The following is a 72,089-nucleotide window of genomic DNA, read 5'->3' as shown; positions in this document are numbered from 1 at the left end:
CTCATATTGAATTTGTTGCCAACACTCACACCATACATGCACAAACATGCCTGGGTGCACGCATTCAATACCAAAGTTATATAGCATTATTTCCTGTATTTCACATATCCTTATTCAATTTATGCAATTGTCCTTCTTGAATTGGGACTTGATTAATACACCTGCATTTATATCAACCATAGTTTTACAAGTTTATTTTAGTAAGAATATTCAGAGATAGATTTAGTTCAACCTTCCTGTGATAAAGAAAGAACTTGAGAGATACAGCTCAAAGTCTCATGGACTGCACTATAAAACAATATACAGAGGATGATGAAAAATCCTCAGCTAATGATTTTACCAGCTGTCAACAAGAAGGTTCTGGGTCAGAAGATCCTTCTAAGGATCTTATAAATGTATTACTCAGACATACCCAGGATTCTCTACATAACTACTTATGATATCTCTGCATATTAATCAAATAGAAAATTTGAATAAGCTGCTTTTTTCAATATGTATGAAACTTTGTCTATTTTAATTCTTAAAATAATTATAACAATGAATCTTAAAATTTCCTCTGTAGTGATGATTATATAGACATGTTCAAAACCAAGAAAGTTTTTCTTTTCTTTTCTTTTCTTTTTTTTTTTTTAGTTTTCTTCTGTTTCCTTCACTCAAGTCTAAGTATAAGAACAGGTAATAATATAGCATAAAAGACCTTTTGCTTTATAATTTTGGTAAAATACCTATTAGCATATTTTTTCTTCTAACTTTGATGTAAAAAGAATAGATGATCCTGTATCAGAAATGAATATTTACCACCTAGGGATAGAAATAATGCTATCCTGTTGTTCAAATGCTAAGAAAACAATTATCCTTGAATTTCATGTCCATATGAAGGGAAATAAATCTAAACATCTGTTCTGTAGGGATTGGGATTGTGGCTCACTTGTAGAGCACTTGCCTCTCATGTATTAGACATTGGGTTTGATCCTGAGCAACACATAAAAAAAAAGATATTGTGTCTATCTACAACTAAGGAAGAATTTTTTAAAAGTCTGTTCTGCAAACCTAGATGCCCTTCAATAGATGAAGGGATTAAAAATGTGGCATATTCACAAATGGATGATTACTTAGCAATAAAAGAGAATAAAATTATGGCATTGGCAGGTAAATGGATGGAATTAGAGAAGATAATGCTAAGTGATGTTAGCCAATCCCCAAAAACCAAATGTCCAATTTTTTTTCTGATTAAAGGAGGCTGGATTATAATGGGATAGGTAGGAAGAGGGAGCATGGGAGGAACAGACCAACTCTAGATAAGGCAGAGTTGTTGGAGGGAAAAGGAGGGGGCATGGGGTTAGAAATGATGGTGGAATGTGATGATCATTATTATTCAAAGTACATGTATAAAGACATGAGGTGGTGTGAATATATTTTGTGTACAACCAGAGATATGAAAAATTGTGCCTCTATATGTATAATAAGAATTGTAATTTATTCTGCTGTAATATATAAATTTAAAAAACCTGTAGAAAGAAAAAAAAACAAAGTTCTTTAAATACAAATAATTTATTTAATTTAATTATTTATAATTTATGCTTTGATATTTTAATCTCTAATGATTAAAAAAATAATTAGCATTAGCATTTAATTTTAATAAATTTTGGATTCAAATATATCTAGTATCCATAGATATCTCAATAGAAACTATTTTACGACATTATTTCATTTTATGCATTTCTTCATTAAGAAGTCAACTGCATTTATTTACAGTAGCACCACTTATCTTTGTGGGAGATATATTGCAAATCTCAGTGCATGCATGAAAGCACAGATAATGTCAAATCCTATATTTACTAATTTTTTTCTATTCATTCATACACAGATTTAATGCCTCTTTCATTTTTTCCTTTTCCATTTTAACTAAGTATTTTATGTCTTTTCATTTTGAAGTATGAGAATAAAACTAGAAATATTCACATATCCTTCTTTGCAATTTTATAGAGATTTGTTTTTATGACAGTTCTTAGCAATGTCAGCATATTATTTATTTCTTTCCTTATTAAATTAAAATCTTTCATCTTTCCTTTTAAAGGAAAAACTGTACAGTTTCTCTTTGAAATGTCTCAATTCCAGTATTACTACTCTTGTACTTTGGGGCTTTTATTAAGTAAAATATATATTACTTGAACATAAATATTGCTGCAATGTTACAGTCAATCTGATAATCAAGACAACTATGAAATGACTAATGGTAAAGTAGAATACACTGAATAGTATGCTGGACAAAGGGATGATTTTTGTCCCAGGTGGGATGAAGTGGGATAGTGTGATATTTCTTCTTGTTACTCAGAAAAACCTTCCATTTTAAACTTAACATTTTTTTTATCTTTGAAATTGTCAATTTGATTGAATGTAACTGAAAGCACAAAAAACAAAACTTCAGACTGGGAATTTGCTGCTAAATTTACTGTCATTATGTCAGTGGTCATTTATAAGAAATATTACTTTAAAATTAATCAAAACTTTTTACATAAATATTTAAGAATTTACTTAATCTATATGAGCACATTGAGATCTATCAATTACACTACTTTTTTCATTGTAATTCCTGCAATTATATGAAACTTTTTAATACTAAATCCTAAACTTTCTTAATTTTAAATAAATGCTTCTGTCATGTAATAGTACCTTCTAAATTACAATACACATTTTCCCTCCAAAAATTACATGCTTGACAAACTATATTCTAGTCTGTTAAAGGCAAAAAGATATGTTTCTGTTTAAAATATTATTTAAAGTTGTTTTCCCCAAATATTTTATTCATGAAATTATTATTTGAATATTGTGCATAAAATATGATACTATTCATTCAAATGATCCTAATAAAGGAGAATCATAGGATTATGCTTACATAAATAACATAATTCATCATTTTTTTATTCATTTAACTATAGTGTTTATCAATAGAAATATATTATGAAATCTTGGCATAATTTTGCATCTGTATTTGAACCTACAGATACAATTCTCTGTGCATTTTTCCTTTCTTATTGAAAAATCTTTGAATCTATCTTCATCCAAAGTAATGAATTATGTAGAAATTTTTCAATTACATCCAATTTATTATTAATCCTGGAGGTGAAGGTGTAAATTACTCTCTCTGTCTCTCTGTTTATCATTCCTATTCAGTGATCATTTTTACTTTTATTTGTTAGGACAGAGGAAGATGTGTGTTTTTTTCATATGTAAATTACCAGGCCACATTTAGAATGTTTAATGTCATCTTCGTATGAGGCTTATATTTTGAAAAGCTATTGTGCAGAAATGGTGTCTGATGCAAACATCTTAATGGCAAATAAGCTGATTTTTAAGGGATGAAGTTGTGGTAGCACTTAAAAATGATATCTGGTGTGCATTAGAGAAAAATGCACATAACGTCTGATGAATCAATGGAAATGTAATAGACTTGTCTTTCCTATGTAATTATTTATTCAAAAATATGTATCCCTTTCCAGAAATAAAAATCTAGATGGATTGGATTGTCCTAATATATATCTTTGGCTGTATGTAAGTAAGATTTTTAGCTATGAATCCTTATGAACAAGCAAGCAGATTGAAAATAAATTGATATGAATAATGGAATAATAAAGTTGTTATGTATGAATAGAGCTTCTTTGAGGATGTATTTTATTCCCATGAATTGAAGTGTGGTGCATTTAATTTTTCCCCTTACCTATAATCCAAAGAAATATATAGCCTTCAATAATTCCTCAAAGGCACTTGAATTTACTTAAGTATGTCTGTTTTCTTTTCCCAATGTGCTCCTTCTTCCCATCCTCCTCTCTTCTTCTTTCCTTCTCTCTCCCCTCTCCTTTCCCCTTCCAGGTCCAGTGAATCCAATACAGGCATCTTTTGAGATAATCAGTGTCAAGGAAGGAGAAAAGAGAGCAAACCAATAAAGGCAGCTTGATGCTGTGAAAAGTTCCCAGAATATTACACATTCGAACCAATTACTTAATCTTAATGATTCTTAATTCTCCTCATGCAGAGTTATTTTAAAGAAAAGAAGTAATATGAAAAATAGAATCTGCCATGTTTTATGCTAAGTAAATATTTATGATTAAAGAGAAACATTTATGCATTTAAAAGCTTTATGACAAAATAAAAGAAAATTGAAAATTGAGGGATGCATCGACAGGAAGCCCTTTGTTTGGACAGCTTCAACACACAGTTTCCTAGTTAACTGCTATTTCTACAGCTAAAGCTTTCTTCTACAATCAAGATAGAAATACTAAAAGTAAAACCTAAAAGGTAACCACATTTAGGAGCTGGATCAAAAACAAGGCAATAATCTCAATTTCTTAAGGATAGTGGGAATAATAAAACCTATTGGTTTGTTCAAATATCTCTCTTCTTAAATGATGGATGGTAATTAGGCTGAACACTAGTGGTCTCATGAAAATCTTCAAAAATGTACTAAAAATGAGACTGAGGCTCTGCAGCATTTATGTAAGCAATGAGAAACTACCACAGTTGGTAGGATCTGCTGGCATGCAGCTCTCAATATAAAAGGACACAACCATTCTGTAAACAAACAAATTCCATGGATCCCAAAGGATGGAGTCAGGCCCCCAAGATATTGACATTGTGTGTGTGTGTGTGGAGGGGGTGTTACTGTGGGTTTTATGTGTGGCCACAAGTGCAGGTTCCAAATATAACCTACTTAAAGAGAAATGGTATCTTAATTTTTCACGCTTCCTTGTAGGTGAAGGCTGATTATTACTTCTTTCTTCACAAAGGACTTAACAAATAGTGGCTTGATAAACACCAGAAAGAGTCTGCAGTGGTTTTTATTGGTTTTAATCCCCAAAATATTTCTGTTCAAGAAATATCAGGCTCTGCTCACCAGCTGTCTGTACCTTTGATCAGGTGTCCACACATTTGACCTCCCAGCAGAGACACTTCTTCTAGGACACCTCAATGGATTTTGACTAGTAGTCCATATCCATTTTATAAAAGGAACATTTCCTTCAGGGCAGATGTAAACATTAAAATAGTCTCACAATTATGTCAGGACAATTACAGCTCTATAAAGGAAAGCAATTTAAGATTTCTCAGTTATTGCTACATGGCTATTTTCTCTAGGGAGAACTAACCTAAGCAGTCTTCTTAAAATTTCTGCAAGTGCTCACTTTGGCAGCACATATACTAAAATTTGAATGATACAGAGAATATTAGCATGGCCCCTGCATAAGGATGACATGCAAATTCGTGAAGTGTTCCATATTTTATTTTAAAAAAAGATCTCTGAAATCTTGGACCTAATTACAGGCCTCAAAATTTTAATAGAGCCTACTGATATAAAATGTTTATAGTAAGACTTAGAAATTTTAAAGTCTGAGATGTATTATTTGAGAATGTCTGAATGAACACTATAAATAAAACTGATTATACATTGTTACCTGAAACATATGTGCATAGCAGTAAGTAATAAATTGTACAGTCCTTGCAGTTTCCAATCTCTCTATTCTACCAGCTTATTAAATTCTTGTTTGTTTGTAATTTAATTATCTTTTCAATGATTGTTTTTCCCATATTTTTATTGGTGAATTATAATTATATATATTGATGGAATTTATTTTTATATATTTGTATATGCACACAATCTAACCATACAATCTGGCCAATATCACCTCCCAGCATTTCTCCCCTCCCTCCCTACCTCCCATCTCTTGGTGCCTTTCCTCTTTTGATATTCCTTTGATTTTTAAGAAAGTTCACCCCTACCTTTGCTTTCCCTTTTCCTCTCTAGCTTCGGCGTATGAGAGAAAATATCTGACACTTAATCTTCTGAGTCTGACTTTTTTCACTTAACGTGATGGTCTATTAATCAAATGATTTTTATCTTTCTTTCCTGCTGTTTCTGTTGCTCCTGAATCTCCCTTTGCTTCTCCTTCTTTCTACTTATCTGGTATATGGAGACTAACACTACAACAATTCTCTTCATGTCCAGTTGCTAGAAGTTTAATTCATTTTACAGTCTTTTATGACAAAAAAAATGTTTATCTTTCATTATATACTGCAAATTAACCATAATAATTAAAATGTATGGATTTTGCTCCCAGAAGTTAACCCAAAGACTCCATTGCCCTGCAGTTCTTCCCAAATATTTCTGGGATTCTTCTCTTAACACCTTTTAAGGGCTCACACATGCACTAACCATTCGAATCCTCTTCCACTGTTACCTTTTCCCCCAGATTCTCTGCCTGGCTGTGCTTTGAAACTCAGAGAACCTTCTGGCCCTGGTACCTGCTAATCTAACAGGCAAGAAACTGGATACTAAACTGTATATGCATGTGCTCTGCCAGAATAATCACATTGTGTTGACTGGTGGATGGGTTGGAAGAGGCTAGGAAATAGAGTTTGTACCACACACTCAGCAGGATCTCAAAATAATGCATCTTAGGTAAAATAGAAAAGAGAGAGAGCTAAAAAGAATAAGCAACCTCTTTCCTGATGTTGAACCAAGGTTGTACTGTTAAGGTACCCATTCTATTCTCAGAATCTCTCAGAGTTTTTTCCTTCATGGCATGCCTGTGATCCCAGTGACTCAGGAGGCTGAGGCAGGAGGATGGCAAGTTCAAAGCCAGACTCAGCAAAAGCTATGTGCTAAGCACTAAATGAGATCATGTCTATAAGTAAAATACAAAAAGGGCCAAGGATGTGGCTCAGTGATTGAGTGGCCTTGATTTCAATACCCAGTGCCACCACCACCCCCACACACAAAAGTACTTCCCAGGGTTTTAAATGAGGATAAGTACAGAGTAAAGAGCTACTTTGTAGAACCTTCCTATTATTAAAAATTATTTAGAGAAACAATAGTTTAAAAAACATTTCTGGATCCATTCCCAGGTTTGATCTGATTCTCAAACTTAAGTTACTTGACAGTAACTGTCATTTTCTTAACATTTAAGACTCAGTTGCAACATCACTGTGAAAGAATTAAGAATTAATCCTGTAGCCTGTGGCACATGCCTGAAATCCCAGTGGCTCTAGAGGCTGAGGGAGGAGGATTGTAAGTTCAAAGCAGCCTCAGCAACTTAAAAAGGCACTGAGACCCTGTCTCTAGACAAAATGTTTAAAAAAGAGCTGGGGATGTGACTCAGTGGTTAAGTACCTCTGGGGTCAATCCTTGGTAACCCCCCCAAAAAAATTACCCCTATATCAGAGAATGTGTGTATAAGATTTCTGTAAAGAACATAATAGCTCACCTGTTATACAGTAAAAAAATAAAGGCAGCCACCTTTATCATCACTGTTATGCACACATTCATCTGATGTGTACAGCTTGACCTAATCAGTTGTGTGCACAATTTGTTTTTCTCATTATGTCTTTTGGATCTATGTAAATTTTTGAAAAGCCTGTTGTAGTCAGCAGGCACACCCAAATCTCAGAGGTTAATACAGTCTAAAGCCAAATTGATATTTGCACTCTATTTTAAAATCCAGAGCTACTGAGCTACATTTAACATGTCTAGAAACAAAACCAATTTCTCATAAGGCTCTTATTCCATAAAACTCAAATCTCTGTAAAAAGGAATTCACTCAAGATATTGATATTGTAATGATATGACAGGAGAAATCATTAAGCATAAGTCAATCACAACAACTGTACCCTTTCACCTACACATCTCTGGCACATAGCTAACATCATCTGGAAGGATTTTTATCTTGTAAATAGAAATAATCATTCAGCTCATCTTCTGAATATGCACTTATTAACTCATTCAGCACCTGTTACTGAACTTTCATTATGTCATATATGCTGTCCTGGGCTGAGATGCCTTCAAGAAGATAAGTAAACAAAGCAGAATATTTTGAAGTGGAAAGAGATAAAATAAGTCTTTAATAAATCAAGGAAAACAATGAATAAAAACAAATGAGCTAGAAAGTACCAGGGAGGAATATGTATTATGATGAAGTATGTCTGGATGGGAAATGATGAGGTCACGAAATGTCTCTCTGAGGGGACTATAATTAAGATGAAACATGTATAATAAACAGAAACCAGCTGCAGACCTGGTGAAAAATCAGCCTAAGCAGAGCAGGCCTTACACAGACTATTCTGATGTGTTTGAGAAATTAAAAGGGGATTCGTTGGCTGGAATCGAGGGAGAGGAGATAAAAGGTAAGAGAAAAAAACATGTGACAATTTTGGAGGTCAGAAGTTTGGAAGCCTGAAATGTTTGAAGGCCACTGGGAGTCTTTAAAAGTGATGTGACTCATCTGAAAACCATTATCTGGGTGGAAGAATGAAAGTTTCAGGGTAGGTACAAGGCTTCCATGATTTTCGATGTTCAAAGAAGTAACAGTTTGTTTTAAAGATGAGAACACTTGTTGATGTGGGCAGAAGTTATGGTCATTTATGGAGATAAGGTATGTAGAGGTATGGAGGAGGAATCTACTTTCTCCTGAATGGACATTTCCAAATCAAGGACCCTTAACTAACGTAGATCTCTTTCCTCTTTCAGCCTTCTCTGTCTTCTTTAAGAGGAGGTAAATATAAGAGATGATGCTAGGAGGAAGGCTTCCCTTTTTTTCAGCTTTTCATGTCACAAAGCAGGTTAGGCAAAGGGGTGGCTTCAGGTTAGCCTGTGAGCTGGAGTAGACACAGGAATCTCACTGTGATACTACAATTAAGCTGTGAGCTCCAATTTAAAATTGATAAACCCTTCAATTATCTGACTCCAGCATCCCTCTTTGAATAGATTTAAATCTTGAGAGAATCTGTAGAAATATTGGGAAACTCGTGTATTTGGGGAAATTTGCAAGCAAAAATTCGGCCTGAGAGGTAAGGTTTGAGAGATATGTAACTGGATATTTCAAGTATAATCATGAAAAAAAGATTAAATTCCAAGAATATGCCAAAGTAGAGAAGAAGAGTTTAGAATCAGTATTTCTTTACTATTAAAATGAACACATGGGCTGGGGTTGTGGTTCAGTGGAAGAGCATTCACCTCACATGTGTAGGACCCTGGGTTCAATCCTCAGAACCATAGAAAAATAAATAAATAAAATAAAGGTATTGTGTCCAACTACAACTAAAAAAATAAGTTCAAAAAAAAAAGAATACATGTCCTTATCACTTGAAGAAATATATTTTATGGATAGGCAACATGAATCAAAATGGGTTATAGCACAACCTCTCAATATCCTTATACTTTTTTCACAGAAGAGATCAAACACTCCAAATCAGATTGGGTGTCATCAGCCCAAATCACTGAGAAGTTCTCTGCTGAGTCATGCCATCCTAGAGTACCTTCTAGTAATACTTCTTTCAGATTCTCCATTAGCAATTCATCCTTAGCTTGCTCTTTGTAAATGATTTGATCCAAATAAAATTCAACTAAAAATCTCACACACTTCACCTCTGACTCACACACAGTGTACACTGTCATAGTAATTGAAGACATCTGTCCTACTGAACAATGCAGGAACAGGCTTGTGCAGCTTAATCTCTCACACTGATTAAATTATTGCCTTTTGTGGAGCTGAGCAGGAATGAAGGCTGGGAACAGAGGAAACCTTAATTTGAAGAGATGCACTTCTGCATACTGTTAATATTCCGTGCAGTCATTATTTTTTTATTCAAACATATCAATCATCAGTAAATCTCCAGAAAATATTAACTTTTAATTTCACCTTACCCATAATTATTTATTTACATGAATGGGTAACATTAAATAAAAGACTGGCATACTGGTTTCCAACAGAATGGGTTATGATTTATCTTAATTATAAGATATTTATTTTTCATTATGGTCAGTGTTCTGTCAAGTTCATAACTAATATGTCTTAATAAATAAACAGTGAGAAATAATCAAAGTAATGGTTGTTTAAAATGCTCATGCTTTTTTAAAACAAATATAGGATTTTCCTCAGATAGCGTTATTACAGAGAAAGAAGCTCTAATTTTTTATAATAATTTTTGGCAGTTGAAAATTCAATTAAAATGATGTTTGTACTAGTGAATTTAGGAAAGGATAATACTTTTTAAAGATTTTTGATCTCTTGAAATAAAATAATAACTTAAAAATTTTAAACTATTTCTTTAAATTTTTTACAAGGAGTTTCATGCAAAAATTAAACCTATCAATATATCAGGATTTGATTAAAGAAATTTTAAATCTACATAAATCAATTAAAGGAAAAATAAATAAATAAAATAAAGGTATTGTTTCCAACTACAATTTCCTCTTTCAGCCTTCTCTCTTCTTTAAGATGACATAAATTTAGGAGATGATGATAGGAGGAAGGTTTCCCTTCTTTTCAGATTTTCATGTCAGAAAGCAGGTTGGGCAAAGATGTGGCTTCCGTTTAGCCTGTGAGGACTGGTGGTGTCTCAAACCAGAAAATTTATCTGGTTAAAATGTTGAGGATTTAAATTTTACTAGAAAGCAGCCTACATATGAAGATGGACATCAAAAATTACAATATTATAGAATGGCACATGCCTCACTATATATAAGATTTAGCAACAGCCCAGAGATTAGAAGGATCCCTATGGAGGGAACAGACAAGAAAGGAGATATAAAATTATATCTGCAATGAGTTGTGAAGGATGACTAAAAGTTTTCTTAAATCCAAAGACATTATTTTTCTTATAACTATGATTTATTTACCATCTGCAGATAGTAGCACAGAGAAAATATTTTCAACCTCAGATGGAAACAATATTAAAGTTTTATATTTATAACATTCTTAGATAAAGGTTTTTAAAAATGTGAAAATTTTAACTTCATTACAAAGATTTTGTATTTTCAAGGTAACAGCTGGTAAAATCTTTCAGGGTAAATATGTATATAAAGCAATAGGGTTTACCTGTTCAAATAATTTAGGGAATCTGAAAAAGAAATAATTAGGAATATAAAGTACGAGGAAAAAGTATCAAGGATCCATATCACCCTACTTATGTAAAGTAACTGGATCTTTACTTAATCAAACATCTACTGAGTTTCTGCAAGAGACCATTTCAGACATCTAAAATACCAAAATGAAAGCAATTTTCTTTCATTTTAGAGTCTACAGTGTGGTTAGGAACACAATTTGCCTAGTCATGGTTATGTGGTGCAGGACTATGGCAGAGATAATCCAAAAAAATCAGAGGTAGGGACACTAACAAAGAAATGGAGAGCCAATCAAGACTTCACGGGAAAAGAGTGCTTGATGGTAAGGATGGAAGAAACTTGGAGGAGCAGCTTAGGTAAATAAAATAGCAGGTACTGATGCTCTGATTCAGGAGATCAAACTTACCATTAGAAATTTTGAAGAATGTTTAATATGAAGACATATTTCTTGGGGGATCTTCCAGGAAGAAGATCCACATTTCATTTTAGAGTGTTTAAATCTTAAATCATTAGGCCATATTTCATTTTTGTGAGAGTGTGTATGTGTATGTGAATTGCATCATTTAAAGTACATGAAAAAGGACTTTCATAACATCAACATATATACTGTGCTAGCATTATTCTAAAGAGAATGATATTTTTTATTCCTAGTGCATGAAATTATTCACTTAAGGTAAAAAAAATAACCTATTACCTATATTAGCAAAATAAGTTTATTACTACTTATGAAACACAATTTCTTCTTATATATTTTTGATGCATTTAGATGTTAGGATCCCAAGGCCTGGCCTAGGGCATTGAGGTGTCTGCCACTCCTCAGGAATAAGGAGTATTGAATTTGAACTTAGTCTCTTTAAAAATCTGTTCATTTTGCATTAAGCCAAGATGCATGAAAACAAAATCTATACTATCATTAATGGCTAACATTTATTAAGCCACTTACAACATGCTCTTCAACAATGATGGACTTCACATGTATTAATTCATCCAATTCTCACAACTACCTAGTGAGATGAAAACTAAGCACAAAAATAAATCAAGGATCATGTGCAAGGTAGGCAGTTCGTGAGGCTTCCCAACCTGGCATTTGACTTTAGGGGAAGTGCTCTTGTCAGCTGTACAATACAGCCTCTCTGTCAACTATCCATGCTAAATTATACATAGGACAATGCCATCTATATCAGTAATGCCCTAAAGAGTAGTAATATATGCTAAGATACTATGCAACTAAACTATCAACAGGATACATGAAGACAAAGCAATCTTTCTTTAGCACCTCTTCTTTGCAGATAACCTGAGGTGTTTTTAATAGTATTAAGTCTGAATCTATGTTCTATACACTAAATACTCTATACTATCTTTCTACATATTCAGTAGTCTACATATGCTCTGACCCAGTTTATTTTGGTGTTTCCCAAATGGAAACAGAGTATGGATTTCAATTTCATGGAATTCAATTTCAGTGTTTATGATTTGGCCTAAGCCACTCAACCTCTCTTGAGTTTCAGCATCCTATTTCTAAAATAGAAATACAGGGGTACATATTTGACATTCTCTGTAAATTCAACAATACAGTGGAATAGGATTTCTTACTTTTTATATGCATAGAAACATACGTTGGAACAACTATCTCTGTACAAAAATATCTTTACAAAAGGTAAGGAGACCAGGTGAGAGATGAAAACACCTGGGTATAGCAAAGAAATATTATTATGTGTTGCATAATCACAATTTTTTGGTCAATGACAGGCCACATATACAACAGTATTCCCATAAGATAATAATGGAGCTGAAAAATTCCTGTTGCTTAGCAAGAGCCTTGAAAATATAATACTGAAATGTGTTTCTCACATGTTTGTGTGATGCTGGTGCAAACAAACCTACTGTGCTGCCCATCATATAAATGGTAGTACAGATGGTATGGGTACATAATGCTTAATACTAAAAATAAATGACTGTGCTACTACTATATGTAGTTAGTATACCATACTTTTTTATCATTAGAATATACTCCTTGTGCCTATAAAAACAAGTTTATCATAAAGTAGTACGCCATGTTATATCTGTAACAACTTCATACATTTCATGTTTATCATGTCTCTTGATTATATCCAAAGACCACATCAAGTGATTGATCTATGCTAGCTAGGTTTATGTAAGTACAAACTATAATGCATATATAGCAACACAATCATATAACAATGCATTTATTAGAATGTATTTCTGTTGTTAAGTGACGCATGTATGTAAGGAAAGAGGCTTTGAAGGATATAGGAAGGACTGATTTATTTTGCATCATGTCATTATAACTCTCAAACTACAATCAGAACACTTCAGGGATGGCCACAGTGGAGTGCATCTGTATTTCCGATGACTTTAAAGACTTAGGCAGGAGAATCACAAGTTTGAGGCCACCCTGAACATCTTAGCAAGACCCTGCCTCAAAATAAAATGAATAAACAATAAAGCTGAGGTTGTAGCTCATTGTTAAAATGTCTGTGGGTTCATTTTCCAGTACCAAAATAATAATCATCATCATAAACAATAATAGCAATAATAATAACAAAAATACAAACACACATACCCCTCCAGGTGGTAGAAGAAGGAAATGAGACCCAGGTTTGAATTCAGAGACCAATACCAGTCATTTCTAGTAAAATCCAAGTTCAGAAGACTTGCATAGCCCTGAACTTCAGGCTGCTTTTGGAGAATGAGCCTTCAGACTTGACTTGGTATCAGGTTGGATCCCATGGCCATAGGCTCCATGTCTGCCTAGCATACTTGGTGTATGAGATACTTCAGTGTTGGATGGACTCTAGTATCACCAGATTACCAGTTGGCCTAAATGCCAGAGTGACCCTGTGCCAGGTCAACCCCACTGAATTAGGCTACAGATTTGTCCCAAGGTCAAGAGAGCTCTACTGATCCATACTCTGGGCTGCCTCCCATGTTTCCAGACTTCAGGATTACCAAGCCTCAGGCCAGCCACTGCAGCCCAGGTTCATATTACAGACTATCCCAGAGTCAGCTAGGTATATATAACTGCTACTAAATCTCCTCTTGGGTCCACATTAGTGACCCTGACTTCAAATAAAATGACATCACCCATGTACTCAAACTCTAAGCCTGCACTGTGCCAGAATAGCCCCCTTGACAAATTCTCTATGCTAGCCCCCTAGTCTCAACTTCCAGCAGACCCATGCACATGTCTTCTCAAGGAGATCCAGAATCTAGTCCTTTACCAATAAATGCTATCCCTTGGCTGGCCCCTATAAATATACACTTCAAGAACATGTCCATGTAACCAAAGACCTGGCAAGACTATGGCTAGTCTTCATTGACATGCAGGCCAGTATCCGTGTACCCCATATATCCAGCCTGCAGATGAGCACCAATGGACCCACAGACCAGCTAATCTCCACAGTCCTAGACTCCAGGATAGGATCCCACAGCTCTATGTATCAGGCTAGCAGGTTGACCCCAGGATCTAGATCAGTCACCAGGGACCTAGGTTCACCCTGGTAAACCCTAGAATGAGTTACACCTCCTTAGACTTGGGTTACCCAGGTTCTGCTGGTAACCTCTGCATACCCAGGTTTCAGGATGGTTCCTGTGGATCTTAACCCTATGCTTATGCCTATGGACTTAGGCTCCAGGTCCATTCCCATGTAATGCCCCTTCAATCTCAGGCCCAAAGACTACACTAACACCAGGTCAATCCCCATGAACCAAATTTGCAAATCAGTCCTGAAGATACAGATTCATCTCACCCTCCACAGATTCAGCCAAAGGCTTTAATTTTAGTGGTACAGGTTTCTGGCCCAGTGCCACCAACTCAAGACACCATGCCAGCATACCATAGGAATCTGACATTGGCTAAATGTTGTCCATGCTACATAGCTTGCCCAGAACTTCTGAATGGGCTGATTAGAGAAGACCTTCCAAGACAGAGTCATTCTTCAAAAACTGAAATAAGATCTTATTTCTTCAAATGTGCAGATGTAAAAATAGAGAAAAAAATACAAACAAAAACAAGGAGACATAATACCACCAAAATAATGCAATATGCTAGTAACTGACCCTGAAAAATTGGAGATATACAAAACTGTCTGAAAAGTAGTTCAGATAAATGCATTAAGAAAATTCAGCAAATTTCAAGAAAACTTAAGAGAAAAAAGCCAATAAAATCAGGAAAAAAATGAACATTCCAAATAAGAATTTAACAGAGATGAGAAGTATAATGAGTGAAATTAAAATGCAATATAAAGTATTAGCAACAAAAAGATTGAGAAGACAAGACAGCATCAAAAGAGCAAGTATTCAAGTTATAGAAGTTTAATGAAAGAAGTTAAAAAGGTTATTTAAAGAAATATAAAATTTTCAGATTCTGGGGATAAATACAAATGTTCAAATACATGAAGGTGAAAGATATAACTTATCTCTCAAGAAAATAGAAAAAGAACTAAAGTAGTCTGGCTTTAGAAGAAAGGAAACAATAAAGATCAGAAAGAGATAAACAAACTGTAAAAGTGATAAAAAATCAATGAAACTAAAATTAATTGTTTGCAAACATAAACAATGGTAAACTTTATCTGAACTAAAAAACAAGAGAAAATGCTAATATGTAAAATCATAAATAAAAGAGAGGACATTACAAGTGACATTAGAGAAATACAACAGGTCACAGGAGACAAAACTTATAATAAGTATATGACAATGAATTGTATAACCTGGAAGAAATGAATAAGTTCTTAGGAATACATAGTGTTACAAACAAGACTGAATAAAGAAAAGAATTGAACATCTGAACAGATCAATAAAAAATAAAGAGAATGAATTAAAGAGATTAAATAAAGAATAATAAATTATCTCCCTTAAAGGACAGACCAGGGATTTCAGATGGCAGGCCAGAGGGAGTCAGCATCCTGTGTTACTCGATGACCCATATCTCACCCAGTTGGAATACTGCATCTCAGAGTGTGTAAGAGAACCCCTATACAGCTGATTTCCACAGAAATCACCAGCACCCATGACCCCCGAACAGGGCTTAGAGCCTCAGCATTCAAGTAGCACTCCAGACCTCTGGGTCCCCAAAGCCAAAGCCCGCAGTTCTAGCCCACACACGGCTCTCAAGCACCTTAGCAGAATCACCAATCAGCACCTCTGCAGAACTCCAGACTGTTCCACTCTCATGCAGGTCACTTGGCTATTACCTATCCACAGCATAATGCCATCGTCCAGCTCCCCACAGCTTACCAGACACCCCGGCACTGGAAGAAGACCAACTCCATCTTGGATAACTTTTCTCACCATATTTCATGGGGGCAGCCCTCAGAGTGGTGCTCCATCTGGCCAGGTACCAAGTATCCAACACCCCCAAACCAGTGGTGATAACTCAGAACAGTGACCACTCAACACTAAAACAGCTCCCAGTTAGGGAGGTGTGCAGTGCAACGAGGGTGCCGCCCAACTGGTGTGAGTCTGAGTGTAAGAAGTCCAGTAGGTGGGAACTGCGAAGTGAGAGGGGAGGGGACTAAAGTTTGTAGCCTAACCGAGAGACCAGGAACTGGGAAATGTCTAGGCAAGAGAGGGAGACTATACCGGGCACACAACTCAGACAAGGGATCACAAAAAGAGACCCATGAGGTGCACTCTCCTTGCAGGGACTTGCAAGTGGCACTCCCCACTTCCAAATGCTCTACATCAAGACCAGACTTCCCACCCTGGTTACCTACACCATTTTGATGGCAGAGACACCAGCTTAAAAGAGACAATGCCACCTATTGGATAAGAAGAGAAACAGAAGATATGGATCTCTAAAACTAGCAACAACCCTGGTTTTTCTTTTGAGTATATTTTTCTTCTATCTCTTCTACCCCCTTATCCTCCAGCCCTCACATTCCCAATATATGTGAAAACAGAACTTTGCATTAAATAGGATTTTGAGGACTGAGTCATCTGGATAATTTAATATAGAGGTATTATATTTGCCCTTTTCCCTTTTCTTTTCCTTTTTCTTCTTTCATTTTTCTTTCCCCCTCCAAATTTTACTATTTTAACATCTTGTATTTTTCTAAATACATGTGTGTTTGTTATATGTACTCTTCTATCTTCCAACGTACCTGGTACCTGGCCAGTTGGAGAACTACTCTGAGGGCTGCCCCCATGAAATATGGTGAGAAAGGTTATCCAAGTTGGAGTACAGAATACTTCCTGTCTATTCCCTTTCTACTAACTCTCTTCATTAGATTTCTCTGTCACACTCCCTCAGATATATTAAATCTATATTCTCAATCCCATCCCCTCCAAATCATTCTACACGACACTTGCTGTTCATTGTCCACCGTCTGAATCTGTAAACATTTTTACAAAACTACTGATTATATTTTAGACAATAATTGAATCCAACATTTCTATACATTTAGACTAAACTGTAAATGTCTTAATAACAACAAATTGTTATAGGTGGTATATTGTTGATATTAAGATCTGTTAACATTGTCCTTTGCCACAAAGGAGAGGTCTTAGAACCCTACAAGAGCAAAGCAAACCTATAGGGTAAAAACAATAACAATCTTGACCCACAGAGCTGGAAAGGAAGACACATATATTATAATTCTCTTCCTTATACTTAAAAATACTTAGCAGATGTGTCTTAAATATATAGCATACAAATATGAGTAAATTTCTTTGTAATTCTTTAGAAAACATTATGAGATTGTATTGCATATAAGAAATAAGTTTGGGGAAAAAAAGAAAGCATGGGGGGCAACTTCAGAATATATATGAAATAAGTTAGTGAATCCAAAAAAAAAAAAATTAGAAAATGCCTATTTCAACAAAAAACTGTGACTGTCAGTGCTTCTGTGTTGTAAGTGGAGAAAAACTCTCTCTACACTTAAAAACCAACATAATAGTAAATAGAATATTGATTTTATCTGAAAGAGAGGCAGCAGCATTGCATCAGGCTAGGCCCCCCTTAGTCCTCTTGCTCCCATAGGATTCCCTGTAGGAAAACTCTCCATGAAGAACAATGCAGGTAACTCTGACACATATTCTCATAATTTCCTTCAAAATGAACCTTACTTGCTATCTCTGTACTGGTATCTTACTTGGTCATTGATTCACCTATGGACAAAGCTTTGATTCTAAATAAATTTATTTGTTCATCTGTATCTGATGTGAATGTATATTACATGAATTGAAATACATTATACTGAATAGACCTAAGTAGTAATGGAATACAAAACACAATAATGGACTTAAAATTGTTTCTCTGTTTGCCACAGGTTCACCAGGAAGAAGTGTACTGTTAAACGGATTTTCCATCAATACAACCCTCTACTTCTGTGCACTCTTATTTAAGTCAATTAGAAAAATTCACTTTACATTTAGGTTAATTATTTTATTAATTTCTCACTGGATAGGTGAAACTCTTGTATGCAACTTTCTGTAATCCTCTTGATAGAGTCTGCCTTTGTATTTCAGTAAAAATTTTCAAGAACTGATAAAAAGAAATAATTTTCCCCTCAAAATAAATAAGGAATCAGAAATAATTACATAAAGGGAGTAAAATTTCAAAGATTTCTAAAAATCTGTCTTTGATAAAAGACTTTTATTAGGGATAGAGCTTAAAACACACTAAATTCATAATTTGGTTCAATTTGGAAACTGTTCGCTGAGAATTTGCTATGCAAACATTATCCACTTAGGGGCTGTGACAATTGCAAAAAAAATGGTAATATTAGGAGGCAATTAGGAGCTAATGATCATTAGGGGGTAATTAGTTTCCATGTGGTCTACTGAGGGTTGGATAGAATTAGGGAAATCTACCTCCTGTCAGATACATGGCTAGAACGAATACATTAAATGGTATGTGTGTGTTTATAAAGGTAATTTGAAAATATTTAATTATAGGAAATAATGGTCCTAATATTACAAATAGAAAATAATATAAGAGTAAATTATAATGGTTATAGATGTATAAATTTAGACCAGGTAAAATAGAAACACAGTAGAAGTGAGAGTATTCTTCCAAAACAGAAGATGAATTTGTTTTTTAGTCTAGCACTCTGTATGAAGAAAATGTTCTTTTATTGTCCAAAGGAAAAAAAATGTGTTCAGATATACTCTTTCTGTGAAAACCTTTGTGTTTTTCTTTTATTATGCAGTCTAGTTATCTGAAATTAGATGAGAACCAAGACTCAGAATGTTAATTAGCACTAAGCTCACATTTACTATAACTGAACCATTTAGTATTTTTTCCACACGAATTTTCCATTTAATTTTCACAAGAGACAAAAATGGCAGCTCATCAATATATGTTGTGCACAGCAAAGTGCTGGTGATCCAAATATTAAATTGCTTGTGGCATTCTGACTGGCTCTTGATAAGATTAATTTATAATTTTAAAATGAGCCACTTATTCAGTCTTAATGTACAGTTTGCTAAAACTTTCAGGAGTCATTTTTGAATATCTGGTCTTCTCTCCATTTCCAGCCATGACCATGATCACTTGTCTTCACAAAGACACCAGGATTCTGTAGCTCTGTGGCCATACACACATTAAGTTTAAAATCTATTAGTACATAAAATCTATTAGAATATCTGCTCTTTAATAAACCCATACAGTGATTTGAAAGGTGAGTAAAAAGTGTTATGTCTTTGTTCAACACATTTGGTGAGCTGTTCTGCAATCATTTCCAATTACCTGAACCATGTGTACAACAATCAGCCTCTATGCTTTAAAGTTAGAACCACTGGGCTTTCACCTCAGGAAAGCTTTATTAATAGTGTTGCTTTGAACTGCCTTTAATTTTATCTGTATGGTCAAGTTGCCACACAAACTGAAAGACAAATAGAAAAGACAGGCTTAAAGATTCCTAAATGGTCACTCTATAGTCAAAGATGTAGTGGTGGAAGAATGAGGATATTTGTGATATAGAAAATATCCACTAAATATATTACCTTAATTACCTTAAATATAAGTGAAGTTCTCTGCAATCAAAGGCACAGTGTACCTAAATGAGTAGTTAAAATAAATAATTTATATGCTGCCTAAAAAAGACTTTCTTTACCTGTAAGGACATATATAACCTGAAAAGGAAGGAATAAAATGTTCTTGCCAATGGAAATCAAAAGAGAACAGGAGTTGAAAGAAAAGTGGCACAGGACTAATCACACACACACACCTGAGATAAGAAGCGGGTTTATTTTCAGGAGTCTGACAAGGCTGCTCTGCACACAGAGGGGCAGAAGCAGCAAGGGAAAGAGGTCAACAGCAATTCCCCCTTGAATGTCATCATTTACATGGTGAGAGTGGTACTATGCTAGAATCAGAGCCACAGGCTAGTGGTGGATTTATTCTTGACTGACATAGTAAGCATCAACTGATCTTGTGAAAGGCATGTTTGTTTCTTGGGAACAGAGGCAGGTAGTTTTCCTGTTTCTCAGAGTCTCTTTATCTTCTCAAGGAGAGAACAGGGAAACCAGTTTCTCCCCATTGCAGGGAGGAACTGGTTATCTCCTCAATGAGAGAACAGAGACAAGCACTTCTCCAGGCCAGTAGGGTTTTGTTTTGTTTTGTTTTGTGTGACAAACACAACTTGGTGAATATTTATTTTGAAATTTGAAAGTAAGGGTAAGCAGAAGAAGCAAAAATAAACACAGAAGTCATTATATATATATATATATATATATATATATATATATATATATATATATATATATATATACACACACACACACACACACACACACACACACACACTCACACACAGGTTGTATTAAAACTATTTATTTCAAAAAATATATCTACTAGATGAATTATAAAACATCTCCAAGATTAAACTATTAAACTATTTAAAGGGAAAAAACTACACTTTACCCATTGGAATTAAAATTCCAAATTTTAGTTGTATTTTTTGTTGACTATCTTTGTTTTACTGTTTAACAAAAAGAAACTATTTTAGGTCCAAAAATTTTTTACTCAACATTTAATTTCCAAAATAATATAGAATTAATCTAAATCATATAGCAAAGAATTCTGAAAAGTTAATGCACAATGTGTCACATAATCTTTAATAATATGCACAGTACCATCTTGTATATTGGTTTCTTTTATGCTATCAAAATCAGGTATATTGTGAACTATAGTTTTTTTCAGTAAAGAAGATATGTGATGTCCATCCATTTCTTTTTCTTTGGTTATTACCTGTTCTTTTAAATTATCTTTGTCCTCATTTGAGTCAGTAGAACCTTTCTGTTTAATAAAAGCAGGTTCCATTTTTGCTTCAGTTCGCTTTGATTTTCCATATAGCATTTGAGAAACATGAAGAGACTCTTGTTGAAATCCTGCAACTGAACCACAAGTATCTACTTCTAGTGCTTTAACTGCTATAGATGAATCAGAATCAGTTGTAGAGGTGGTAAAATGATCTACATTTTCTATTTCAGTTAGAGAACATTCTTCATTGATTTTTTTTTCCTTTCCTTGAAGCTGATTAGGATTACTACATTCTTGTAACTCTTCGTGAATTTGAATCTTCTCATCAGTAACCTGAAGAACTTCAATTAATGGTGGGGACAGTGACATTTTCTGTGTGAATGGAGAGCACAGGACCTTTTCAAGAAACTCATTAACATTTTCTTCATTAAGAAACAACTTTTCTTTCAAATAATCTTTGTTTAAACCATAGTACCACTCTCGACAACCTCCATGGCTCTGTGGAGATTTGGCCAGTACTATCACTGCATTGTTTAAAGAAACACTGATCTCGGGTTCTTTGGTACTTAATTTATTTTCTGGAGCAAACTGCAAGAAGAAGGAATAAACCAAGTCTTGTGTGAAGAAGCCCAGTTTGTTCCAGAGGGGGTTCAGATTCCACTGAAGACTTTGAGGCTGAATGTGTGGCACTTGAATTAGCAAAGTCAAGGATTCTTCATCCTGATTACACTGCATAGGAGGACCCAAAGTTCCCTGCTCTAGTTCTGGGGCCATTCATTGCTGGATCAGAAGTCTCGCCAGCCGGGGCCTCCGGGTCCTCGCGTTTCTCTATACTGATATCTCCTCATGCAATCCCTCTTCCTACAGGAGACTCCTGGTCAAGGGCCAGGGATGAAGTACTAGGGGAGCATATGCCACCATCCCCAGGTGAGCTCCAAGTTCCTGGGGATGACTCCTCCTCTAGGCCTGGCGGCAACACCGAATGCCTACCCAAACCTCGCTCTTCCGGCTGGAGTTCAATCTCCTCCCCAGCGCGTGCTGACAGAGACTCCACGCCACCTCGAGGGCACCTGGGATGGCGATCCCAATGTCTATGGGGGCCTGCTTTCCCCACACTCCCAGTAGGTTTTATCTTGGGCTACTTTCTATTTCTAGGGAATAAGTACAGTAATCATAAATTAGGGGTGGGGAAAAGGAAGATAGCTGTAATTATGCTAACAGGAGTAGCTTATACTTTATCAGATAATATACACCTTAAATTTTAAAAAAACTAAAACAAGAGAAAAAGGCCATCGTATAAATATATGGGTTAATTCACTGAAAGGATATAAGAATTGTAAATATATAGGCACCCAAAATTAGTGATTCTAAGCATTAAAAACAGGTATTAATAGATCTGAAAGGTGATAGGCTGCAATGCAATGATAGTAGGGGACTTTGATATACCACTTTCAATTATGGACAGATCACACAGAAAGAAAAATATAAGAAAATTTTCTATATAAAGTGCATTTTAGAACAGAACAGTTAATTTAACAGCACCTGAATACATAGTCATTTAAAATACCCCTAAATCATTTTGAAGTACAGATTACATGTTAGGACACAAAACAATAAATAATCAATTTTAAAAAACTAAAATGATTGCTGCAGTCTGGCCTGGCACAATTCAAGAGCCACTTATCAAGCAGAAACCAACTTTATTTTTAGAACACATGCCAGACAACATGAGCTCTTAAGGAATTCCCTCACAGCCCAACTGCCACCACATCTTCCCACAAGCCTCTCAACCCTCCCACTCCTCCTGCTCTTGAGGCCAATTGGCTGGTTTGCATGGGCGCAGCCAAATAAAGCCCCCCCAATGAGCAGCTCCATGGTCTGAAAGGGCACGAAAGAGCCCAATAGCATCACAGCAGAGGAGCCAATCAGCTGGAAACTAGAAGTTTGCTGGGGCCGCTGTGAGCCAATCATCAGCTGGCAGCTGGAAGTTTGCTGGGGCCCCTTCGGCTGTGGCTCTCAACAAATAATATTGATTATCTTTTCTGAGTAAATGATATTGAAAATAGAGATTGATAAAAGAAAGGGGCTTGGAAAATTCACAATTAAGTGTAAATTAAACACTATGCTCCAGAATAAAGAAAAAAATAAAAGTAAAAATCGAAAGTATGTTTAAACAAGCAAAACTGGAAACATGGTATTCTAAAACATGGGATATAGTGTGATTACTTTGTAAAGGAAAATTACTAACAAGAAGTACCTATACCAAAAATAAGTGCCAGGCATGGGTGGTGCAGTAGTGCAGTGGTGCTCTCCTAAAATTCCAGAAGCTCAGAAGGCTGAGGCAGGAGAATCACAAGTTTAAAGCTAGCCCTATGCAACTGATATCCTGATTCAATTTAAAAAAAATAACAAAAAAGGGCTCGTAATGTCACTTAGTAGCTAAATGTTCCTAAGTTCAATCCCTTGTAGCAAGGAAGGAAGAAAAGGAATATCCCAAATAACCTAATGGTATACTTAAAGAAAAAAGAAGAGAGAAAGTGATAAATATCAAGAGTAGAAATTAATGATAACAACTAGAAAAAAGCATACAATATAAATGAAATTGAAATAATTTTGTAAAAATTGACAAAGCTTTAGCAAAAGTTACAAAAGAGAAGACACAAATAAGTGAAATTATAAATGAAAAGGAGACTTTACAACTGATACTGCAGACATAAAAAAGTATCACAAGATACTACTATGAATATTATACCCCCCAAAATTAGAAAACAATACATGTTTCAAGAGATGCACAGGGACCATCCCATTTCATGGCAGTGCTAATCCAGTGGATTGATGTGATTTCCACACTCCTTTCTATTGCCTCCTGCCCACAAGGTGCAGTAGGAAGCTTTCAGCTAATCAAATCACAAAACTTACTTTATTCTCCTGTTTCTATTACAGCTTCCCTCTGTGAACTTGAGAAAATCAGTCTGTTCCCTATTTTGTAGTTGTTCACTCCTTCATAATCATTGATAAATGTGATTTTTAATGGAGGCTGAAATTGTCCACACAGTTCTGAGATCCTCAGAGATGTAGTTAAATAAAAATATGTGGTACATGTTAGTGTCCAGCATAGACATACTAATGAAAAGAAAGCTAAATGGGAAATGAAAGTGCCATGGACATTAGGGAGAGTTATTACAAATTCCATATGTCCCTTTTAAAGTTTAGATTAAGCCTGAGTCTTATTATTGAAAGTGCCTAATCCACTCAATCACATAAACTCTGGAGAGACTCTGACAGTACTGGGTCTCTTGGTTCCTTTTTCTTTCTCTAGATACCCTCAAATTTCATTTAGGTTTTTCACACACACACAAAAAAAAATAATGTGTAGTTCAATGCCTCTCTCTTTTCCATATATTTCACCCTCAAATATAAACTCTCTTCTTAGTTTAAACATTTTATATTAGTAATGATGGATTCACTCACTGTGATATTTCACAATTATTGTTCCTATGAGAAAATGTATTATAAAATCAAGATTCTAGTCTCTTTTTAGAAGCAAAAAAAGGTGTCAGTTGACACAAGGCTGTAAGACAAACTAATGGGCATGCATGCATGGTTGCTCACATATGTGTACCCACATACACTCAGTGCCATACACACATAAACATGTTTACACACACCCCACTCCCAGTTAGATGCCTATATATATTGAGCTTAAAGAAAACCTCAGCTAGCAGTCAGACTTTGATATCTTTTTATTTGTTTATGCTTTCAGAGTCGGTGTTGTTTTTATCTTCACTCCTTCCAGGTAATGAAAGAGATACTCACAATTTGTTAATGACATAAAAGCCCACCCCTTGCAAAGCCTTAATATCTGAACAGGGAATTGAACTTTTTACACAGCAAAATACACAAGGAGAAATGACTATCAGTGGGGGAAACCTCTCTGTCAGAGGGAGTTTCAGATCATTTCAATGTTTATATTTGCAACTCAAGCATATTGACCTAGCAATGCAAATAGATGTACACTAGGAAATGCAGAAAAAAATATTTGCACAGAATTGGAAAAGATTTTCTTGTGATCTGAGAAATGAAAATGCAGTTTTCTATATTTGGTAAACTGTAATATTATTAAGAAACAAACGTTATGTAAAAAAGAAGATAAGCAGAAATTGATTTGAATATTATTCCAGGGCAAAATAAATAATCACAATGCATTCAACCTTTATTAATATATTCTAAGGGATATTAATAAATGTGTCATTAAAGAAAGTAGGAGGCCTTAGAGAAGAAAGGAAAAATTCTGAGTTAAAGTTGAACAGATATCTTAAAGATATCCCAAATCTTTAAAGGTTAATATATATTTTGAATCTCTAAATAGAATTAGAGTATACAATATCTTTTCAACTTTTTAAACCTAGAAATTGAGGTAGTAATAGTTCTGAGGAATACATATATAACTGGATGTTTTCCCAATTAATTTAAACTTAGAGTTAATCTGAATTGCACATTTCATTCTACATATTCCTAGGATGGTCAGTGTTGAAACCTGATTATTTTTTAAACACATGAATAAAATATTATAAAAATGCACATAAAGAAGAATTTTGCTATGGTTGGATGAGTGTTCTCCAAAGGTCCATAAGTAAATCTGATATACGCAGATCCCATTTCTCAGTCTCTGTTAGATTGGTAGGCACATGCTCCTACCATGATGTGCTGCCATGAATAGAGGTCCATATTAATGAACTTGAACTCCCAGAACTATAGGTCAAAATAAACCTTATTTTCCTTCATAAGTAGTGTCTCAGGTATTTTTGTATGCTGACAGAAATCTTACAAATACACCACTATTCTGTATTTCAGTCCCTAAAAACTAGATCTCCATTGCTGAGGATTGCAGGTTTCTTACCAGACTTAATACTGGCTAGATAGTTCTTTAAAGAGGCATTACTATGTGGTCTCATAATATACTGATGAAGTTGCCATGATCTAGATCCAGGAACTTGACTTTGTCTTGGCCAATATCATGATATCAACTTTTAAATTTCACTAATTTACAATGCCAAATAAAATTATATTAGTATGTAGTATTAACTCTTCTCTTTATAGATTAATCTATCTGGGATTGATTTAAAATCAGGAGTTTTTTTGGTGGGCATGGAGTGAAGCTCAAAGAGCTAGCAATATGACCTACATTATGCATGGCATCATATCAGACTCTTAGAGCCTTATCCATTCAACTGCAAAGGGGACTCTATTTCCAGGAGTTCTTCAGTATTTTGGCTAAAAACCTCATTTGAGCTAAATCCATGCTTGTAGTTATGACAATGCAGTTTACTCTGCAGCACCAGGAAGAGAAAGGATGTTGTACATAGATTTCACCTGAGCTACACCCTTGTGTATAGTTTAGAGGAACCTATTATTACTCCCTATAATATTTCATAATTTCATTTTATCCCCACATTCTGAGAATATATTACTATCATATCTTCTTACTTGGTACCATAGAACCTGGTAAATTCAAACTTGCTTAAAACTGCTAATTAACCCATGAGACTCTCTCTCTCTCTCTCTCTCTCTCTCTCTCTCTCTCTCTCTCTCTCTCTGTGTGTGTGTGTGTGTGTGTGTGTGTGTGTGTTTTCTAGATGTACAGGAACAACCTATATTTGTTAGGATTTTTTCCATCCACTGTCAAGAGGGGAAAGGATGACATATGCTGGAAAGATTAAACCTTTGGGACTACTCCACAACTAATGATAAAAAAAAAAAAAAAACTGCAGCCTCCTCATTCACAGATGTGACAACTCTGAAGTTTATTTTATGTATCCCAGGGGTAACTTGCTTATTAATTGTATCATATATTGACTTCTCCACTGGTATGCTTGGGATTGATCCCCAAACAAGATACTAGCATGTCTAACACTACTTGGGTCTCAAGAGTTGCATGGGAACACAGCCTCAGCCAACATGTAACTAATAAATATCCAGTTACAAATCTTGCCTAGACTCATAAATGTTTGCCTTTTCCCAATATCTCAGTTTGTTTTAAATTATTTTCATTATTTATGCCTGGACTTGTATAACTCTGCAGAAACTCAATTTGCTCATATAGTATTGATCAATCCATAACATACAGGGGCTACTCTATCTTTCTTGGAAAAAAATCATATTTATCTCAAATGAGTTAAATTAACAACTATGGTTTGCTCCACATATAGAGCTCATTGCTTGTGGCATAAAGGAAGGAAAGCTAAATGAAAGAATTCCCAACAGCTTGCAGATTGAACTCAAATCTCCATTCCTTTTTGCCCTTTGCCTTAACTTGGATCAAGTTATTCATTTCTTTTTTCAGATTACACTGCAGTTTCAATAGAATATAATTTCATGGTAGATTAATTTGCAATTGTTGAATCTGGGCAAAGGTAAAAAATAATTACAGCATTGAATGACTCAGGCACCCACCTTGGACGACCACAGCTCTGTTTACTCATTAGAAAGTTGCATTTGTACTTTCTAAAAAACTGTAAATCTAAAATTTTAACTTCTATGATTCTGTCAAAAATGGTGCACAGTTATTTTGTTAAATTAATATAAATTATTACTATTAAAACCACAGGGACAGATTTGAGTCCCAATCCTAGAAGCTAAAATATGCAAGGTTATTTGCATATGTTTGCATTTGGAAATTACATATGTGCTAATTTTAGGCTAATGATGTTTTGAAAACTACAAGATTTAGGTCAGGACAGATCTTCAGAGAGAGTGTATTTCTATTTTATTTTTTGCTTTAAACTTAAACATCTGAATTGTGAATTTTATTGCAATGATTTCTAACATTGACATGAGAGAACATAGTAAAGTTACATTCTGATTTAAAAGAATTGATAATTTTATTGAATTACCATTCTTTATTGGAGAATAACATTTAAAAAGTGCTGTCTGCCATTGACCAAGAGAGACTTTGACATTTTACTTTTCAAGCTTCAATCTTCCCTTAGAAAATGAAAGATCAACTTTGAACTTGATATTTTCCCCATAGTCTGTAAGTAGAATATGGGTAAGTAAAGGATGGCTTCAAGGAAACATTTAATGACCTGAGAAAGAATTCTTGCAATTAAATTCTAAATGAAGCTCACCTTTAGGCCAGTCTGACACCTGATGGAATGTCCAGGGGCCTTGCTGTCCACTGCTTTCAGTGGTGTTGTGTTGGAATTTAAGTGTGCAGAGTTTAGCTCCCTCAGCCTGACACTTTGCAAAGAGCTGTGGCCGTGATTTAGGTCAGTTGAGGCAAACCTTAGCTAGGAGGAGGAAAAGTTCTCTTCCCCTTATCGCAAGCCACAAGTTCTGCATGGTTTGGCCTAGAGGAAGAATCTTCCTGCATACTGGACCTGGGAACAGTACATTTGGGGATTAGATAATGTCTACAATGAACTTTGGGAGGGTACTTATCAAATGAACAGGAACAATCTGAATTTAGCTCTGTGTACCCGCTGAGACATGATATTTGGGCAATGTAGATGAAATGTTACTGAAGAATTGCTTGCTTTGTTAGAAGAAGAATATAAAAGGAACTTGCAAATAAACCTCAGCATGCAGTTGCAATTGCTGCCTTGGCTCTGCTTCCCTGTGTCCCGGTGATTTTGAAACCCTTACCCAGGGACCCGAACGTACTAGACGTTCACAGTGTTGCAGTCCAAGAAGGCATTCTGGATACTATTATGTCAAGTTTACCTAACTTCTCTCAGCAAGTACCAGTTTCTCCTATTTTGTTTTCTCAATTATTCAAAGATTTTATCTTTATTTCACTATCTTGCAGTAAAATTACCTTTGCTCTTCTTTAGGAACATCTGCCTGTGTTCCAAGTCCTTTTGGTATATAAAATGCCATTGATAAAGCTATTTTACTGTATAGTTCTGGACACAGAAAATAAATGATTCTGAAAACATACTCAATAATGAAAAGCAATCAGTATTCTAACAGATTTTCTTAATTTTGTTTCAGATAAACATGAGACTCCCATGGACTATTTCCCTCACTGTTTTGTATGCTATAGAAACATTTCAAAGAAGGAACGAATTCATATGCTTGGCACTCCTAAGTCCCAGATTAAATAGCAGATAATTTTATACAGAATAATTATTATATGTATATTTTTTCAGACTATTTCCTGGATGCTACTCATAATTATCTTGCTAATTTAAGCTTCTCAATATCTGTCATATCTTGAATTTTGTCATCAGGTGATTATCAGAGATGTGTCTTTCTTTAATTGATTTTTACATTTGCTTTACCTTCTCAGGGTTTAAATTCCTGCATATAGCAAAAATTAGGTGCCTGATAAAAACAAAGTTGTACTTACTGAGCACTTTTATTTGCAGATATTCTACTAAGTGTTTTTCACATTTTATCTTACCTAATTGTTGTACCTGAGAAGTCTGTATTTGATAACCACATTTTACAAATCTAAAAATTAAGGTCTCAATTAAGGATTCTTGACCAAGGCAGCATAGCTAATTTCTGTACAACCCAAATTAATATCGAATACAATGATCTAAATAGGGAATCTCATCCAGTTTCTCAATTCATCCAGAGCAAATAATTTAATGGAATATACTTGGAAAATATTAATAAACTAGAAATAAACCAGCTGTCATGATCCTCTCAAAGCTTACAGATGGCACCCTTCCACCATATAAATACACATGAACAACAAAGATTTTAATATGCTCCAGTGTCAATTAAAAGAAAAGACAGAAAGAAGAACCCAACATGAGATTTCAAATTTGAAATCATATTTATCTTTCCCTCACAAATTCCTTTTCTTTCTACAAACTGGTGTCAACTAGGGTGCTTGTTGACTATTTTCTTTTTGTTTTACACTATATTGCAGGTCATGTTTGTCAAACATTTTCATTTACCTCTTATGTAACTGAAATGATCAAATGAATAATTTGTTCTTCACTGGCATATCAGGACATATGGGGATATACCACAAATGTTTCCCAGATGTGCTGCCAAAGTTTAAGCAACATGTAAAATGTAGTTTGCATTTAACTAAAGATACATATGGTCACTGCAATGTCTGTCAGAAAGGAAATGGAGTAACATGGGTTTCTACAGTTTGCACTGGAGCAGTTTAGGACTTGATGAAAGGAAGAAGTAAAAACTGGTTGGTGTGTTTTCAAGCCAGCTTCAAAGTAACATAGAAGGATTACTTAGTAAATTCTGATATTTGACAATTGAGTATTTAAGAAGGTATTTATCTGCAATCATCAGTGATTCATAAGTAGAGACCCAGTATTAGAGCAGCCACTGCTCTAATTCAATGATGATTGAGGTGCTTCTATAGGTTTTGGGATGTGGTTATACTGTTGATGTTGTTATGTGGCAATCACCATCACGGGTGGTGATTCTAATCCCAAAAGCCCAAAAACTACTTAAATAGGCTAACTACTTTTTATTTTATATATACAGCTGACTCTAGAAAAAATTATCTTCCATCCTTTTCCTACAGGTGACTTTAATATTTTAAAAAACAGTCCTCTGAGGCTGCTGCCACTGTTTCAATGTTCCTATTATCTTGCCACACTTAAATCTGACCTGTTGATTAGTAATCCTCCATTGTCATACTAGTTTCTCATGATATCTCAACAGGCAGAACCATTAACTTTTTGGAATAATTGACTACTGGTAGTAGTCTGTTAGCATTAGTAAAACCTAACTATATGAGCTCTATAAGTTTCATAATTAAATCTAATTTGCCACTTAGACAACACAGTCAATTTGGTTTTGTGTGCATTGATTCAAAGAAGCTTAGTATCTAAGCTAAAAAAATATAAAAAGATCAATCCATAAATGAATACATATATTCCCCTATAGTTGGAGAAAAAGTTGATCAATCTTTAGGCCATTATGAAGAAACTCTGTTTCTACAAATTATTAAGTGTTGTAATACTGAACAATATTTTCTCAAATATTTGGAAAGAATATGATCACTTTTTGAAACATAAAAAAATCATGAAGCATATGCATGCACCCATCCTTTTAAAAAAATCACATTTGACACTTTTATATGACTGCCTTTCACCTATCTTCATAGATATTTCTCTTTCATTCTTTTTTTATGAAATGCAGAACTTCTCTCCAAATGTGAGTCTATATTTTTCTATAAGTATAATGTTGTTCTTAGCCAAAAGTATAGAATTATATTTCTATGGCTCATGTCCAAATCCTCCTGGTTTCTTTCAGTGAATTTGCTAATTGCATATTTTAGCAATCCATTTTCTTATCTTGGCCTTTGTGACACATTTTACTAGATATTACATTTCTTGTGTTTACGTTTTATTTACATGAAACTAAAGTGTGAGTTGGTTGACTCATTGCATTTTGTATACATGGTGCATAATAAATGCTGAAGTGAAGATTATCTTTTCTTGGCGCAAAACTTAAAACATGTGTTTCTTTGCCAGATCTGCTTTGACAAAAAAGAGAAACATAAAATGTTGAGCAGCATATGGTTTGGCAATCTTTCTATAATCCAATCTTCTTAGCAAAGTGAGATTATATCCCTTGCCTCTTTTTGTTATATATACCTTATTACTATTAAATTTTGACAAGTAAGAGCAAAGAAAACCCCATTTCAATTATTGAATTTAATAAAAGTGTGAGGTGTGATGCCTGTTTGTGTGTGTATATTATGGTTACCACATGATTTTGAACTTTGATACAATATGCTATATATGGCATATAATAAAAATACAGAATTATTCTTAAAAATATAGGAAAGAGAAACAATCAAAAGAAGAAAACAAAAATACAATCCCAAATCTTAAAATATTAGTATATTTTTTCAAAACACCATAGTTCTTAAGCTAAATTCTTTTCCATAATATAGATTTCTGTTTGTTCTTGCCTCAGTACTTTTGCTATTTCAAGTTTATAATGTGTCAATACCTAATATACAGATATCCATGCTACTCTATCTACTTCCCCACCCCACTGCCCATTGCTTTAAATTGAATTGCATTATATCTCTAGAAGACTCATGTAAAAAATTTTGTGCTATCATCCAACACAGAAAAAATTTCTACCTATGTATTTTCTGTTGCTTTGACTTCCCATTCAAAAAAAAATCCAGATTATACAGACCTTCTTCTGAGAGAAGCACCCACCATTATGTTTTTTTTATGTTTGCTGACTTGCTTATTATGATCTATGCATCTTGTTCAATGACACTTCGCTACCCCACCAATCTAGGAGCTGTTAGTGTCTCCTCACCTTCTAGTGCAGGCACCACTCACCTTCTCAGCTATAAGAAATAAGCCTCCTAAACCTAGAAAGAAAGAACAAAGAAAGGGAAGGAATTGAGAAATACAGGAAAGGAGGAAAAAATTAGGCTGGGAGGGAGGGAGGCAGGAAGAAAGAGGGATTTCTTCTAATATCGTCTCCATTCCAGTTTTAGGTTTTCAACCCACCCCAACCCATCACCAGCACATATAACTTAACCAAAGAATCTTTCTAGCCTAGAAAGAGCCTTAGTCTGACAGATGGCAGCAGAATGGTCTCTGAAATCATAGCTGTAATTCCGAGAGAAAACAGGAAGGTTTGCACTCTGTATTGTCTGCATTCAGACTCCACTCTATTTTGATCAATAATTACAATAATGCTGTTATTTTTAATGTTTATTTTTAGTTGTAGTTGGACACAATACCTTTATTTAATTTATTCATTTTTATGTGGTGCTGAGGATTGAACCCAGGCCCTCCCACATGATAGGCAATGTTACTTAAAGTCTTTGTCACCACATTAAAATGCACAAAATTCTATTTTCTAAGGTTATCAGTGTAGGTAAAATGTGAAGAATAAATTTGCAAAATCAAATAATTTATCTCTCAAAAGCTTCTGAAGAAATAATCTAGATTTTTTCATTATAATATAGTTTTGGTTTGAAAAAAAAAAAGCATTATCCTGATGAAAAAATTCTAAGATCTAATACTTCCTTTCTGTGAAATGTTTTTTTTTATTTTTTTTTAATCAAAAGCCTTAAAATAAGATAAAGGCCACTTGTCTGTTATTGTATTTTTTCCTCATTTTTATATTGGTGCATTATAGTTGTACATATTGGTGGGATTTGTTACAAATCCATACATGGACATACATCTTTAAATGTCTTACTGAGCATTGTTTGAAAGACACATTCAAAAACTCAGTTCTTTCAGTGATATGTTTTTGACACACTTACTGTTTATTATTTTATTAGGACCAGAAAACTATTAAGTTATATATTTTCGTCCACTAAGGATGCATATTTTTCTCTCTGGAAAAAAGAGATTGTTTTATTGCTATATATTATATTAATCAAATTTGTCTCTAACTTAGCAATATGATTCAGCATCCTTTCGTGATGGATAATAAAAACTACTGTTTTAAAGTTCTCAAACTATTGTACCATTTTGCTAGTTTACTTTTCTAATAGCTAAAAATCTTTGACATAGTTTCAGATTTTAATATTTATTCTTTAATTGTAGTTGGACACAATACCTTTATTTTATTTATTCATTTTTATGTAGTGCTGAGGATTGAAGACAGGGCCTCGCATGTGCTAGGCAAGCATTCTACTGCTAGGCCACAACTCAGCCCTTATTTTCAGTTTTTTATTTGTATGAGATTCACTTTTTAAATTTTTGAAATTATATTTAGTATTTATATTTTAGTTTTCATGTGTGTCTACATGCACAAAATGACTAAATGAGGTTATTCAAGCAGTATTAATAAAATAATTCTATGTTGGTTTTAATTCTAAAAGGGTATACATGTAAGTATGTATGCATAAATGTACATGTATATTTATATGTTAAGAATATTAATACCTTTTATTAAAAGCCTACACAACAATTAATTTCTGAAATGTATTTGCTGAAAAAATATTAAACAAAATAAAACATATAGTAGTCATTCACTATGTAAAAAAGTGGTTTCTGATTGTTTCTGGCTTTACAAATGTAAATGTGACATCATTGTATAAACTTAATGGATAGCTTAATTTTCTTTGAAAATATGGACCTCAGTAACAAATATAATTGAGAAGAAATTAATGTTTCAAATATAAATTTATTTTTATGGCCCACTTAGTTCTATAACAGGGTCTTAGGAACATTTTTATTTAAACTAAAATTACTAACAAGTAATCTTAGTTCAGGATTTTTTAACATAAATAGAGAATATAAATGGCCTTAGGATGTATATTTCATATTTATTCCATTGTTTAAATTATCATCAAATATCCCAATAATCAAAGTTCTGTTGGCATGGAAACTGGTATAAATATACTGGTTAAATGTACTAGCTCTTCATCAGTTTTTCCTACACACAATAAAAATTCTTCAGCATTTGCTTGTTCACAATCTTTCTAGTTTATGGCAGTATGCTATTTAAAAGGTAAGTTAATCCACATGTGAAATATTAGCCAAACAGATTTTAATAATAGATATTTGAACTTCAAATTTGGTATGCCTATTTTATAAAAACAGAGTTATATTGATATTGTAGTAGTGGAATAATGTTGGAGAACCTGATTCTAGACCAGCACTGTCTAATATGGTAGACACTGGTCACATGTGGATCCATGTATACAAGACCAAATTAATTAAAATTAAATAAAATTCATAATGTAGTTCCCCTTGGTACTAGCTACATATCTAATGCTCAATATCCTTATATTGTTTCTGGGTATGATGTTAGACAATGTAGTTATAGAAGATTTTATTCACTATGGAAAATTCCACTGGACAGTTCAGGTCTAGACTTCTGACATGTGGCATGTTTCTTTCTCTTTTCAAATGTTAAAGATAAATTTAATCTGATCTATCTTAAACAGTATGAGATTTGACTAATAAGAATGCAAACTACATATTCTTAATGTATTGAGCAGGAAATTACTATATGAATTACACATTTATCTCTGTACTAAGTACACAAAAATTATGTACTTATTCTTAGATTAAAATGTATAGAATAAAATTCATTCATTCATGAGACTTCTTAAAATTGTTTCAATTGTGAATGATAACCATTTTAATATTAATTAAAATTAATAAATATTCAAAAAAGAGACACTCACAGTAATACATTTTAGATTAATTCAGAATTCACTTATTACTAACGCCCCCCCACCAAAAAAATTAGAATATGGATAATTTATCCAATGACATCTTTTTTTTGCATACTGCACGTTTATTTTCTAATTTTCTTAAATATATGAATAATTTTCATTACTGGACAAAAGTTGGTTATCCTTACTTAACTAACGACTACACAAACCACCACCAGAGATATAACTGCAAGAATAAAAGTCAAAATCAGCTGTTGTTCCAGGCATATTTTTACCTATTCATTTCTAATCATAGTCAGGTGAATTAAACTGAAAATAATTGCCATAAAGTAATTTAATTTAAAACATTTCAATATTTAAAAAAGGAAAAATAAATGATCTATTATTTCCCATCTAGGCATTTCACATGACATCACTCCTGAAGCTTAATCATGTTTTAATCCTTTTGTAAATCAAGTTATGTTTCATTCATTTTAATGGAATGAATGTAAAAACCACATAGAATGCATGAACAAATCATCTTTTGTATAAATTTATGGACTTATGTTTGATATTTAATAATAGGGATTTGCATTAAAAGTAATACAACTTTCAAAAAATTGTTTTTAAGCAAATTTAAGCAATCAACACAAAGTTCTGTGCCACTTGATTGAAAAACCATGGGAAGACAGAGAAGTTACTGATATGCTTTCATAAAAGAGGTAAGCCCACATTACATGTGAAGGCAAAGTTAACTTGGGTACTGAGCTTGAGATTCTGATTATACAAATGTTGTTTTAGGAGACAAGATACATGATGAAATGACAATAAATTTTATTTAAATCTCATATGTATCTCATACACACATGATCTCTCATATTAAGAGAGCTTAACCAAATAGTATTAAAGCCAATTATTTTAAAAAGGGGAAAATATAAACCAAAATTACAATATATATTTTTCATTAAATTATACCAACTTAAAAACTGCTTCACATTTCAAATCATAGATGAAATAAGGAAAGTTCATAATATTGTCTAATTACAGTAATCAAAAAATTAAGTTTTAGGTCTGAGAAAATGATTTTATTTCTTGTAAAATACATCAATTCTAATCATCTTGCATTAAATGCACTGTGATTTTTAACCATATGTTTGAAACAAAACAAAAATATATTACCTAGAAAGATTTAGTGCTAGTATAAAAGACTGGTTAACCATAAGAAGATTTGTCAGTATAATTAACTACATTACACGGCTGAGGGAAAAAAGAAAAATGTGTTTTCATTTCAGAAGATATTTAGAAAAAGTTTATGATATAATAGACACTAAATTTGATTTAAAAAATAAAATCTTGGTAAACAAAAAATATATGGTTATCATTCTAACCTTATGAAATATATTAAGAAAAAAACATACAGTAAATATCATGTGAATGGTGACATTTTAGATGTAGTACTAACAAAGCAAGAGCAAGATAATTGTGACTGTTAGGTTCAGTCCTGAACAAAATTGTACTGGAAATCCTTGCAATAAAACAAGATAAGAAATAAGGGCACAAGAAAAAGAACAAAAAAGCCAAAAATATTTGGTTTTCTTTAGTAACAAGAAAGGAGAGAAAATTTCTAGGACAAAAGATGAATACACAAAAATTAATAGCTTCCCAGTAAGGAGTGGAAGCTAATCAGAAAAAAAAAATATTGTAACAACAGGAACCAAAAAAATTAATAAGCAGGACTTTCATTGTGAGGTTTAAAAACATTGTTGAAGGACATATAAGAAAACCTGATGTCAACATGCCCTAAGTTCACGAATGGGGTGAACTTAATTATAACTAATTACCCACTAACTGTTCTGGAAAATTAATGCAATTCAAATGAAAATCCCACAGGATTTTATATGCAACCAGACAGCATATATTATTTAGTGGTTTAAAGACAGACAAAGAATCAAAAGAAAAAAAATATAAAGTCCATAAAGACCCACAAAAACTAAAATCTTGTCACCTGACCAAATTAATAACTGTCACATGGAAGAAAAGAAATGTAAGCACCTTCTTCATAACAAAATTAAATTTTCAGTGTAAAATAATCTAAAATGTGAAAACTCTTAGATGATCTCATGAAAAGGAAAAAAATCTTAAGCCTCAGAGATCATAATCATAACAGAAATATTAATACATACCTTTACCTATACTTCTCAATAACTTTTGTAGACAGATATTTAAAATTACAGAATTAGTTTGAAAAGTCAAAAAATAGATTTTTGCTGAGTAGTATCTATAATCAGAAGTTTTCTATTCATTGAGAATTATTTTAATAGGATATTCAAGCAGACTCTTTTCTTAGTATCTGTATTTTCTACACAGAGCCTGGCATGAGAAGCTTAATACATGTCTTCTGAATGAACATTGGAATGCTTAAATAACTATCAATTATCATTTATCAAAACTGCAGATGTGAAAGAAACAGGGGTAAAGCTGAAACAACATTGCCCTTATGATTTACCCTGGAAATTGCTTTTATGAATAAACTACAGATAACAACTTGTTTACTTGTCATTTGTCTCTTTCTCTTAAAATTGAAAGGCAGAATGTGAAAATGCAGCCCTTTCTTGGCAGTATAATGTAGCTGGCTTCCTAATTAATTACTTCAGAAGCTGAAGAAGCTTTCAGTAAATTCATCTTCTTTATGACTTTTTGTCAGTATGTATTGACCTTTTAACATTCAAAACACTTCCTATAATTTCTGCGTCAGTAACAGTACATGATATGCCACCATTCTTAGTAGAATCAATATTCCCTTCCATCTCTTTTTCATTAAGTTTACTGACTAGATATGAAGAGCATTGTTCCTCAACATTGTAAGGAGGTTACACCTCTCTGCAACCCCAGACCAAAATTATATCAGACTACACTTAAAGGAATGACTATCTGAGTAATTCCATGAACCAAAGCGACAACAACCAAAAATCTTTTTAAAAGAAAATCTTATTTGTCTTTCAATTCATATGATTAAAAACAACATATAGGCCAGTGTTTCTCAATGAAGGAGGGAGGAGTGAAAGACATTTTGCTGACCTTCACACATATGCGTTTAGCTATGTCTAGAGACATTTTTCACTATAGCAATTGTGGATGGGGCACACAATTACTTTCATCTCTTGGAATGCTTCTAAACATTTTATAACTCACAGGACAGTTCTGTACATCAAAGATATTCTCAGGAAAAAAAAGGTCAACAGTGCTAAAGTTGAGATACCTCGATGTAGAGAAACTGAGTGCCTAATAAAATGTTTCTCAATCAATTTTATATTTTAAACAATTCCCTGGTCCTCTCTGCTTAATTCCATGTAGTGATGTTAGCAATACAAAAACACAGTAAGATTATTAATTACAAATAACTCTTCCATGGCTATCAAATAGAGTTCCCGTGGTGTCCTCACATCCATCACTTAATGTTAAGTGTTTACAGCAGATAAGCAGATATTGGCTTTTAAGTTTATAAGACTATTATATAGAAAAGATTTGATTTTATATAAGCTCATGTAAAAAAAATGATTTATTAATTCTGCTTAAAACAGTTGTTATTTGGATCAATATGAAGTTTAGAATATAATGAATCCTGTCTCAATTCTCCCATTTCATCAACACTACAAAGTTATTCTGGGGAAAGATTATATTCATCAATTTTCTTTCTAAAAATAAAATATATTTTTCTTTCTACAATATTAAATCTGCATATCTCTGCCAAGACACTCCTATCCACTGGACAAATGCTATTTTCTAAACAATGTGACTCCCCCCGTCCCAGAACACAAAAGTAATCTTTCACAAAACTGGCGATGCATCAGTCAACTGTTCTTGCTCACAGAAAACAATTACTTTTTTGAACAGCCATTAGGTTACAGATAGAGGCATCCCTGTATCATTTTGCTGAAACAATTGTAAACATGGTCAAACTGGACATACATAGACTATGGCATTTCTTTGCATTGTTGTTTTAAGACAAATGAGGAAAACATTTTAAGCATGTTGCATGTTCACAAAATGATGCCAACATTGTAATTGTGCCTCAGAATTTCCATATTTTAACAAGTATTCTAAGAGAAATATATATAAATGATATGAGCACACAATTCACAAACATGAAATATTAATGGTTAACAAAAATGGTTAAACTTAATCAGTATTACAGAATATGCAAATTAAAACAAAGACTCTACACCTATAAAATGATCAGAGCAGAGTAGAAGATATTCTTTCAAGTTTCTAGTGCAGAAATATATTAAGTCCCTACTGTCTACATGGAATGTTCATACAAATGAATATTTGAAAAGAAAATTTTAAAACCACCTAATGGACAAATCTTTTATTTTTATTTTTATAGCAAATATCATGACATTGAAGGATTTTATACGACATTCATATCCTGGTAGATGGGCTACAGCGAGAGTGCTCTGTCAATCTGGTTCAAATATATTTTCTAGTTATGTAGAAGTTTAATTTGTTAGAGATTCTATAAAGAATGGTGTGTTCTTATAATTTACTATAGCAAATTAACTTGTCACATAGGAAGAAGAATATCTCCTCTTAATTGCATTTGAGTTAAAAGCCCAAATAATATCACAATGCCCAAAACAAATTCTTCCTGTTTCAGGCATTGGGAGATTATTGGGAAGAATTTGTTTTGGGCATTGGGAGATTATTTGGGCTTTGAACTCAAATGCAATTAAGCACTTTACTACTTAAAAAAATGAGGAGTTGTCCCGGTAAAATATAAAATGTACATTTCATTTTCTTTGGTTCTATCACTGCAAACCCCAATTCATGTTATACAAAAAGGCAGGTAAGGTCAAATTTCATTGAGAAGGATTAGGAAACTAAATTTTAGTGCTTTTTGAAATTATTAGTTCCAAAAATACAGGGAAACATAACTTTTCTTAGTAGAGGCTGTGTATACCAACTCATGCATTGGCACATTAGCTTCTAGCTCACACCAAACAAATGAATCAGAGAATAGTAAAAATGCAAAAGTATAAGAACAATATCTTGACCTTTTTTTTTATTTGTTTACCAATTGATTTCTCAGTGCAACCTTTTGCTTGCCACCATTTCCTTACAGAGGTTAAGTCTAAAAATGTATTCTAATAACACAATTTCACTAAGAATAGGGTCTCTTGAGCTAGTGTCTAAAGTATTATACAAACGTTTTAAGCTTTCAGGTTAATATAATTATCACACCTGAAAGTTACTACCAGTGCTTTGGTATACAAAAAGAGCAAAAAAACAAAAGCCAGGAATGGTTTAACAATACTACAACATAGGTGGGTTAATCAGTGCACTCACTCATGCGTTCCACCACCTATCCCCCAAGAAAATAAAATACATAATTCTCACACTCACAATTTAAAAAGAAAATCAAGAAAAAAGGTTTTCTTCAAAGAATTACTTCCCCTTCATTTGTTTTTCTGCTCTGAAAGAGAGAATTATCTGCTAGCAACAGCACTTGCTAAATGAAGCATTTCTTGAGATAAAGTTGCATGGTAGGGGAGAAGAAATTTTGCCACCTGTTTGATAGTCATTAGAATTTGAGTGCTAAATCTTTCACAGTATTTATTTCCACCCTTGAGAAATTAATTAAAGACTTGAGATGGTAAAAATCATTTCCATTGTTTTCCAGATAGATTCAAATTATGCATACAACATTGAATTCTAAGGATGTTAATAACTTTTCTACTGTCCTTCATCACCCCACCCAAACAAAACTTGAATGTTAGACCACAAGAATTTGTACAAACACACACACACACACACTCAACTTCTGTTATGAAGAACTAGGAAAATATTTTAAATAAAAATCAGACATAGAATTTCCAACTCCTGAAATGAATTAACATCTATAAAATAAACTTGTCATGTTAATTGAAAAAAATGAAAAAAATCTTTAATTAATTCTGTATAAACACATTCTGTATAAACACACCTGCTAGGTAACTGTGGTTGACAAGATTTGGTTATGATTACAAATTTCATAAACATTATGGAATAGCTTCACATATTATGATTATATTTATAGCTTTGACTATAAAATGATTGATTGTAGATCACTCCCTTGCTCAAAACTATGCAATGGCTCACTCAACTCTAAACAACAATCAAATCCTGCACTCTTAGATTCAAAGTTTCTTTTCCAAGCTCTCTTTCACTGATTCCACATTTCAACAAAGGATTCAAAAGAAATATATATTTAGTAATTAGAGAATAAGCAAAAATACAAATTAATATTTCAATGTAATAATTTTTTCTTTAAAGTACATTGCTTATACATATTCACAGCTATAACTTTTTGACTATTGCTAACCAAGTTATGTGGAAAAGCTATTTTATTTAAATATTTTTAATAGAAAGGAAATTCATTTCATGTAAATCTGTTAATCTTATAATTTAACTGCATTGAGGCACTTAAAGTATAAAAACTTCAAACACAAGTAAATGTGGATGATTTTTTGAGTACTAATTTTAAATACATTTCTCCTAAACCCTATTCAGGTTTCTTTTTCTCTTAGTCAGTCATTCTTTTTATCAAATTCCTTACATCAAACACAGTATCCTTTAACTGCAAGCATACTAGCTCCAAGATATAAATTTGTCTCAAATAGTTTTCTCTGTTATGATAAAAGATGTGAAAATAACTCAAATAACTCCTAACTTTAAGATTAGTTGCAATCTTCCAGCAGATTATAATATTATTTTCTTTATCGAATTACCATTGGTGCATCATAACTAAGTATTTTTATGACTGGTGAACTACTTCCAATGAAACTACTTCCAGTTTGTGCTTGCATCTGAGTATTTATCAGCAATAATGAATATAATCTAAATTTTGTATCCATTCTTTAATAGGAGAGATACCCTAAATTGCTCTTTAGTAAGATTGTGATATATTATATATATATATATATATATATATATATATATATATATATATATATATATATATATATATCCAACACTATTAAGTGAATAGATATAAACAGTGCTACAGACTTAAAAATTAGCCTCTCTAAATTCACTCATACATTGAACATTCATACATTACCTGCTACATGCCAGGAATTGCATTTAGAAACAAGAAAAAAAAACAGCAATCAGGATACTTGCTTCTAAGATATCATCATCAAATAAATAATTACTTTCCAAAGGATTAACTGATATATTAAGATAACGTTATCTACCAACAAATATCATGTTGTATAATTCATATAAACAATAATAATGATTAATTGCAAACTTTGTTCAGAGTCCATAAGGGTATAAGTTCATATTTAGCATGTAAACACCAAAGTTTTTAAAAAGTCACACATTTTTCTTACTATAATATTAAAGGATTATTTTCTTCTGGATCAGGCTATCTGTAAGTCTGCATCAACAATCAATAATATCCACTATTCAAAAAATAAACTGCAGATCTCGCCGGCGGCCAGTTGATGAAATGGTATTATTTAAAATGAAATATAAACTAAGATTGGGTTGAATCATCAAATAAAAATATACCTAAGTGGAGGAAAACCGATTAGGCATTTCAAAGTACATGATACACCCAAAAGAGTGATTTCTAAGGTGCCTTTGAGCTCTTGGATTCAAAGAGCTCTTAACAAGATAATTACGCTCTTTTTAAGATTTCAAGGTCTTATCTCATTGATTGGTGAAACACTCTATATTTTTGAAACCAGAAAAATGAAAATTATACAAGGAACCTTGGAAATCATGATTAAGAATCATTTAAAATTTTTGAAAAACCTTCAGTGAGAGATTTAAATGTGGGAAAGAAGAAGAGAGGGGAGAGACAGAGGGAGAGCATAAGCATTAGTTCAGCACAACTGTCCACATACCCTAGACTCAGCTTGCCACTTCATCCATCATTCTCCTCACATTTGGTTCTTAAACTTTTGGTACTCAATAATACAGGATTTGAACTTTTTGTAGTCGTAATCAAGCCCTAGGACTTCCCATGATAAGAAACAGTGTCTAGAGAGGTAGGCAACTCGATCTGAGTTAAGAAATTTCCTACATTCAGAGAAATGCCACTTTTCAGGCTAGAGTCACTTCCTGGTGAATCAGGTTTAAAAGCTCAGAAACAGTAGCATTCTTGCTCATCACTTGTTATTTTACAGCTTGTATTTCATTCAACAATAACTGAGTAACAACCCAAATTTTAATATTCTGCCCATTCATCTGTCAAAGACAAAGTATTGAAGGGCATTATCAAGGCCAACAACCACATAATTGTTTAGCACTGTTACCTAGTTCTATAATATTTTTAAGATTATTGAATTTCTTTCATTTTCAAATTAAAATAAATTTATTTTTAAGCTGACACATATGAAGATTTTCAAGGTGTTCACAACAATGTGTGCCATTTCAGAGACATGTGAGGACATTCCAGTGGTAAACTATTATTTTATTGTGGCCTTTGTTTCTTTTAAATTATTTATTGGTGCAATTCATTCTGCCACACTCATACTTTCATAATTTGATCAATCTCATTCCAGAATATACCTGATTTCCTTGCTCTCCCCTACTGATATCACTTCTAGCATTATTATTTAAATTAATGCAATATATCTATATCTATATATTTATCTATATATCTATCTATATCTATATCTATCTATATCTATATCAATATATATATTTTATATATACATATACACACACATGTGTGTGTGTGTGTGTGTGTGTGTGTGTGTGTGTGTGTGTGTACATGCAGGATTCACTGTGGTACATTTACACAAATCAAGCATAATTTGTTAGATTTGTTCACTAGTATGTCCCCATATGTTCTCCTTCTCCTCCCTCTCAAGTAACTTCATCTATTGGTTTCCCTTCTATTTTTCTTTTTGAATTCCTTTTTACCTCTCTCTAGCTTCTTCATAAAAGAAAATATTCAACACTTGACTTTCTGAGTCTGGCTTATTTTGCTTAGCATTATGTTCTCCAGTTCCATTAATTTGCCAACAAATGCCTTGATTTCATTCTTCTTTATGGCTGAGTAGAATTCTCTTGTTTATATATACCACATATTTTTATCCATTCTTATGTTTATGGGCACCTGAGCTGGTTCCATAACTTGACTATTGTAATGTACATAGCATAAATATTCTATCTGATTTTGAACTGTTTTAAACAAACTGAAACTGTTTTAAGATAGAAACATAGATTCCTTCAATTTTTCTTTTTTCAGTACAGGAGAGTGAACTGAGGGGCACTCTATCATTGAGCTATGTCCCCATTACCACCATCCATCTTTATTTTGACACAGGGACTCACTAAGTTGCTGAGGTAGGCCTTAAACTTGTGATCCTATTGTGACAGCCTCCTGAGTAACTGGGATAAGTGTGTGACACAACACCCAGCTGAGTCATTTAACTGTTGAATACAATTAACACTAACTTATATTATGCACTCAGTTTTGTAGTTTTGACAGTTCTGATGTCAATGGAGTAATTTTGAATACTTCTATTTTTTACATCAAATTTTATTAAGAAAAAATTCCATTATTCTATTAAAAATGCGGCAATACTCCTTATTAACTTAAAAACACTTGAATCTACAAATTTTCATAAAACAACCTACATCTGAAGAAAGCAAAGAAATATCAAAATTTTAATGTGATCATGCAAAAATTAATATACTTCCTGGGAACAGTGATGCATGCCTTTACTCCCAGCAATTCAGGAGGCTGAGGCAAGATGATTATAAATTCAAAGCCAGCCTCAGCCACTTAGCAAGTCCCTAAGCAATTCAGAAATACACAGTCTCAAAGTATAAAATAAAAAGGTCTGGGGATGTGGCTCAAGGTTTAAGTGCCCCTGGCTTCAATTCCTGATACTCCTCCTGCACGCCCCCCCCCCAAAAAAAAAGTAAAAGTTTTGGGGGAGTACCATTAAAATAGAAGAGACATCAGTAGTGTAGAGGAAAGGGATTGTACTTATGTGTAAATAGGGAGAAGATTTATTTTATAGAGTTTTGGGATAACATCATGCAAGTTGCTTATCACTTTTACAGCTGCACTCAATAAATACTATTATATTTAACTGAGCTAAACCAGTACATTTTTACCTTGGGAATAAATATGTCTCATATAAAATTGAGAGTATCTGATATACAATATAAATTAAAGTTATAAACTGGTTTTGTTTATTTTTCCCTTATTGAAGGATTTTTTTTCACTTCTCAATCAATAGTTTAAGAAGCACTCTCAAAACAAGTTGGATATTTTTTTCTTACCATATGATAAATGCAAAAAAAATGGATAAAAATAATAGGTACTTTCATCATAGCGTGTTATTCTAGTAAAAAAAAAATTTCAGTGTAAGTGGAAACAATATCATTTTATTTTAAACTAAGATTTCATCCTGATGAGTAATCTGAGACCAAATTATTGCTTTTTGGAAAGCAATATGTGTATCCTTATATGATATTAAACATCTAAATAATAAATTTTTCCCTGTCCAACATGAAGGATGGCATTCTATTCTTCTTGATCAAAAGAATACCATTAAGTTTAAGCATAAACTTCATTTTCCATGTTGCATGATATGCACTTTGAAATTCGGTACCTATCTCCTTCTTATTTCTCCTCATTTATTCCAGATATGTTTTGCTTCTGTAATGTTTTCATTGCCCTTGTATCCATCATCAATACTAAAATTACAGTAAACAAAAATTTTATTTAACCTATTTGTCTTGGTTCTGAATATTCACAACCGTAAAATAAACAATTTAATCGTTTATGAATAAAGATAGTGTGGAAGATGAAGAACAGTATTTCTGCATGAATACAAATCTATATGTCTAATACTCACAAGAGTTATGCCTGACATATAATAGTGAGTAACAGCTAAACATTTTAAACTTAATATAAGCTGAGTGCAGTGGCATGTACTTCTAATCCCTGCAGTTCCAGAGGCTGAGGCAGAAAGATCTTGAGTTCAAAGCCAGCCTCAGCAAAAGTGAGACACTAAGCAATTCTGTCTCTAAATAAAATATAAGATAGGGCTGGGGATGTGGCTCAGTGTTTGAGTGCCCTTGAGTAGTTCATTCACTGGTGTGTTCTCTCTCTCTCTCTCTCTCTCTCTCTCTCTCTCTCTCTCTCTCTATATATATATATATATATATATATATATATATATATATATATAAACAATCTCCCTAATTCACATTAAAACCAATATTTAGAAGTAATACAATGCAAACAATGCAACATCTCTCTCTCTCTCTCTCTCTCTCTCTATATATATATATATATATATATATATATATATATATATATATATATTATATATATATTGCATTATTTGCATTGTATTGTTTCTAAATATTAGTTTTAATGTGAATTAGGGAGATTGTTTTTAATATAAATTAACATTTCTGGTTCAATGAGTAGAACATTTTCCTGCTATTTTTACCCTACTCTGAAATTACTAGGGACCTCCACATTGAGAGTAAGGGATGGATGCAGAGCTCTGCTGCCCCTCCTGGGGCACTATGAGGAGCCCATTACAGAAGGAGGAGAAGGTCCATCATCCCCACCATGTTGATAGGTATGACCTAGATCTGGCTACTGTTAGACCAAACACCATTTACTTCAATAGTGAGGAAATGGTAATAAGAATTAAGAAGAAGTTATTGTACATGATATCCTAAGTGATGAATAATTACTTGCTATATATAGGTACAGGATATTTGTATGTCAACTTGATTTACTATGTAATCTTTTGGTACTAATAATGTTGAATTTAGAAAGTAAAAACAGATACTTCTCAATGGCCCACAGTGTTCACCCTCTGATGTCAGAGTCCTGTGATATTTCTTCCCCAGTGCACTAGAGTTAGTTGTCCTAGGTTTTGAGTTGAAGACATTTGTATTCTTGGTACATTGTTTCATCCTCCCTCTCTTTCTCTATTTTGCATTATGGCTTTGTCTCAATGTTTCTGTTTATTTGTCTTCCTGCTCATCAAGTCTTCTGCTTTCACTGCTAAAGCTATGAAAATTCTAACTTCTCATTTGGAGTTCTCACTAGTGAATTCTTAGTATATGGCTTTTCCACAAATATATATTGTCTGTGGCTCCTGCTTTGGTAAGAGTGCCACTCATTTTACCCCAGCTTGGCTCCAGTCATTTCTTCTCCTTCTCCAAACTTGTCTTCCAGCTCTTTAATGTCTTAACCAAGGGGCAAATTCCATAGGAAATAGTATTTTAAGATGCATTTTGAAATTGTGGTATTTATACACAATGCAATGTTACTCAAGTATAAAGAAGAATGAAATTGTGATATTTTCCAGGAAAAGAATGGAACTGGAGACTGTCGTGCTAAATGAAATAAGCCAATCCCAAAGGCAAAGGCCAAGTGTTCTCTCTGATAAGCAGATGCTAATACATAAGGAGAGGGGAGGGAAAAATAGAAATACTTTGGATTACACAAAGGGGAATGAAGGGAAGTGAGCAGGGATAAGAATGGGAAAAAAATAGAATGACTTGGACATCACATTCCTATGTTCACATATGAATAGACAACCAGTGTAACTCCATATCATGTACAACCACATGAATGGGAAGTTATGCTATGTATTTGTGTAATATGTCATAAGACATTCTACTGTGATGTATAGTTAAGAAAAACATTTTTTTTAAAAGGCCTTCTGTGAGCCCTGAAAAGCAATCTCTCCTTGTTATTCTTACAAGATCTCCTTCAATTTTTTTTATCTTTTAGGATAATTTGCCTGATTGAGTTGTCTTGTATATGTCTGAGTTTTTTCCTAGATGGTAAATTTTGAGGGATTTCTTAAAAGTATGGTATAAATTTATGTATAAGCATAAACATAAATGTAAATATTGCATGAAGGACTGATCCATTTATGGTTGACCATTGAGCTACATCCTCAATGGTTGTAGTGGTAGAAGCACTGGCTCACCATAGAGGGAGGGAAAATTGTGGACAGATTTGATATGGAAAAGAACCTGAGATCAGAAAAGCAGCCTGAACTTAGCTGATCCAGAGGCTACACCATTAATTTGTGTTTAAAAAAGAGCTCTGTTTCTCTCAACTGCCCATTTTGAACCAGTGCAGGAGCCATCTTGAAGCAACCACACTACAGGTGCTGTTGTGGGAGCATGGGTATCAGAGCAAGCATTGACATATTGCCCCAGCAATCACCTACCATGTGATCCAGGGTGTACCTAGCAGAACATGAGTGAAACAGGCACTGGTACAGAACAATGGTATAAAATAGAAAAGAGAAAAAAAACCACACAGATTCAGTCATCAGATCCTTATTAAAGGTGCCCAAAACAAACATTAGAGATATACAACCTTTTTTTTTTTTTTTTTTTTTTTTTTTTTTTTTTTTTTTTTTTTTTTTTTTACAAATGCTGCTGGGACAACTGCTTGTATGTAAAAGAATAAAATGAGACCCTTATCTCTGACCCTGAAATCAACTCTGTCTGGATCAATGACTTCAAACATTGACCAGAATCTGTGCAAATTCTAGAAGAAAATGTAAGGTCAATACTCTAGCTTTTAGGCACAGGCATTGAATTTCTCAATAGAACCCCTAAAGCCCAAGAAATGCTGCTAAGGGTTAATAAGTGAGACGACATCAAATTAAGGAAGCAATTATAAATGTGAAGAGAGAACCCACAGAATGGGATAAAATCTTTACTAACTACTCTTCTGACCCAAGATTAATGTCTAGAATATATACAAAGTTCAACAAACTTAACAATAGAAAACCAAATTACCCAGTTAATAAATAAGGGAATGAATTAAACAGATACTTCTCAAAAGAAGAAATAGAAATGGCCAACAAATGACTAAAAATGTTTAACATAATTAGCAATTAGGGAAATGCAAACCAAAACTACACTCAGATTTCATCTCACACCAGTTGGAATGTCAGCAATCAAGAATACAAATGATTATGAATAGAAGGTACACTAAGCTGCCACTGTGTGGGTGAAATGTGAAGCCTGTGACACTGGGCCAGTCCTGGTTCTGGTGGCTGGAGGTAAAGAATATATTTCAGAAAAGCTCCATAGAACACTATCATCAGCTCCAAACTCATAGTAAAGATAGACATGGAAAACCTTATTGGAACCTCAGTAGATCTGACTATAACTGGCATTCTCAAGAAATATTTCTATCAAAAAGTAGCAGAAATGAAAATCAAAGATATATTCCTACCACTTCAAGAAGTTCCTGTACAAGCCAACAATGTCTAGCAGATCAGGTAGTTTTTTTTTTTTTTTTTCATTATCAAGCAAATTCTCAAGCCACCAACACAGAAGAGATCACAAAAATGTCTTTTTATCAATTTTTTCACAGTGACCTGTTAGAGTCATGAAATCAATTCTGTGAGTAACTGTGAGAATGTTTTTAAAAGAAAATAAAATATAAAGTCCCAGACTGCTTTGTATAGATCTTTTCCCTAAATAATGCACATCTTTAGGAATATTGAGGTCCAATTTAATATATGAGAAAACTATTGATAGAAGGAATATGATAAATAGAGTATATATTGACTAAGGAATGGCTTTCAGTCATTTGTTAATGGGTGTCACTTGGTGTCCATGATGACAAGGTTAATGTGCAGTCTAGCTTTATATTACCATGACTTTCACGAGCCACTCACAGCTTTGTAGATTCAAACAGCAATTCTTTATTTCCAAACTCACACCGGACCTCTACAAACACATTCTGGGGAAAAAATTCACCTATTCCACCAGGCTCTAATCAGCAGGATATGCCCTATTCCCGGCAGGGTACACCTTAAACCTGGAACCGCCCTAAACCCAAAGAGCGGGATACTCCCTAAAACCAGCAGGATACACCCTAAACCTGGATCCGCCCTAATCCAGTAGGATCCTCCCTAAACCTGGATCCACCCTTGTCCTTGAGTAGGGTCACCTTTCTCAAACATACATGCAATATCACTGCAAATGTCCAAGGCAAGTCCATTTCCATGAGTCCTTCCTCTAAGCAACATGGGGTACGCTGGCAAGGAAATTGTCATACCTACTTGGCTAATGGCTCTCAGCATATTAGGAGACTGATTTATAGTGAGGTAGAGAGAGGGAGCATGGGAGGAATAGAGGAACTTTACATAGGGCAGAGGGGTGGGAGGGCAAGGGAGGGGGCAGGGGGTTAGCAAGGGTGGTGGAATGTGATGGACTTCATTATCCAAAGTACATGTGTGAAGACATGAATTGGTGTGAACATACTTTATATACAACCAGAGATATGAAAAATTGTGCTGTATTGTTGAGGGCCACGAATCAAGTCAAGTTGGCACCTGGCAGTTTGCCAGGAGGAGTGGTTTGTGAAGCAACACCAGCGAGCCATTAAGATGATGAGGATTCCTTATTGGCTGACTGCTGTATCTAGATGATGTTAATTAAGTTAAGCTGTGTGTAATTAGTTAAGCATATATACCTCTGCTGTCTGGCAGAGAGGCGGCTCCTACTACCTTGGGTGCCCGCTACTTTGAGTTCCCACTCAGTTCCTGCTGAGTTCACTGAAATAAAGTAGTTCCTGCTTCAACCTTCAAGTTGCTTGTCACCTCTTGCTAGACTAAGGCACTGTATATGTGTAATAAGAATTGTAATGCATTATATTGTCATTTATTTAAAAAAAATCAATTAAAAAACTTTCAAAAAAGATTTATATATTGTCTTATCAAATGGAAAATACTTTTGAAAATGATAGGCCTCAGTGTATTATTTGTAATTATTTTTTCTGCAAATGAAAGCTTAAAACCTTTAAATATAAGAGATACTTGGGAACTCAACTTGTTGATCTTTTATTGATAAGCCTCTTGAATATTTTTCAAAGAAAGAAAAAAGACATAAAGTTATTAACACATTTTTTATTGCCCTACTGCTGCTGAGAAAGACTTACTCTCATTACATTTAGTAACATATAATGTGTCAAAAGAGAAAATGGCTCACACAATTGCTGAAAAAATATTCTTACAGCATTTTTGGATATGATATGTATATGCAATATTTGATGATAAGTCAGTTGATAAATTAAATCTATACCTACTAACAAAAGAATATCTCTTCAGATTTGTACTATTGCAAAACATTTAGAATCAACACTTCTTACTCAATTGAAATCTAGTGTAGATATTGCAGGCCAGCTAGATGAAAGCACTGATATTAGAAGATCATTATTAAAATTAAAATTTTAATTGTTTATGTCAGGTATGCATGGCAGGATGATTTCATGGAGGATTTTTTGTGCTTTTTAAATTTAACCTCTCATTTAAGTGAATTAGAGATTTTTACAGAATTGTAGAAGTGCACATTTGGTCAATATGAATTAAACTGCAAGAAGTGTACAAGAATTACAACTGACAGAACAACAAACATAACTGGAAAACACAGCAGAGTAATTAAAAAAATTGCTAGAAGTTACTAATAATAGTGTTTTGTGGAATCATTCATTTTTCATGATGTATACATCATGAAGCTTTAGCATCCAGAGCAATTCCACACAATCCCATGGAAGTATTGGAAAATGCAGTAAATGTTTTTAATCTTATTTAAAAAGCTCACTGCATAGCTGATTTCTTGAAAGATTGTGTTCAAAAGTTGAAACTAATTACACCCACATTGGTTGTCTCAAGAAAAAAATCTAAGCAGGGTGTAGGTAGTAAGGAATGAGATTCACAGTTTTCTCATTGGAAAAAAAAAAACTCATTTAGCCAATATTTTTGAAGATGATTTTTGGGTAACAAAATTGGCATATTTAACTGATATTTTTGCATTTTAATGAACTGAGTTTAAAAACTACATAGGAAAAACCATGGTATTTTCCAAAATGTTGAATGTATCCAAGCATTCTCAAAGAGATTGTTGTCAAGGCAAGTAAGGCTTAAAAGTAATCGTCCTAGTCACTACATGTTCCCAAGGTTTTTATGACATATTGAAGAGAACATTATTAATAAAACAATTTGAAGGAAATGAAATTAGAAGTCGTGTTGTATCTCACTTCTCTATCTCAAACATTTAACCATTTCTCTCCAGAAGAGAAACTTGAGACAATAAGGGAGAACAGTTTTCTTTTCCATTTGCTTTTCAAAACCCTGAATCAATGATCAAGTTAAACTTAGTACCTGAAGAAGAAAATCAATTATTGCAGCATAGTTCTTCATATATGTTGAAGAATGATTATGAGATCCTAAATTTATCAGCATTTTGAATTAAGATAGAAGGAGCCTTTCTTTATTAAGTACACAAAGGATCCTGCAATTACTACCATTCACAACAGCTAGTTTGAGTGAGGTGGGCTTTTCCTTCTTAACTCAGTTAAAATCAAAGGGAGGAGACAGACTGCATGGCATTGCAGGTATGTGGGTAGTATCATCTTCCTGTGCTCCAGACTGGAAAGAGCTGTTGAACAGAAAAGCACACTTGTCACGTTAAACAAAATCTTCCCTAGCTTTTGCTTTTGTATCATTTTTAATGTTATTTTGTAATATTATCCATTGTATTTAATTGGTAGTGGAACACTGTGATAACTTCATTATGCTTCATATTATGCTTTAATATTAATAAAAGCAATGATTTTGTTTATTGAACTAAAAAAATACAAACAATACAAAATTCTGGAGAGGATCTCACTGTTTTAGGGATTGTAAATTAGTACAACCAGTATGCAAATCAGTACAGAGGATCCTCAAAAGACTAGGCATGGAACCACCATGTGACCCAGCTCTACCACTCCTCAGTATTTATCCTAAAGAATCATAAGTCATCATACCACATTGATACATGCATAGCATGTATAGAGTATAGCCAAAGTATGCAACCACCCTACCTGTACTACAACAAATGAATGGATAAAAAATAAGGTACATATACTCAATGGAATTTTATTTCATAAATAAAAATGAAATTATTTCATTTGAAGAAACATGGATGGAACTGTTATGTTAAATGAAATAAACCAATCACAGAAGGTCAAGTGTCATTCATGTTTCCTCTCATATGTGGAAGCTAGAGAGAAAAATGGAAAAAGAAGTTTGAAGTCTGGAATTTCATGAAAATTAAAAGGAAATCAGTAGCAGAAAGAAACCCAGCAGGTGGGAGAAAGGGAGGAAGGGGGGAAAGTTGGGGGTATAGGGATATTGACCAAATTGTATTGTTATATTTTGTACATGTATGGATATTAGTCAACAAATTCTATCATTTTATACAATTATAATGTACCAATAAAAATATGGAAAATGAAAAAAAATAAATTAATTAAAAATTTAAACAAATAAAACTTTGTGACCTAATGTAGACCTACAATTTCTTCAGGTAAAAGAGACTGAGGGGTATCATTAACTAATCAAGCAGCATGTCAAGCCAATCCATTCCTCTACACATCTCTCCTTGCTCATATGGCTGCTCTGCCTTGTGTGAATCTTTTTTTTTTTAATTTTAATATTTATTTTTTAATTATCGGCGGACACAACATCTTTCTTTGTACATGGTGCTGAGGATCGAACCCCAGCCGCATGCATGCCAGGCAAGCGCGCTACCGCTTGAGCCACATCCCCAGCCCCTTGTGTGAATCTTTCCTCTCTCCAGATCTTGGGGATGAGGATGCTGAGACTCAGATCTCTACAGAGAACTGTTTTAGTACAATTAATTACACACTCATATTGACATTACTTGTAATTCTTAGTAAGTTTTCTACCTATGGGAAAGGTTTTGCTATGAAATTTCCTCATTCTGATTTTTACTTTATGATATACCATTAGATCTGTAGGCAGCTAGTACTTGTGTAATAGGAAAGACCATTATTAAAATGTCTGGGGTTAGAGCAGAACAGGGAGGTCAAAGAAAATGACAATTGCTGTTTTTAAAAAAGAAAGGAATGAGCTTTGGATACTTGGTGAATATAATCATCTTAAATACAATCAAATTAATATTAAATATTTTTATCTTGTGCTATTTCAAAGTATGTAATAATTGGGGTTTATTGCAAAATGTACAGAAAATAAAAGCCACTAGTGAGTACTGCCTCATAAACAGCATAAAAAGGGAGCAAAAATAGAAAATGAATTCTATCACTGCCTTGTGCTCTAGAGGCTGTAGGAAGGCTTTGATAGAGGTGGGAGTGACTGTAGACCATGTCTTCATTCCCATTAGTTCAGGATTCAAATGTGACATTCAGTTTTGAAACACTGTGCTGATATCTCCCTGCTGTACTGACTCCAGCAACTTGGGTTCCAGCAAAAGCACTGTGATCATTTCAACTGGGGCTCTGGGTCTTCTTCAGTACATGCTACTTGCTTCTTTTCTTCTTCTTCTTCTTTTTTTTTTTTTGAGAGAGAGAGAGAGAGAGAGAGAGAGAGAGAGAGAGAGAGAGAATTTTTTTAATATTTAGTTTTTAGTTTTCAGTGGACACAACATCTTTGTTTGTGTGTGGTGCTGAGGATCAAACCCAGGCCGAATGCATGCCAGGCAAGTGCGCTACCGCTTGAGCCACATCCCCAGCCCCATACTTGCTTCTTCTTGATGTTCATTAGTAAAACAAAAGTGTTGGACTGAGGCAGAGGAAACCTACAGCAACCCTCACCCCAGCCACCAGACAGCAGAACTTTAAACTGGTTTTAAGCTGCTCACACCTGTCACCCAAGAACAGCACATGCAATCCCCAGCAGCAGCAGGAGGAGGAGGAGCAGCAAAGAACTAGTAGCCCAGAACCTTCCCAATAGAACAAGAATTCCTGGCTGCTGCCCAGACAGCACTGAGAAGGGGAGGTCAAAAGTTCAGGTTGTTGAGGGGGGATGTGTGCTTCTTGATCTGAAATAGGCCAACAGTTCCCAGCTGGTACACAGGGAGAGGCTGGCACAGGTCCCAAAGGAATCCAGAACTGGTGGGGGGGATTGTCCCATCAATGACAGAAGAGTTCTATTCTGAACCAGAAACCATCAGGAGTGAGGGTGGTCAGGGAACTGCCACTGCCATGGTCCTTGACATCCAGACCTCTCACTCTCAAGGATCTTCACCAGGCCATGTGACCTGGATGGCCTGATGCTAAACAGCTGGACCAGAGCTGATTGTGAGCAAGACATGAATCTGCCTCGCATCATGGGATTTAGAGTTGAGGAGACTGTGGCAGTTATGAAGGCTCTGGTGAGGTGGCTGATGGAAAGGCATCTTGGGGTTAGCATGGGCTGATGGTTGGTTCTTTATACCAGTGAGGCTGTGGGCCTGGGCTGCCCCCAAGTGGTCAGCTAGTGCTACCTGAGGGAGACAGCTTGTTCCTCACTTTGGTGGATCATAGCAGCAGAGAAAAGGGGGAATTAAGAGGACCTTAGTGGAGCCATGTGGATGGTGGCAGCTGTATCCTACAGGCACTGCCTCCCTTAGCCACATTTCTGCTGGAAGTGATTGAGGCCCTTGGCAATCTGGGCCCAGAATTACATTATAAAGCTATAATAGGGGCAGGGGCTGGCTCAGAGGAAAGGTGCTCACCTGGCATGCATGAGGCCCTCATTTATATCCCTAGTTCCTCTCCCTGCAAAAAGCTGAAATCATCCTGGGCAGGAAGACTATGGCTTGCATTTTCTTTCCCAAAGCAAGAGGTCAGATGTAGGACCAGGACAACATGGGGACTTCTTTTCAAAGCTGGCAGATCTTTCAAGTGTAGCACAGAAATTATCCAGTCCAGGCAAAGGACAGACCTGGGGACAGGGCTGGGGAGGGCAGATCAGGAGCACCGGGTCTGAGGCCTGGACCTGAAGTCTCTCCCCACCTCGCTTGCGCTCTCATCTCATCCTTTCTCTCTTTCCTTTTTTTTTTTTTTTTAGCTAGATGAACTCCTTCTTTCTCCCAAGCGAGGCCGGGAAAAGCCGAGCAGAGCTGAAATGGCGCGGTCGGCCAGGGCGAAGCTCCATGGCGCCCGGGACAATGGGGCGTTGGGCCAGCCACGCAGGCAGGCGAGCTCGTGCTGTGTGAGTGATGCCAGAGACCCGGGTGCGGGCCGGCACGCGCGGGTCATAGGGGTTACGGGGTTACGGGGCTCAGGGCGCCAAGGCGAGAGGGTGCGTGGCCGGATCCGCTGCAGGGCGGCGCGGAGCCCCTCTCCGCAGGGCCTGGGGGCGCAGCAGGGTCGCTGACCACCTTACAGCCTCCAAGGCCCTCGAGTGTCCTGGAACCCGCACCACAGGGCCTCCACCTAAACCTGTACTCTCCATACCAGGCCCTCCAGGGAGCGCGCGCAGGGAACCCAGCTCCTGGCCGGCTCCACCTTTGGGATGTGGTGGAAGGTGGCAGGTTTTCGGTCTGTGGGGCCTTTTGTTGGTTCGCTTCCTTGTTTGAGCCAGTGTTTTATTTTACCTCCTAAGGTCTATTTCCAGGGCACTCAGGTCCACTCTTAAGCCTCAGTGGTAGAAGAGCCCTCAGTGCGCATTGTCTCATCTGCAAAGCAGCAGAAGAAATTTACATTACTTCTGGACTTGAATGCAAAGGGCCCTAAATACCAGTGAGATGACCTGGCTTAAAACAATTTGGTCAAATCCACAATAATTCCAGAAATAGTCACCATAATTTGAGCATTTAAAAATGCATACTTTTTTAAGCTCTTTTTAATGGCAAGGTGCTAAGCAACTCAGTGAAACTCTGTCTCTAAATAAAATACAAAACAGGGCTAGGGATGTGGCTCAGTGGGCCAGTTCCCCTAAGTTCAATCCCCAGTACCAAAACAAAACAAAACAAAAAACTTTTTTTGTCTCACTAAATATCCCGACTCAGGTTTAGCCTCAGTCTCAATTTAAGTGAACTGGATGAGTTGTTTTATGGATATCTTAAGTAGTGTCTGCCACAGGACTTTTCCTGTGTTGTTGTTCAAAGCAAAGTACTTGTTGCTGTCTCATAATTTGGTGAAGAAATGTTTATGAAGACCGCCAACTGCTAAGAAACCATAGGTCTTTTCATTTCTTTTGTTTTGCAAAATATCACTTGCATCACAAAATCTGAATATCAGAGCTTATCAGTGATGTGTCTCATGAAAGAGTCCTTAGTGGAATCTTTGGAACCTGGGAAAATAGATGGAATTCTTCTGGATTGCCAAATGTTCCTTTTAACCACTATCTCCAGGGGCTGTAAAGTGTAAATGTGAAAGCCTGTACCCAGCAGGGATTGACAGGTGAAGATGCCTTTTGTATATAGAAGACATGAGTCTTCTGTATTATCTCTTCTGATGAAAAAGGAAAGATTAAAGTTTGGTGAGAGATGCATGTGATGGTGGTGGTTAATCAAGTAGACTAGTAGAAAGTACCTTAAGACTGAGGCCTATCAGAAATCTGTGTGTTTCAGACAGAATCATTTTGCATGAGAAGTCAGACAACATGGAAGCACTTACTGCAATCTCTGTTAAATGCAGGGTAACGAAAATAGCAGAACTGGAGAACACCTGGAATGAAGTGTTGCCCAATTCTAGAGTAAGACATAAAGCCAATTAAGAGGGTTCTTTTTTAAGGCACAACTGGAAAACAGAGTATTGAAAAGATCACCAAAATAATAGCCATCTATACACTGGAAATACCTCTTAAGTTATGAGAGATGAATGCCAGTATGTGGAAAGCAGCTACTGTTGCTGGTTAATTTTAGAAAATGTTGAAAGTTTCTTCTTGCCAAATCATTTACTTATTTATTTTGGTTGTGGATGTTGCACATAACAGTTCTTCTCTTACTGGAAGGCTAATATTCTTTTTTCCCCTTCGGAGCTAGATTCTCACTAGGTTGCCCTGGCTGGCCTTGAACCCTGGGCTCAAGTGATCCTTTTGCCTCAGCCTGTCCAGTAGCTGAGGGGGACAGGCATGCATCCCTGAGGTTGGCCAGAAGATGTTTCTTAAGTTTGATCTATAGAGTTCCTCAGCAAACATTTTATTAAGCAGCTTTTCATTGTTAAGGACCTAACTATTCAAGGAAGGACCATCTGGTTGTAGTAACGCACAGTTCTGTGGGAGAAATACTGTATAGGTACTGCAAGATGTCTTTTGAAATGGGTGCAGTGGGAACTTGAAGGAGGGCCATCACTTCAGACTGAAGGTCAGACTGGAGCAAGAGTTCTTTAAACTGCATAGGCTTCTGAGGAAACTGCACTTGGAATAATGAGTTAACCTGTGGGTAGTTCAGTGTGCTGGGAGGCTGAGGTGGGAGACCCAGCCAGAGGCCCAGCTCACCAGGAACCTCACCTGCCACTCCTAAATCCATGAAGGATGGTTAGGGTGGTGTGAGGCAGAGAAACTAGAGGGCTGGCCTAATAACCCAGGGGAGGAGGATGGAGACCTGGATAAAAGGCAGGGGATATGAGGAGAGGACACATGGATGAGCTAGTGAGGAAGTGAATTTGATAGGAAATTGATTTGGTGTGGACTTGAATTGGGAGGTGGATAACATGAACCATAGGTTTGGGGCTTGGAGGCTGGATCTGTTTCAGGAAAGGGTACTTTTCACATATGAAATGGAAAAATAGGAATGTTGGGAGAAGGCAGCCCTGGAGGTACATTGGTATGTTCAGTCTGAGATGCTGGTGAATTCCAAGTGTAGATGTGGGAGACAGTAGGGTAGATGGTTCTGGAAGTGAGGAGAAAGCTCAGGTTGGAACAACAGATTTGCGAGGTTTGTGTGACTAGCAGTTAAAACTTGGGTTGATTGGACAAGGTCGTCCAGGGAGAATGCATTGAAGGAGATAGGGAGGCCCAAGGGTAGTCCAGGGCTCAGGGGAACCTGGGAAAGAGGCTCTGAGGAAGAGGAGCACTGAAGGTGCTGGTGTCAGACACCAGGAGAGAATGCAGCATTGTGGGTAAGGCACTGGCCGGAGGAAGAGAGTGGATGTGATATGGACTCACCGGATTTGGTATTTGGGTAATCACCAGGTAGGAATGAGCACACAGTAGGTGAAGAATCCTTCTGTTTTTGCACAACCCATTTCAGTAAATAGCTCTGCTCTCCATCCAGTCGCTCAAACTCAGAAACCCAGGCTCCACCTTGACTCCACTTTGATTCTTTCCACCTTTCCTTTCCCCACATCCAGTCAGTTCTTCCATCTCCAAAAGGCATCTGGAGTTACTCCCACCCCCCACTCCTGGCACTCCAGGCAAAGTCACTGTTTCTTACCTGTTTCACTGGGATAACCTAGCTGGCCTCCCCAGTTCCTCCTCAATCCACTTTTATCCATTTACAAAAATGAATTTTATTAAAATGCAAATCAGAATATTGCTTGCTTGCTTAAAATTCTGAATGGCTCCCCATTCTCAGACTTTCCTACATGGCCCTCAGAGATCTGTGAGATCTTGTTTCTGCCACTTTGTGACTTCAGCTTATGCCACTTACCCCTTGGTTGACTGTTCTCAAGCTGTTTTACCATCTTAGTGCTCTTTGGCTTTCCCCAACTGCCCAGGACTAGCTCCTTTTCACATGGAGGTCACCAGGTATCACTTCAGGACCATCTATCCCAGGAGATTACTATTTGCAGCCCTTTTAGTTTACTGTTTTATTATGATTTTTAACTATTAACTTCTAACTATTTGATTTTTCTCTTTTTTTTCTCCATCAGAATTTGATATGTTTTTTTAAATTTATAGACAATATCCTTATCATAGTGGGTATAATAAGTGTAAAATATCTGTGAGGCATAGACATGGCCTGACAGATTGTCAGTTGTTTGCAACATGGTTAGAATTAGTTTGGCACATAGAAAGTCCTCAGCAAATGTTTGTTGGAAGAATTTTTTCCAGAGCTGAGGATGTGGCTCAAGCGGTAGCACGCTCGCCTGGCATGCGTTCGGCCCCGGGTTTGATCCTCAGCACCACATACAAACAAAGATGTTGTGTCCGCCGGGAACTAAAAAAATAAATATTAAAATTCTCTCTCTCTCTCTCTCTCTCTCTCTCTCTCTCTCTCTCTCTCTCTCTCTAACTCTCTCTTTAAAAAAAAGAGTTTTTTCCAAGTGTGATTTCATGCAGAGTCTTTTTTCTTTTTGTACCAGGGATTGGACCCAGGAATGCTCTGCCACTGAGCCACATCTCCAGCCTTTTAAATTTTGAGACAGGGTCTCATGAAGTTGCCCAGGCTGGTGTTGAAACTGCCATCCTCCAGCCTAGCCACCTGAGTCACTGGGATTACAGGCATAATTTATTTTCACCCTTTAATTACCATTTTATATTTCTTCAGAGATTTAAGAATAAGTTGACATTCATAGACTAACTGCCATGATTTTGAAATTAATATATATTAAAAGTAATGTTTTTTTTTGTTGTTGTTGTACTTGTTTTATATTTTTGTTTTTTGATGCTTCTTGACGACATTTAGACTTAGACTGTACCTCTGCAGTTGAAAGGCTCCAAATCTTGTAACCATTTCCTTAGCTTTTTACTTATTTACTGATTGTGATAGTAAAATAAAGACTTGAAGGGGCTGAGGTAGTGCACCTCAATGGTAGAGCACTTGCGTATCATGCAAGAGATACTGGGCTGACTCTCCAGCACTGCCCAAAAGAAAAACTTGTCAAAGAGTGTATAAACATACATATACACACTCTCACACACAATCTCTCTCTCTCTCTCTCTCTCTATATATATATATATATATATACACACACATATATACAATACACATATATGTACACATACATATATCACATCTTATGTGTGCATATATATTTGTGAGATATATAGGTATGTGTGTGTATATATATATGTTATATAATATATTTTATATATATACTCTTTTTTTTTACTACTTGTATTTCACTTCAACTCCTGGATATTCACTGAGCTCAAATGCTACCAGAAAAGAGGAACTATAGACAAATACTAAGTGAAAGACAGCTAGCTACATATAGAAGTTCATTAAATGTAAATTTTTTAAAAAATTACTTTTTTAGGTGTAGATGGACACAACACAATGCCTTTATTTTTTTATGTGGTGTTGACGATCAAACCAGGTCTTGCCCATGTTAGGCGACTGCTAGGTGAGTGCTAGGCGAGTGCTGTGATAGTTGATCTCTACTGCTGAGCCACACAATCCCAGCCCCATAAAATGTAAATTTATTTTCACAACCTCTTTATTTACTTATTCAACTAAATAAAGAGCTTCTGGGCACAGAATATAGGGGAGCCTGTGTTCTAGTGATGGCCTCAGATAGTATACCTATACTCAAGTAAATAATGACTCTAAGTCAAGAATATTAAAGGACAGTACATCACTTTTAAGGAAATGATCCATCTACTATGAAAATTTGTAGTACTTTTAAAAACTGGAGAGAACTTATGTGGCTTAAAATGGTTTCTTTGTTTTTGTATCAGAGATTGAACCTAACCACTGAGCCATATCCCCAGCCACTGCCCCACATGATCAGCTTAATGGGGGAAGGGGTTTGTTTGGGCTCAGGGTTTCAGAGATTGCAGTCCGGGGTGCTTGGCTCTGCTGTTCTGGTCCTATGGCAGCACCGTGACTCATGGTGGGAGACAAGGAGGAGTGAGGCCCTCACCCCCAGATGGCCAGGAAGCCAGGGGAGGGAGGCAGGCTGCAGCTGGGTCCCCCTCCCCTCCAAGGGCACCCCTCCTCCCACTAACTAGGCCCTGCTGCTTGACAGTCCCACCACCTCCCATGGCACCAAGGGCTGGGACCAGGCTGTCAACACACAGGCCTCGGGGACAGCTCCACTAAGTGTGGCCTGACTCCTGACCCCCTCACCTGCTTCTCACTCTGCCAGAGGCAGCCTGGTGGTGCCAACTCACCTGCTTCAGGCCACGGTTTCTGGAATGTTTTCCTTGGCCTCATTGACCCAGGATCCTATTCCCTTGCCTTGCCAAGTGTTCCCTGCCTGTGCCCCAGCATTGGCTTTCCTTGAGCCGGTCCTGTCCAGTCACTGGCTGGGCTTGCTGTGTGTGCATCTTTGCTGATCCCATTCAGGTTTGACTAGAGGCTCATCTGGCAGAGACAGATGTCCAGTTACTGTTTGTTTAATAAACGGTGACTCCCACATGTATCCTTGGTTCTGTGAACTGCAGGTTCTCAGCCAGCTGACATCACTCCACGGTCACAAATCTGCTTGAGTGTCCAGGAGCAGCTAGAGCTCTGTGTTCAAACTCAGCTGCACATCTCCCCCACCCCAGCTGTCCTCTGGTCCCCTCCTGGGTACTCTTCTCCTATTCTGCTGTCTGTCTGCCTCCCCTCCTCCCCCCGCTCACCTGAGCCCCAGACTGTATTGGTTCATCCTAGGATCCTTTCCTTCACCCTGCCTCCCCACCAAACATGCCTCTACTTGCCCCACCCTTCCTTTCCACTGGGCTGCGACAACTGTCAATCATTTTAAGTTCAGATTACTGCAGGACCCCCCTCCTAAATGGTCTCCCTAAAGCTGATTGTGTGTCCTTAAAATCTGCCCTTCCACCTCTGTTGTGGACAGCCTTAATTGGGCTGTTCCTCTGAGCCCCACATTCGTCCCCATTCCTCCAAGATAGACTGGGACCCTCAGCTTGGCTCACCTCCTCCCTGTATCTGCCTGCCTCCCTTGCACACACTGCCTTTTGCCCCTTCTCTTCATGGCAGGCTATTTCATGTCTCCTTGGTTTTGTGTACAGTAGCACACTCTCCTGGTTTTCCTCCCCCCTCAGGTATAGACTCAAGTGTTCTTGGCCTTGGAAGTCAGAGTGCACAAAGGACCTGTTGACTGCTTCTCAGATGGCTTTGTAGGTGTTGGTTGGGCTGGGTCCAGGCTTGAGCGGCACTGTCACTTTTGACTACATGCTACCTTTTAGTGGTGAGGTGCATGTTAGAAGCCCTGTTCTCTGGACAACGCTAAGGGAAGGGTCCTTTTGGTTCTGATTTCGTTCCTACTCTTTAAACTCTGGTATGACTCAGCAGACTTCTGCTCCTGGGAGAAGGCCCAGGGAGAAAGCAGGCCCACCCACGTCACCATGAAGGGGCTCCTACATACGGGGGCTTATGTGTAATGAGGATCTAGAGCTGGCCATCAATTCTCATTTCACTTCATTCCCTAGGCTGTTGGTTTTCCCAGAAGTCAGAGGAAGCTTGCTTCTTCTCTCTGTGAGGTTCTGGGCCAAGGCTGGAATCATGTCACAGCCTTCTTGGCCACTGTTCCATAATTGCAAATCCTAGGTTTGAAAAGAATCTGTTCTTATTCAGACTGGGGTTCCAGTCTTCAGTGAAATGAAATGTAGACTAGAACAGTACTTTCTGTATATCTCAGTGTTCTTTATGTTTGCATTTTCACCATTTTAATTAGCCCATAAAACCTCCCTTTTATGGCTCTGAGGAGAGCTGCCTGAATCCACAATACTTTTACTATGTATTTCCGTAATACTCTCAGTCACTTAAGAAGGTGGGGGTGGGGCTGGACAAAGTGCACCATTCCTAATTGTTTAAGAAACCAGTGAAATTGTCCCTTGCTTGAGCTGCATGGAATGCAGGCTGAGGGGGAAACCTGTGTGCAGTTTCTCTTTCCCACACAGGAGAACATCTCTAACAGGTGCTGTTCACAGTCACATGCACTTGGTCAGGGACTGCTGCAGTGAGCTTGGCCAAAGTCCTTTGGATTCCAGGCTGGGGGTATAGCATGGTGGTGGAGTGCTTGCTAGCATGCACGAGGCCCTGGGTTCAATCCTGAGCACCACAAAGAGAGAGAGGAAAAGGCATTTGGATTCTGCAGACAGTGAGGTGCATGGAAACCATGTGCACCTTGAAGCAAGCGTTCCCACTGAACCCTCCCTACCTGAGGCATTCTCTTCCTTGTCCCCCATAGTGTCACAGTGTCCCAGGGCTCCCAGTCTCCCCATCCACAGCATCCTCTGTCCAGAGGTACCTTAGTCAATGGTCACCTTCATCACAAGGTGACCAAGGTGGTTGCTGGAGCCTGAGTAAGATGGTGGGAGATGAGGTCTGAGAGGTTTGCGAGACTTGGCCACAGAATGCAAGGACTGAGCCCATCCCGATGTGGGAGCCATGGAGAGCTTGAGCAGAGACAGGATCTAACTTGGGTCTCTCACATCATTCCTCTGGCCCTGTGGACCACCGTGCCCAGTGGGTAAGACACCAGTGTGCCCAGTGGGTAAGGCTCTGCACCAGTCTACGAGCAAGACCACGACTTGGTGGGGCAGGGAGCTTTGTGCTCTTGTCACGGGTCTCAGTAGAGATAATCTGTTTTGCCCACAGCTTTGGAGGCTGTGGTGAGCAGGAGGAGTCAGGGAAGGGTCCCAGAAGGCTGATTGCCATGTGCTGAGGGAGAAGAGGGTGGGAAGGTACATTGAGGGGCGGGACTCAGGAGCTGAGTTTGAGGCAGCCACGTGACACTGGTAAGGTGCTTGGCATGTGGAGCTGCTCGGAGTCTGAGCCTGGGTGAATGAGCAGAGGAGTGTTGACTAGAAGAGGTCAGGGAGAGCAGGGAAGGAGTGTCAATAGGATAGGAATAGAATCAAGGGGGAGCAGGATCCAGAAGTAGGTCTGTAAGACGAGCTGAGAATGAATCCTGATCTAACCACCTGGCGGTCGCGGCAGCCCCCGAGAAGGACAGCGGCAGTGTAGTCGCCAGTGTGGTCTTGGAGGTGAAGGCTGAATATCCACATTCAGGAGAAAATGGGAGACTGGACACGGTGAGCAGGGCACACAGTTCTTTTAAGATTTGTAAATAGAGGACAAAAGGGCCACAGCTGCAGGGTTGAGATTTGCCCTTAAAACTGGGATTGAGTGTGAATGTGGCACTTAAATGGCTGGCAGTGGTGATTTCACAGCCAAAGGAAAGGTCAGGGGCAAGAGGGAGAATTGCCGGATCGGCATCCTCGGGTGGCAGGGCAGAGGAGCTGCAGGTGGCTCTGCAGAGACTACCCGCTTGCCCGTGGCGGGAAGGCAGGACCTGTGGATAGATGCTGTGGGGGCAGAGGTGGCTTGGGGGTGTGAGAGGTTCCCTTCCCGGTGTTTGGTTTCTCAGGGAAACAGGAAGTCCGTCAGTAGTAAGAAGGAGAAGCTGGCAGAGGTGGAGATTTGGAGGAAAGTGGGCTGGGAAGGGCTTTTCTGCATCCCAGATTGCCTCATGCCGAGAATGAAAATGGGAAAAGTACCCTCTGGCCTGCCTGGTGCCAGGGAAGCTCAACTTGATGTTCTCTGTCCAACACAGCCTGGTGAATCTCCATGTGGGTGTCACTGGCTTTTGTTGCAGTGAGACAGAACCAAATCTGTGGGACAGGCAGAGAAATTTAGCTGCTTCTCCTGGTTCGATCAAGCTGTGTGAAATTCACTTTTCCTTTTTACATCCTTGGCTTGCTTATTAGGCTGGTGGGCAGCTGAGTCCAGGCACTGTCCCTGGTCTGGCTCCAGTGATGGGTGGATGGGATATGTGGACGGACTGCTGGGCGTGTTAGGAGCCTTCATGAGAGGCAGGGCTGTTGGGAGTGGCCAACGCACACTTGGTATGCAGGAGTTGCAGGTGAGAAAGGCAGGGTCTCCTGGAGGTCAGCGACCACCTGTGGAGGGTGAAGCCCACCCTGTGGCTGTGTGCTTTGGAGGCTGGGAAGGGAAGCAGTGCATACAGGAGGGCTTGAGGAGCGTGTGCTGGGGTGACTGGGGGACGGTGAGTTTTAGCTTCAGACCAGGCAGCAGGATCAGTGAACCAGGTGTCAGGGACACTGGGAAGCCAGAGGAGACATATAAAAGCCTGACTGTGAGGAATGGGGAGGATGCAGGGTGACACAGAGTCTGAAGCACCGGGACCCAGCTGCGGCTGTCACAGACTGGGGCAGAAGAAAGGCTACCATCACAGTCCCGACACTTGACTGTGCTCCACACACTCCCCTACAACACAGCACCATCTGGCCCAGTTGTCAGCAATGCCGAGCCAGAAAAACCTGGGTTTAGGTTTGGCCATTTGGGTGACTGGCCAGGGTAGGCCCAGTCTTAGCCAGATCACCAGAAAAGGGAAGGTAAACACGGAAACCAGGAGCTGACTAATGGCCAGGGCGAATGGCCAGGGCAGCCAGAGCGCCCTGGGGAGGACGATGGTCAGCAGGGGATGAGGGAAGTGGGCTCACTGGTCGGAGTCCCTTTCTCTTTCTGGAACTAGCCGATCGTCTAGATTTGGACTCAGTCCTGGCTCCAAGAGCTGCATGTTCCCATTAGCCAGAGTGATGGGATGGTTCAAATGAAAGGCACGGACTAGTCACCAGTGTTGGTGCAGCTAGGTCAGGCCTGGCGTAGAGTGCCTGAGGCCGGTTAGGCATATGGGATAGTATTTTTGCTCAAAATCATTAACTGTAAACGTGGCTGCTTGGCCTCGAGCCCACAGCTCTGCAGCCAGGCCTTGATCTGGCTCAAGAATCCCTAGGAAACTTGTTTGTGACTTTAGAGCCTGGCTTTCCTTGCAGGGCTCTCTGTGGAGACAACTAGTCAACAGGGCAGAGTGAGTCAGGGCTGCTAACTAGCCCCTTCCTGCATGAATGGGTTAACTGGCTCTCCTGGCTTCCTGCTTGGTTCTGAACTCCAGTGCCCGGGGCTGCTTTTCTGCCTACCCACAATAGCAAGGGACTTCTTTTGTTTGCTTCTGGTCTGAAAGAAGGGCTTGTTTTGAAGTTTGGACCACAAATAATAATCTATCATTCCCTATAATAATAATCCACCCTCTTTTAGCAGAAAAAATCTGCTTGATGTAGTGTGGCTATCAGTTTATTTAAAAGAATAGCCAAAAGTGCCCATTGTGTCCTGAGAATAAATATTTGGAAGATGGTTGGGAGGAATGGGGGAGTGCCCTCTTCTCTCTGGCCAGAATCATCCTTAAGGCCTCAGTAAGATTCTGAAACTGACCATCAGTCCTGATGACAGTATCGCTCTTTTTCTGCCTGTTATGTTTTAAGAATCATCAGAACACTGCACATATTCACTACCAACAGTTTGTTTTAAAATCTCTTATTTTGAAGGGCTGGGTGAGTTTAAGCTAAGAATTTTAAAGAGCCTCAAGGAGCAGCCGAGCTCAGTGCGCCAGCGTGTGTTTTGCCCACTGAAGCTTTTCCATTAGCTGAGCCCAGGACATGGCAGCGAAAACATCCATTGCTGGCTACATGAACACAGCTCTGTTCTCAGGATCTGAAATCAGAGGCCACTGCAGGAACTATTATGGATTGCTGCTAAAATGGGAATCTTTACTCAAAATAACAGACTTAAACTAAGTGAAGGTTAGAAAGAAACGTATATGGCCCTAAAATTCTTAGCTTATAAACATATAGTCCAATGCTTTAAATGTAGGTGAAGAAAGTTCCGGGGGTCACAGTGCAAATCTGAGAGCTGCTTAGAGGAGTAGGATGTGCCTCACTTTGCCACAGACAGGCCACGGGGGCAGCTGCAGGCTCTCAGTGGGTGAAGGAGAATTCTGGAACTCCATGCGCCAGGGAAACCATGCCACAGAGGCCACGCGGGAGTGGAAGTGAACTTTGCCAGCTGGGAGGGGCCGTCTGAAAAGGCTACACGCTGGTTCCAGCTGTAGAGCGTCTGGCAAAGGTAGAAACAGGCCAAGAAAGGTCGCCAGGGACTTGGGGACAGTGAACCAGGGCCCAGCTGTAGAGATGCTGTGTGTGGCACTGTGATAGTGGACACATGTCATCGTACCGAAAGAGTACACACAGAGTGGCCCTCACGTGAGCTGTGGGCCTTAGTCAGCAGTGCTGTGATGGGCTTGCTGACCAGCTGAGAACAACATGACTAACGGGAGCCGGTGGGGACATTTGTGAGAATTCTCCACTTCCCATTTAATCAGTAAACCTAAAACTGCTTTTAAAATGTCTGTTGGTTCTGAAAACATAAATGTTAGGTTTAGTAAAACTTATAAAACTTACACAGAGATGAAAAATTGTGCTCTATATGTGTAATAGGAATTGTAAAGCATCCTGCTGTCAAAAAATTTTAAAAAGAGTACCAAAAAAAAAAAAAAACCTTTAAAATTTAAGACCATCAGCAGTTACTCTGTAGGAAATCTTTAGAGTATCCTGCCAGAAACTTATAGTTCTGTTTTGCTATTTGTTTTAATCTTCTTATTTTTTTGGTGGGATTTTTTTTTTTTTTTTGAACTGGCGGTCAAACCCAGAGTTTTGCAAATGCAAGGCAGACACTTTGCTGCTGAGCTACATTCCAGCCCCTGTTTTACTTTCTTAGTTTTAGTTTTGGGACAGGTTCCATGGGTGTGTGGAGGTTGCTTGCCCTGCCCCGGCCTCCTGAGTCTCTGGGCGTAGGGGCGTGCACCACCCTGCTCTGCAGTGTGGTGTGACAGCAGTGAGTTTCTGTGTCTGCCGACCTCCTTTTGTCTTCTGTGTAACCTGGTGAGTGTGCGCGTGGTAGTCACACCAAGCCTCACTCCTGTGCTTTCCTTCTCTCCAGGGACAGCTGGTGTGTCAGCCTTGGAGGTGTACACACCCAAAGAAATCTTTGTGGCAAACGGGACACAAGGGAAGCTGCCGTGTGCAAGTTCAAGTCCACTAACATGACTGGTGGGTTGACGTCCGTCTCCTGGAACTACCAGCCGGAGGGGGCTGACACCACAGTGTCGGTAGGAGTGCCCTCTGCCCCACAAGGCCTGCCGCAGGCTTCTCTCCTGCTGTCCAGTGAGGACAGTCCATTCTTCAACTGTCCTTTTCCAGAAAGAGTGTGGTCCTGGTTTTCTGTAGGCTGCAGGCTCTACTCCAGGAGAACATGAGTAGTGTCTGTCCTGCTCCTGGTGCCCACTTCCTATGCCCCTCCACGGTCAAGCCCCCCGTGAAGTCCTCTTCCCTGCAGGGTGGCCTGAGCTGACTGCTGTCCCTGGTTGTGGTACGCCTGAAGAACACTTGCCCGGTTTCCATTTTGGCTGTTTTAGGCATTCGCCTTGCTCCCCTCCCACCTCCTCCTGAGCCCACAGGCTGACTGTGCGACAGGCATGTAGGGGCTTCAGGAAAGGTCCCATCACGGCTTTCCTCTCACCTTTGGATGCTTGGAGAGGCAGCTGAGGGCAGAACAGGCAGGGCCTGTGTTAGGGGGTTAGTTAGAAACCGGATGGGTGCAGGGTGGGTGCTTATTAGACCTGGGCTAGTGGTCTGTAAAGTGGAGGTGATGCCCCAACGTGGGGAACTGGAGGAGGAAGGTCGTCAGGAGGACCTGGGGAGCAGGCCCTCAAGGCACCGCCCCCATGCACCTTGTTGTGTTGCTCTTGTCCTGTCACATGTCCTTGGAACTTCGCCCCTACTTCAGCAGTGCCACCCGTTTTAGGTTGTGAGCAGTTTGCAGGGACAGAGTCCATCACCCATCCTTAAGTAACAACACCCAGAGAAGCACCGTGGTTTGAACATCGCAAAGTCCACGGGCTGGGAAAGTGACCCGTGTTCCTGCGTCAATGTAGTAAGAGGAGCTTGGTGCCATCACAAGGTGGAGCTCTCCATGGCCCTAGGGCTCCAGAGAAGAGGAAGCGGGAAGATCTGGCACTGGTCCATCTCTCCGGGCAGTGCCCCCAGCCATGCCCTGACGTAGCAAGAAGTGCCCACACTTCCCCCTGGAGCTCCGATGGAAAGGCTGGCAGCAGTGACTGCCTGCTGGCTGTTGGGGTTGCCGAAGTCCGTGATCTCAGGACTTAACTTCTGGTGTTGAAAATGTGCCCTCTGCCATTGCTGAAGGGACAGAGGATTGCCAGTCACTTGTCTATAGATCATGAGCTGCTCAGGGTCTCCTCTGGGGAAACTTCAAGTACATACAAGATAATCCTAGCGAGTGGAGAAAAACACCATTCTGTCTGGCCAATTGGCTTAATTTTTGCATGTGGTATTGCCAAAGCTATGATCTCTGTCCCCCAGGTGAAAGCTGTTGCCCTGTACTGGAACCTAAACCTAATTTGCAGATTCCAGGACTTAGAAGAGGAGGACCTCTGAGTGGCCTGTGTGGGAGGTAGGGAAGGGTGAGGTAGAGTCGGGGTGTCAGATTCATTCAGCTTCCTCACGGAGCCATGTGGGTGTGCTTTTGGGTGGGACAGAGTGCAGAAGGCATGGCCTAGAGGTGTCTGCAAGGAGCCTCCCCTCAGGTAGCTATAAGGGTGAGAGCAGACTCCATGTAGAGGTCTCAAGGACCAGGGATGGAGTCATTCAGCTGCTCTAGACAGGGCGAGGGGTGCAGCCATCAGCATCGCAGAAGGGCAGACTCCATGCATGTGTTCTCTCAACAGACTGCAGCCAACTTGTGAGGCCTTCCCTCTGCTATTCTCTGAACAGGGGGTTGTTCAGTCCACAGACAATAAAGCAGGCCAGCCACTTTGCCATCCTGCCACTCAGGAGCTGCACAGGACAATCATGAGTTCAAGGCCAGCTGCAGCAGTTTGGAGAGACCTATCTCAAAATAAAAAGGGCTGGGCATGCAGCGTAGTGGTTGAATGCTCCTGAGTTCAACACACAAAAGAGAGGAGAGGGGGACGGAGGAGGAGAAAGGGGAAGGAACCACCGTGCAGTACCGCAGTGCTAGAATTATCCCTGTTGTGTGGGTTGAAGAAGATCTGCATAATCCAAGGCGTAATGTTAAGAGCATTGCTGGAGCCGGTGAGGTGCTACACACCTGTCATCCCAGCAGCTTGGGAGGCTGAAGCAGGAGGATCACGAGTTCAAATCCAGCCTCAGCATCTTAGCAAGACCTGTCTCAAAGTATAATGAAGCCTGGACTAGAGCTCAGTGGTAGAGCAGCCCTGGGTTCAATCCTCAGTACCCCCCACACACACACAAATAAGAATGTGCTGTTTCTGGTTCACATTTTTACCTAATCAATTTATACTCACAGTTAACTACAGAATGCAGTTACTGATTAAAGGATTCTTTATTTCTAAAATATAAGGATGCATTCAATCAGGGAGCAGGTAGCCCTCTGCCTCAGAGAGCCACGGTACTTAGGTGCTACCATTTACCTGGCTCTTCAAACACTGGAGTGAGTACTGAGAGTGTTTTGTCAACAACAGTGAGCGTGTGCTCAAAGAGACCTCTGCGCAGTGTCCCCCTCCGGGTGGGGAGGCGCTACCTGGCTAGCTGCGGTGCCTGCTCAGGCACCCGTGTGTTTGCAGACAGGTTTCATTGTTCTTCCAGAACCCTCTCTTCCTTGCCCACCTTTCAGTATGTTTTTACTTGGGAATAAATTTGATACAAGTAGAATTCAGAGGTACATTTCTCTCCAGTTATCACTAAAAGGATCGATCTACGATCGATTGGCCATTTGTTTCTGGAAACATTTTCAGTACTTAAGGCCCTTTGTGAGTCAATATTTGAGGGAAAATATCGAAACAGCACATGAAGGAGAGTGTGGGGGAGGAGTGTCTGTATGTGGCCCCTCAGTGGTGGCCCTGGGTGTGGCCGCTGGGTGGCAGGGGCTTGCCTGGGAAGCCCCAGTACCAAAAGAAGAGATTTACTGCAAAAATAGGTAGGCTGGTGTGGTCTTGTTGTTGTCCTTCTCTTTATTATTCCTGCGTACGAAAGTGACTGTCTCCGCAATGGCAGGGTCATCTCCAAGTTGATCTTGTTTCATGGTGTCCTCTGCAGTCCTGAGTAGTCTCGTTGGCCCTCAAAATCCAGGTCCGTGGGGACCCCATGTACCCTCAGCTTCTCAGCACCCCCTGGAGCAGACTTCCCTGAGCTCAGGGCACCTCCTCCCTTCCTCTGGACCCACCTCTGCCAAGGCCTCTACTGACAGGTCCCTGACCTGAGTCACTCTGTCAAATCCCAGGGGGAGAGGGAGTGACCTCAGACAGCTGATCAGCTTGAAGGAAAACCACCCAGTGTCCTGGGTAGGAGTGGGGCCTTCTCTCTAGGAGGGACTTTCTGGCCTCT

At 37.3% G+C, this 72,089-nt stretch overlaps 1 non-coding gene and 1 pseudogene across 1 annotated transcript; one reads left to right on the top strand and one right to left on the bottom strand.

Annotated features, from left to right (window-relative positions):
- The first annotated feature begins 5,169 nt into the window (after positions 1-5,169).
- Positions 5,170-5,276, top strand: LOC144251220 (U6 spliceosomal RNA). The gene has a single exon (XR_013342650.1). It is a non-coding gene; the product is annotated as a U6 spliceosomal RNA (small nuclear RNA).
- Positions 5,277-20,909: 15,633 nt separating this feature from the next.
- LOC144251169 (protein kintoun pseudogene) lies at positions 20,910-55,346 on the bottom strand (annotated as a pseudogene).
- Positions 55,347-72,089: the final 16,743 nt, after the last annotated feature.

This window comes from Urocitellus parryii, chromosome Y, assembly GCF_045843805.1.
Source record: "Urocitellus parryii isolate mUroPar1 chromosome Y, mUroPar1.hap1, whole genome shotgun sequence".
Lineage (NCBI taxonomy): Eukaryota > Metazoa > Chordata > Mammalia > Rodentia > Sciuridae > Urocitellus > Urocitellus parryii.
This window is presented reverse-complemented; position numbering and strand designations above follow the sequence as displayed.